The sequence below is a fragment of the Grampus griseus genome (genome assembly GCF_964374135.1).
Source record: "Grampus griseus genome assembly, chromosome: 9".
Taxonomy (NCBI): Eukaryota; Metazoa; Chordata; class Mammalia; order Artiodactyla; family Delphinidae; genus Grampus; species Grampus griseus.
The window spans coordinates 88,435,784-88,507,872 of NC_139003.1; the positions used below are offsets into that span (position 1 = coordinate 88,435,784).

The following is a 72,089-nucleotide window of genomic DNA, read 5'->3' on the forward strand; positions in this document are numbered from 1 at the left end:
CATATGGTAGCTGTAGTTTTAGTTTTTTAAGGAACCTCCATACTGTTCTCCACAGTGGCTGCACCAATTTACATTCCCACCAACATTGTAGGAGGGTTCCCTTTTCTCTACACCCTCTCCAGCACTTAATTTTTTGTAGACTTTCTGATGAGCATTGTATTGACAGATGATTTGTAGACCATTCTGACTGATGTGAGGTGATACCTCATTGTGGATTTGATTTGCATTCCTGTGATAATTAGTAATGTTGAGCATCTTTTCATGTGCCTACTGGCCACCTGTATGTCTTCTTTGGAGAAATGTCAATTACGGTCTTCTGCCCATTTTTTAATTGGTTTGTTTGTTTTCTGCTATTGAGCTGTATGAGCTGTTTGTATATTTTGGAAATTAAGCCCTTTTCAGTTGCATCATTTGCAAATATTTTCTCCCATTCTGTAGGTTGTCTTGTTGTTTCGTTTACGGTCTCCATTGCTGTGCAAAGGCTTCTAAGTTTGATTAGGTCCCATTTGTTTATTTTTACTTTTGTTTCACTTGCGAAAGGACACGTTTTGCTGTTACTAGATGGAGGTGGTTTGAAGTCATTGTCCTCTTTCCTCCCTGTAGGAAAAATGCTGTGACCTTTGTTTCCTCAGGCAGGCTAGGGTGGTGTCAAGTTGTATAAACCTCACAGAACCATTCTTGGCCATCTTTCACAGTGCCTTGTTCTCTAAGCAGAAAGGACACTGCTGGTGAAGTTTTAGGATGGAGGTAATAACGTTTGTAAAGCGCTTATAGTTCTGCATCAATATTTGGGTAGTGGTTTATATAGAGCAGTGAGTCTCAACCAGAGATGATGGGTGTTTACGAATTCTCTGGTGGTTTATCCAAACTACACAGACCTGCTGTACAGCACAGGGAGCTCAGTTTGGTGCTCTGTGGCGACCTAGATGGATGCGATGGGAGTGGGGTGGGAGGGAGGTCCAAAAGGGAGGGGATATAGGTGTACTTACAGCTGATTCACTTCATGTACAGCAGAAACGAACACAACATTGTAAAGCAATTATACTCCAATAAAAAAAAATTAGAAACAAACAAAAACAAAACAAGAAACAAACTACACAGACACTTGTACCTGTCATATCCAGCAACGTATCAGATGTTCAGGAGTAAGTGTATGTTTCAGAAAAGCCTCACAGGTAATTCTTACCCTACCCTCTCCTACTCCACCTACTGATGCAAAGGGGAATGCATGTAAACACTGCTCAAAGATACAGACAGTAGAGTTGAAAAATACAAACATGGGAAGCTAAAGGGTTCAGGACAAAAATAAACAGGAGGCACTATTTCTCAGATGCATCTTTTCCTGCAGTAAAGCGTCCACTGACATCCCTAAATGTGGCTTCCCGGGCATCAGCATAATCTGAGGGGAGCCAGCTCTTTGCCAGAGGTACATATTATCCCCAAAGCTTGGTAAATACAGCTCTGAGCCAGAGCAGGGAGGCTCTCTTCCTTGTGCCACACTTGGCTGGCACGGCTTGGGAGCCCGGTGATGTAATGTGTAGTTTCAGCCCGCCTTGTTCAGAAATCCCAAGCAAACAAGTCCTCTGATTTAAAGGTAAATGGCAGCAATTATTTTCAGTAAACTGTTGAATTAAAAAAAAATTTTCATCCTTTTGGCATCTTATACTTTAGACATGTCTCTTGTAAGCAGCAAATAGTTGGATTAAAAAAAACATTCTTTTAACTGATTGTGTGTTTGTGTAGGATATGTTTATGTACTATTGACATATGTTATATATATTGAATGTATGTAGCATGCATCCTATTATTATTCTTTTGCTGTTTTTGTCCCCCTTGTTTTTGTTACCTTTTCTCTCACTTTTGGCCACCTTTTGAAAAATTTTGATCTTTTCCTGTTAGTTTGAAAGTAACATACTTTGTTCCTATTCCTACTAATTCAACATACATACTTAACCAAAGTCTAAAATTGATCAATAAGTTTAACCACCTTCTGACGATTCAAGTGCCGTAGAACACTGAATTCCATTTACCTTGCTCCTGAGTTATGCTATGCCTATAGATTTTAAATATTTAATTTAAATCCATAAGACACCATCGTTGTTTCATACAGTCAATTTTGTTTAGTCGCCCCATATATATTTACTACTTCTATTGCTCTTCATCCATCTCTTAGAATTTTCTTTAGTGAAGGTATGCTAGGGACAGCCTTTGAGTTTGGTGATCTGAAAATGTATCTTCATTCTTGAAAATTATATTTCATGGGAGTAGGGTTCTACGTTGGTAATTATTTCCTCTTAGGTCATCGCATTGTCTCCTGGCTTCCACTGCAGCCTGTGGCATCTTAGCTCCCTGACCAGGGATCGAACCTGGGCCCTCAGCAACAAGAGCACAGAGTCCTGACCACTGGACTGCCAGGGAATTCCCACAATCTCTTTTTCTCTGGCTGCTCTTAAGACACTTAGTGTACTATTGTTGATTTGCACTTTCACTGTAACATGTCTGGGTGTGGCTTTTTAAAGTGTATCTTGCTTGGGATTCACTGAGCTTCTTTAATCTTTCACTTGTTGCTTTCTATCAGTTCAGGTAAATCCTGAACCCTCAGATCTTGAAATATAGCTTCTACCCCATTTTCTTTCTTCTTCTAGAGCTCTGATTAGACATACCTTAGGCCCTTCCCCTCTCCCATGTTGCTTACCTTCTTTTTGATTTCGTCCATTTGTTTTGTGTTGCGTTCGGAATAATTCCTTCTGACCTGTCTTCCCTTTGGTTCCCTCTATGGCTGTCTAATCTGATAATCTGTTTCTGTATTTTTTATTTATACAAATTCCATTAATCCCTTTTTCAAATCTGTTATTAAAAAGATTTCCTATTCCAAGTAGCTTCAAGCTATTTCATTAACAAAAATATTATGCATATTTTATGTCTCATAATTTCCGTATCTGAAACTTTTGGATTTTTTTGGTCACTCTCATTCATGGTGTCCTGTTTCCTTGTGTGATTACTTTTTGAGTTGCTCATTTTCCTTAGAATATTATTTTGGGAGTCCTTTGAGGCTTAGGATGAAACAGTATCCTTTCAGAGGATCTGCATTCTGGCCAGCATTTAGGGAATTCCCCCAGTCCAGTTTAATCTAAATTTACAGCTTGAGGCTTTTATAACATGTACGGGGTGTGAATTTGGGTTGAAACTAGGTGCAAGGGCTAGCTTGCAGTGACAGTTTGTCAGAGGTTTTTCTTTTTCTTTTCTTTTTTTTTTTTGTTGCGGTACGCGGGCCTCTCACTGTTGTGGCCTCTCCCGTTGGCTCCGGACGCGCAGGCTCAGCGGCCATGGCTCACGGGCCCAGCCGCTCCGCGGCATGTGGGATCTTCCCGGACTGGGACACGAACCCGCATCCCCTGCATCGGCAGGTGGACTCTCAACCACTGCGCCACCAGGGAAGCCGTGTCAGAGGTTTTTCTTAACTCGGTCTGCCCAGAGCTAAAGCAACTTTTCTTGCAGTGCCCTAGTGGTGTTGGGGTAAAGGTTTACTCCTGGTTCACCGTCATCCGGAAGTAGCCCTTTGCAGGACCTGCTTTATAAAGGGTCTTTGATTTCTGTTCACATGTCCCGTCGGGCCCTGGAAACTGAAGCTCATACTCCTCAGGTTTGGTAGATGCCCCGGGACAAAAGTACCTTCCGTACTTGCTTCTCTATTCCACATCCCATTTTCACTTGGATTTTGACCTAGTCATTTCTTGCTGATGTTTGTTAGTTCAATACAAAAAAAAAAAAGTTACCCATTAGTTTTTGTTGGCTTTTAGTGGAAGGCAGTCAGAATTACCTAGTCTGTTTACATTTCTGGAAACAGAATCGTCTAGTTAAAAAAATACAGAGAAAGCTTTTGTCAGAAGTTTGGTGTTGCTTGGTTTACAGAGAAGATTCTGTTTCTCCATCTGTAAAAGAGACATTTAAAATAGCCACCAATTTTGGAATCTGCATCAATGAAGTCTGCAGAACCCCTTGCGAGTTGAATTGAAATCACATTTACTTACTTTGCCTTGTTACAAAAACAATTTAAGGTGATTAAAACCTTAAAATTTCTAAGAGCACCAGTAGACGTTCAAATAAAGAGGGAAGGGCATTTGGTAGAGAGCACCCTTAATCTCTGCTCTGCAATTACAGGCATACATCATTATTTTCCTGTGCTTGTTTTTTTACAAATTGAAGGTTTGTGGCAACCCTACATGGTCAGATGATGGTTAGAATTTAGCAATAAAATATTTTTTAATTAAGGTATGTACATTGTCTTTTTAGACATGCTACTGCGAACTTAACTGACTGCAGTATAGTCTGAACATAACTTTTATAGGCACTGGGAAAGCCAAAAGTGAGCCAGACTCGCTTTATTGTGACGTTTGCTTTTTTGAGGTGGTCTGTAAGTGAACCCACAATATCTCCGACGTCTGCCCGTAACTAGGAGTTCTCATGGTGGAGTCTGTGTAGCAACCCCCTTAAGTTATATGCAAAATGTTTTATTTGCAAATAAGAGTTTTTCTCTGAAGAAGGCCCACAGCTGTAAGCACAGTCTCAGAGGTCTAAGGTCCAAGGAAAGTTATGAACTACTTAAGTACATACAAGGAAATCTTAGGCAAATAATTTATCCTCTTTATATGTTAGTTTTCTAACCTATATTTTGATGAAACAAACACTTCATGAATTTACTCTAAGGGTTTTCCAAAAAGACAGTAATATGTGAACATGCTTTGAAAAAGTTATCCGTGTTTAAAAAAACAACTTAGTAAAACGTTCTACTTGTTTTTTTTTTGTTTGTTTGTTTTTCAACACTTATTAAAGTGTTCAGGGTACTACAAACGGTACCAAAACACTGTGGAAAAGTGTTCATCTTAATGACATTTATTCAACAAACATTTAAATGTACTGAATGCAGGAGATACAGATGAATAAAACACCATTCTATATTCCTCATGCAGGACCCAGAACCATGGATTGTAAGAGCTGTTTTAGAAATACACTCAGTACCTATGGAGGCCAGAGGAAGGGCATGTGGGGTGGGGATGGCAGATGAGCGAGCTGTTGCATGATTCTTGGGGGTGTTACCACCTAACACCTAAAATGAGTTAGTCAAATGCAGCGTAAGTAAGGAGAGGAGTGGGGAAATGGTGTGATGTGTGTGCACGTGCAGGAGTGTGTGTAGGCAGAGCAAGTAGGTGATGCTGGCACAGAAAACAGAGGGCAAGACATGAGGCTGCGTGTGTGGCAGGGGCCAGATCAGGGAGGGTTTTGTGGGTTAGGTTGGATTCTGAGCATTATCGTGGGCTAAAGACAACACCAAATGCTTTAAGCAGGGGACTGAAATGATTCGATTTTGTTAGAACACTTTTTTGGCAGTACACAGCAGCGGGGGGAGGCGGCTAAGGATGTAAAATCTAGTTAGATATGTTTTGTATTGCTTCAGGAAGAGATCTGTGCGCCTAAAGTGGGAGTGGGAGAGAAGACAGATTATAACATTATTTAGTAGGTAAATCAATAGGAATGTGTAATTGAGGACATGTGCAGGGTAATGGAGAGGGAACTCTCGCTCGGGCGGTTGGCTGAACCCCCAAATGAGGTAGAGAATCAGGAGGAATATAAGTTTGGCCTCGTCGTATGTGAGTAGGTATCTGGGTGGAAATGCATCACAGGTAGAAAAGTCTGGGCTAGAGAGAGAAATGCGTGGAGGCTTGAATAAACAGGTGATTGCTGAGAGCACGAGTGGCTGAGATCAGCCGAGATAAATAAGGAGATAAGCAGGACACGCCAAAATTGAAAAGGTAAGTGTGTGAAGAAGAGCCCCAGAGAGAGAAGGCACCTGAACTGTTCCAGCACAAGATGAAGCAGTTTCAAGGACTGAATTACTAACAGTGGCAAATGCAGGGGAGATCCTCCGGTAAGATAAGAACTAAACATATTCGTTTGACAATCAAGAGGCGTCTGTTTTGTTTAATGAGGGATGAGAACCAGATGGGAGATGAACAGCAAGTGAGGCAGTAAATGGAGAGGAAGTGTACACAGAGTTTGGATATGAAAGGGAGAAGGGCGACTAAGCTGGTGCTATCAGGGAGTGACTTTTTTTTTAAGGACTGGAGAAACAGGAACATGTTTGTTGGCTGAGGAGGAAGGACTAGAAAGGGAGAGGGTGAAGATTAAGAGTTGTTTTTTCCCAGGCTCAGAGTTCAGGCTACTTAGGAAGAGCTAAAAAGAACTAAATTCGTAGTCAGTCCATCAGGAGGGCTCCTCAGCCCAACAGCTGATCCATCCATCTTAATAAAAACTGCAGAACGTCTTCCCTAGTTTACCTCAAAGAAGTAACAACTCAGTAGGCAATTATAATAATTAGATAAGAAAATAAAGTAAGTCAGGATAACTATATTTTTAATAGTATTTTGCTGCCAACAAAAGAAAGATGCTTCTTTGGGATGAACATAAATCAATGTAAACCAAAATTGTATTTTTCTGCAAAGATTATGCTATAAACTGGTAGAAAAGTCAATTGACAGCTTATTCTACTCGCCAAGAGAACAGTATGAGCCCTGAAAAGTGGTAAAAAGATCCCTTGTGAATATACCAACTAAGTCACCAAGAGTCCTGTATATACCAATAAGGTGAGGGGTCAGTCAGCCCACGTGAGAGCACGCAGGCAAAATTCTCGATTACCAAGGACCCATTTTCATGTTAGTTAAAAAAAATTTTGGTGAAGTTGGTAATTGGAGTGAGTCTAAAATTCCATTCAAGAATATATTTCTCTTTGCTGGAATAACAAATAAATAAGTTTTAATGGAATGAAGAACTGTGAACCAATTAAGATAGAGTTGTCTCTGGGGGGAATAAATAATAATTAGAGAAACTTTTGAATAAAATAAAATAATTTGAGGTGGGAATAACCTGAATAAGAGGTGACCGATTTTAACTGGCGCAGAATGCTTTGGTTTCTTTAAAAAAGAAAATGTGACTCTTAAAACATTAAAAACAAAAATTCAAAAATGTATTTAAAGGCTGGAACACTGGGCCCTATGTCAGTTGAAAGGGGATGCTGCAGCAAGCTAGCAAAACCAAGACATTTTAAACCGAGATCATTCCTTCCTTCCGTCTATTCATTAACTCAACAAATAGTGCTTAAGCATCTGGTAAAGGACATCAAGCCTTTGGCAGTACACAAAGCACTTTTTAATCAGTTTGTTACTCGTCCACGCATGTTTGGACCCTTCCAGGAGGCAGAGCTCCTCCTCTTGCAGGCTTGCCTGCGTCAGCGGTCTCCACTGCCTGATCCCTTTGAGGCTCACACCCCTCCTTGTTGCTGCCCCCTGCTCCCTTCCCTTCATTCACTGAACACACTGCCACCTGACTTAGTTTTCCTCTCCACTATGACTCTGGATGATCTTAATGTCCACCCGTCCAACCCACTTGTCTTTTTAGGCTTTGTGATCTTGTTTTGTCTCCAGTGATCTTCCTTAACTTCATGTAGCCACTGCAAGGTCACGCCTTGGATCGTACTACACCACGAACTTGCTCTTCTCAGATCACTAATCCAGGCATCCTGGTCTCAGGCTAGCATTTTCTGTCCTTCCCAAGCTGCTTGCTCAACAACTCCCAGTAGACCAGAGCTGTCGTCAGACTGTCCATTGGGCTGTCTACTGTCTTCCCAACACTGTGTGTTGCCTTGACGTCCTTACCTATTCAGTGTAAGTACCGTAGGACCCTTTTAAACAACTCAATTTTAAAAATTATTCAGTTATTGTCCTTTGTTCTAGTCAGACTTATCTGGCAAAACTCCAAGTTATCTCTATTTTCTGCGCGTCTGTACCTAGGCATCAGGGTGTTACTAGGGAGGGCAACAAAAATAAAACCACAAGAGGCAAATTTTCAGTGTAAGTTCTCAATCACCAACTAGTTGGGGAACTACAGAATGGTGTGGAGGACCCAACACCTCTGGGCACTTTACTCTCCACAATAACTGTTTTAAAACTTGCATTTTCAACCATCTGCCCTGGTCTCAAATTTCAGAGAAAACCAAAGCCTGCATACGCACTAGCCTCTCCTTTCTTCTAGATTAAAAGCACTCTGTCCATCGGAAGCCAATCCTTTGGACCCCATCCTCCTCCACTTTCTTTGGAACCCAGTACCATGCTGATTCTTTTGACTCTCTGGTCTTCCACTTCTCCCTTTTTCCTGGGTCCTTCTCAGAGATAAAGCAGTACCTAAAAAGGGAAAGGGAGACACACTGTTGCCTCATTCTCTCCTCCTTCACACTTCCAACATTTGGGAGCTGTGCAAAGGGTAGCTTCTTTCTGACATCTACCTCCTCTACTACCTGGAAGGGCATGTCTCTAAGCTGCCAGTTATTTCCAGGAGGTCAAATCCAATAGATGCTTTCAAATCCCTCACTCTACTTGATTTCTCAGCAGTATTCAACACCTGTGCACAAAAAAAAAAAGCCCTTCCCTGGGCTTCCATGACTTTCCTCCTCCTGGTTTTCCTTTCATTTCTTTAGCTACTGCTTGTCAGTCTCCTTTGCCTGCTGATCTGCCACTTAAAACTTTTGAGAGTGCCTATGGTGTTGCCCTGGGCCCTCTCTTCTTATAGCAGAGATCCGCACATTTTTTTTCCTTTAAAGGGCCATATAATAAATTATTCTAGGCTTTGCAGGCCATAAGGTCTGTCACAACCACTCAACTCTGCCACTGTGACATGAAAGCAGCCATGAACAATAGTTTAACTAATCGACATGGCTCTGTTCCAATAAAACTTTATTTACAAAAACAGATGGTGGGTTGGATTTGGCCTATAGCCTGTGGTTTGCCATGCCATACTCTATACTCTGCCTAGAGAAGCATCCTCTCTTGAGTCTCCAATGACCATCTATACATCACATTCATATCCAAATCAGTATCTCCAGCTACCTAAAATCCACATTTAAATGTCTCAAAGGCATCTCAAATCTTACCTGAGGAATTGTGCTCTTTGCCCCCAAATCTGATCTTCCTCCAGTGTCCTTAGTAAAAGGCACTGCCATAGAGTGCACAAGGCAGAAAGTAAGGCATCCTAGATGTTTCTCCCTCTTTCATTCTCTAATTCTTTGAACTGGAAGAATACCTAAAAAAGGTAACTCTGTAAATGCCATTATTTGAAGCACACAGTCAAATTTAACATTTCACTAATAGAGCTAAACTTTATTTCCATGTTTATTACATGTTTATCTTTGATGTTGAATACATATTAGATTGATTTAACATACAACTTGGGAGAAAAGCTGACATTCTCCATTAGATGGGTTAAAAAGGAATGTAAAACTACAAAATACTTGTTTAAGTTTGAATTCTAAATTATGGCAAACAGAACAATAATTACCTTGCCATTTTTCTCTTTCTAGTTTTCCAAGATGGATTTCATTATAAAATGTTTTTCATGACAATTTATTTCAAGAAAGGAAATAAGGGATAATCATTAAAACCATTTTACTTTAAGTATAGAGTACAAATAAAGAGTCTTAACGCAGAACTCCTATCTCCTATTTAAAATACAAATAATACTTCAGGATATTATGAACTGAGGGGGACTGACTGTTGTAAACTGCAAATCTAATGACTTGAGCAAACCCACACATGCCATTTGCTTTTGTCTGCAAGAGTCAGGCTAATTTAAGGGTGACACAACAGAGTCCTATTTGATATCTATGTCACCCAGTTTCTACTCAGAATGGGGATGGCCAAATACTAAGTGCTTACGTGATGGAGATTCAGGATTCATCAATTCCTAGTGGCTAAGAGCTAACAGAGTTAATCATTCCATCCCCCAATCTATGGCCATGTACAAATGTACAGATTTTAGCATTCACTGAAAGTTTTAAAATAAAACTCCTCTAGATACTCTGAAACGGCTGAAATTCAGTGTATAAAGACTGTTATCTGCAGTATAATTGCAGTGTTTCAGCAAAATCAAAATTATGGGTGGTTATCAAAGTTGTTATTGGTAATAGTTTCTTTTTCTTCTCTATAAGCCCCTTAGCATATTTTGTGAAGAAAGGTGTGTTCTTAATACTCCTACTCTTTACTTAGATTTAAAAAATAATAAATCAGCTTAAAATTATTTTCTACCAGGGATTACAGGATGAAAACTCTTACTAGAAGTGTGAATGATGCCTACTGTTCTCATTAGACAGGTGTTTAGAATCATCTGCAAAATCCCATATTCTTCTTAATAATGCATATAAAAGATGTTTAATAAAGATAACTCGCTTCTAATTAGATTACTCTAGTGATAAAATATTTTCTCATGTAACTGTTTAGGCCAAATGATTTATGGCTTTTCCATTTTTAAAATTTCACTTTTAATGTCATGTTGTTAAAGCTTTTCTAAATACTCTTCTAATATCAGGTTCTTAAATGAGAAAAGACAAAAGAGCGAAAAACTCCGTCTCAAGGCACACTCCTTTTCTTACAACAGGGTTGACACACTTTTCTGTAAAGGGCCAGATAATAAACATTTCAGGCTTTGGGGGTCACAGGGTCACTACTGCAATGACTCAAGTTCTGCTGTTCTTGTGAGAAAGCAGCCATAGACAATATGTATTTATAGAAAGAGTAGTCCGAATTTGGCCTGCAGGCCACAGCTGGCCAATCTCTGCCACAGAACAGAAAGGACATCTAAAACATCCTGGCCTCTAGTCCAATGTGATGACTGACTCAGAATCTAGCAGTTTAATCACTCTAGAACACGTTGACGTTGAACACCGAATTTAGCCAACTTTCCGCTTCTGGTTCGGATTATTCAAACTCATGTCATCATGCTTTTCATTTGGGATAATTTATCTTCATTTAAGAACTTGCCTGAGCATTATTTATTGAGGGATTCAGTTTAAAATTAATAAATGATGTCCATAAAATTGAATATCCAATTTAATTTTTGAAAAAAATGAAAAATATAACAGAATCAAAACATTAAAAATAAGTACACTCACTACCTATTCCAGTAATTCATTTAAGTCATATCAACTATAGAATAGGAAAAATAAATTCAGAAGTGTAATTACTTTAAAATACACTGCTTCCATTTCTGTCAATATTTTACATTTATGTATATATTCTAGAGTGTAAGCAGAAATTCTCTCTAAAAATCTCCTTAAAATCTTGAGGTGCATATTAGAGCCACAGGCATTATCTGACATATAAAATTGCAGTACAGGCCTTTCAAATTTGGCATTTCACTGGTACAATACAATGACCAACGTGTATAATCACTGTACAGTGCCTAGACATTCCAGTAAGAACCATTATTTCCTTTAATGTAGAATGATTAATACATATTCTACAAGGGGCAGTGAGGTTTAGTAATTCTATTGGGTATGTCCTGACATAATTTTCAAATTGTACAATAAAACAAACAGCTTTGTTAAGGCCATGTTTTATTTGCTGATTAATGGACAAAAGGCAATGTAATTTATTTTCAAGTATTTTCTTGAAAGTCTGTGCTCATAAAAATCATGAAAAGTTGGAAAGACTGTTAAATCACTGAAACTTTAAATATATCTTACACAATCTTGTTTGTACAAAAATACAAGTTAAATATAAACATAAAGCAATCATGATAATTTTATGCAAATCTGTTTTATGTGATCTTCAGTTATATATAAAAGTTTCTTGGTTCTGTTTGTGAAAAGATCAATACCAGATTGAATTACTATCTATTGGCAAAGGGCCCTAAAAAGCTTACTTTAGCAATTATCTTTTACATGGTTAAGAGCATTTCCTAATTTGAGATCACCTAAACACTGGAAAAAAGAAAAAATGAAAAGGGCAGTATGTCCATAAACCAACAAATAATGTGGCTGAAATCTATCATAAAACACAAAGAAACCCCACACATCTGTACAATAAACATTATGTATTACATACTCACACACACAGGTGTATACGTGTGTGCATGCACGTAAACACACACACACGCACACGCAGGCACGCACACACATACCCAGTCATAAAACAAAGCTTAATGAGGTGTTGCTTCCAGTTCGATATTCAGCTGTGCATTTTTTCTTACTTCATCAAATGAATAGCTTTTTGTCACCTTCCCATTCTTGAAGACAGTATGGAGAAGATCCTGCACAAATATAACAATATTAAAGTTTAATGATATTAGACTATCAAAATTCTTAAGTAATGCTTTGATGAATGAGGTTAGTTAAATACACAGAGATGTTGATATTGTTCAAATTATGAAATGATTTTATTCACAAAGAATGCTGGTAGAGCAGGCATGATCTAAAATGGGATGTAGAGATATTTAACTTTTATGGAAAGGAATGATCTGCGTAGTACATTCTTAAAACAGTTTTCCTTAAAGGAAAAATGAAAAAACCTAGTTGACCCATCTCTTTTTTTTCAGGTGGAAGATGCTTACTGCTTTGGTTGCCCAGAAGAACTATGGCTGTCACTGATAAGCATGACTGACAGATCAGCAAGGAAAGCCTGCCAGACCTTCCCTCGTTCCTAGCCAAGACTCAACACCGATTAAACTTCTCAATTTGGAATTTACTAAACTTTCTAATCACGAGTTTTGGCCTTAAAGAAGCAAGCAAGCAAATAAAGCCAACACTGAAAACAAGCAACCAAACCCAGAACAGAAGCATAAATTGATTTCTTGACTAATGCACAGCCACTGATTTTAAAAACTCTGTGTATATTCCGGAAGTCACTGATACGTGTAATCCATTTGATCCACACAAGGATAAAACAAAGATCAATTAAGAGAATTAGGACTAAATTCCCTTTCGAGTCTGGTAAAGCCATCCCTGTCTCACTAAGGAATTATCTGCCTCTAGTTTTTCCTGAAAAATCCACAGAAGTAATCTACTATGCCGAAGTTTTCCATCTCATCGGAAGGTGAGGAGCATACAACGTTATCTAACATTTTTGTCATTATGTTGTTTCCTTTTTATCCTATGTTTTATTTTTTATTTAAAATTTTTTTTATTGAGGTATAGTTGATTTACAATATTAGTTTCAGGTGTACAACATAATTATTTATTATTTTTAGATTATAATCCACTTAAAGTTATTATAAAATATTGGCTATATTCCCTGTGATGTACAGTATGTGTAGTTTCTTTTTTTCTTTTTTCTTTTTTTTTTTTTTTTTTTTTGCGGTACGTGGGCCTCTCACTGTTGTGGCCTCTCCCGTCGCGGAGCACAGGCTCCGGACGCGCAGGCTCAGCGGCCATGGCTCACGGGCCCAGCCGCTCCGCGGCATGTGGGATCCTCCCGGACCACGGCACGAACCCGTGTCCCCTGCCTCGGCAGGCGGACTCCCAACCACTGCGCCACCAGGGAAGCCCATGTAGCTTATTTATTTTATACACAGTAGTTTGTACCTCTTACTCCCCTACCCTGCCCCTCCTCGCTTCCCTCTCCCCACTGGTAAACATTAATTTGTTGTCTGTATCTGTAAGACTGTTTCTGTTTTGTTATATTCATTTGTTTTATTTTTTAGATTCCACATACAAGTAATAACATACAGTATTTGTCTTTCTCTGTCTGACTTATTTCATATAGCATAATACCCTCCAGGTCTATCCATGTTGTTGCAAATGGCAAAATTTCCTTTTTTTTTTAATGGCTGAGTAATATTCCATTGTATATATGTGCCACATTTTCTTTATCCATTCATCTGTTGATGGACACTTAGGTTGCTTCTGTATCTTGGCTATTGTAAAGAATGCTGCTGTGAACATTGGGGTGTATATAGGTTTCAAATTAATGTTTTCATTTTCTTTGAATATATACCCATGAGTGGCATTGCTGGGTCGTATGCAACTCTATTTTTAGTTTTTTGAGGAATCTCCATACTGTCCTCCCTAGTGGCTGTATCAGTTTACACTCCCACCAACAGTGTAAGAGGGTTCTCTTTTCTCCACACCCTCTCCAGCATTTGTTATTTGTAGACTTTTTGATGATGGCCATTTATTCTGACAGGTGTGAGGTGAAACCTCATTGTGGTTTTGATGTGCATTTCTCTAATAATTAGCAATGCTGAGCATCTTTTCATGTGCCTGTTAGCCATCTGGATGTCTTCTGTGAAAAAATGTCTGTTCAGTCCTTCTGCCCATTTTTAGATTGGATTGGTTTTTTGGATATTACGTTACATTAGCTTTTTGGATATTTTGGATATTAACCCCTCGCTGGTCATATCATTTGTAAATATTTTTCCCATCAATGTAGGCTGTCTTTTTGTTTCATTGACGGTTTCCTTTGCTGTGCCAAAACTTTTAATTAGGCCCCATTTGTTTATTTTTGCTTTTATTTCTTTTGCCTTGGGAGACTAAGAAAATACTACTATGATTTTTGTGAGAGTGCTTCGCCTATGTTCTTTTCTAGGAGTTTCACAGTATCATGTCTTACATTTAGGCTCATTACTGCTTTTGACACATTTTGTATCTTTTTTGTTTTGTGTATCCCTGAACTACTTATAGGTGATTTTACTGTTTGTCTTTTAAACTTCCTTAGTATATGCTTGATTTGCTACCTTTACTATATAACTGCCATTACTGATGAGGTATTTCCTTTTGTAATTATCATGTTTACTCCTATTAACATTTCTTATAAAGCTGGCTTGGTGATGCTGAACCTTTAGCTTTTGGTTGTCTGTAAAACTTTTGATATCTTCAAATCTGAATGAAAACCTTGCCAGGTAGAGAGTATTCTTGGTTGTAGGTTTCACCCTGTCATCACTTTAAATATATTGTGCCATCCCTCTGGCCAGCAGACTTTCTGCTGAAAAGTCAGATTATACAGCCTTATTAGAGTTCCCTTGTAAGTTGTTGCTTTTCCCTTGCTGCTTTTAACAATCTAATTAGTCTTTCTTGGTGTGGTCCTCTTTGGATTTGATCCTTTTGGGGCTCTCTGTGCTTCCCCTTCCCAGGTTAGGGAAGTTTTCAGCTACTGTGTCTTCAAATATGTTCTCTGCCCCTTTCTCTCTCTTCCTTCTGGGACTACTACAATGCAAATGTTAGTTGCTTGATGTTGTACTAGAGGTGTCTTAAACTGTTCTCATTTTTTAAAATTCTTTATTCTCTTTAGCTTAAGTGATTTCCACTACTTTGTCTTCCAGTTCACTGATCCATTCCTCTGTATCATTTCATCCGTTGATTCCTTCTAGTGTATTTTTAATTTCAGTTATTGTGTTCTTAATCTCTGGTTCTTTATATTTTCTGACTTTTTGTTACAAACTTCTAAACTCTCACTCTGGTTAGCCAGTCTTTTCATGAGTTCTTTGATCATTTTTAAGATCATTATCTTGAACTCTTGTACGTGGTAGGCTGGTTATGTTTTCTGACCTTTGAGAAGTTGCCTTTTGTAGAACTCCTCTGTGTCCCAGCAGTGAATCCCTTCTGGTCACCAGAGCTATATGCTGCTCTAGGGCTCCTCCTATGTGGGTTGCTTGGGTCCTTCTGTTGTGGAAGACTGACTACAGCAGGCAGTCTGGTAGATGCGGCTGGCCCCCAGTCTCGTTGGTTGCCAGGCCTTGTGTGTAGACTGCTCGCGGCTGGTTGGTGGGGCTGAGTTATAAGGCTGCTAGCTGTGGAATCCTGGGGGTGTCCCGGGGCTAGTGTCAGCCCACTGCTGAGCAGAGCCAAGTCCTGAGGGCTGGTGTCAGACTGCTGGTAGGTAGGGCCAGTTGCTAACAGCTGGCTGTGGGGTCCAGGGTGTCCTGAAGCTTGTGTTGGCTTGCTAGTGAGTGGGGCTGGATCCAAGAGCAGCTAGCTGAGGGGCCCAAGGTGTCTCCAAGGTCAGCTACTGGGTCTGACTCAGGCTCCTTTCAGACTACTGCTTCTGCCCTGCGTCTCAAAGCATGTGTAAGTTTGTGTGTGCCCTTTAAGAGTAGAGTCTCTTATTTCCCACAGCCCCCTGGGTGTCCCGAAATAAGCCCTGCTGGTTTATCTTCCGGGTGCAGGACCTGCCCCAGGCTGGAGAGGCTGAGGTGGAGCTCAGACCCCTCACTTCTTTGGAAGAAACTCTGAAATTATATTCTTCTCCTGTTGATGGGTTGCCCACTTGCAGGTGTGGGTCTTGACTATACTGTGACTCTGCCCCTCTCACCTGCCTCGTCATAGTTCCTTCCTTATAGCTTTAGTTGCAGATCTTTTCTGGTAGATTCTGGTCTTCCTCGTCAGTATTTGCTCTGTAAATAGCTGTAATTTTGGTGTGCCTGTGAGAGGAGGTGAGCTCAGGGTCTTCCCACTCCACCATCTTGAAACAATCTTATCTGTCCTTGTGTTGCTTCAAATCACACTGCTCTTGCTGTGACGTTTTCTTTATAAATTTAACTTTAATCTATTGAGGAAAGGTGGTTCCTATTAAATCAAAAAAGGTCTAGATGATCATAAATTGATTAGTGACTCAAATGTTCTCGAGTATCACTCACATACTCTTAAAATCAATGCCTTGTTTTACTCATAGTTATGAGCATGTCTAAAGTGAGTTTTGTCACTTTGCCAATTCGGCAAAGTCTTGGTAGTACAAGAGTTAAGTGAAGGCTATGCAAAGAACTGCATAACAGGCTATATAAAGGAATCTAATTCTAAAAGTTTTAGGGACTTATATATATTTTTCATTAAACAGAAAAATCATATTGTATTAATTCTGGCTCAAAATCTTAAAAGAATATAATAAAAGTAACATGAGCAAAATATGTGATGTGGTATAAAGGATCAAAAGTTAAAAAACATCTGAAGTAATAAGTTAGTGTATTTTTGTTTAGTGTAAACCCTCCTCTGAGAATATGAATATTCATGAGTAATTTTCCTCTAAAAAAGTATTTTCTTTTTCAATCTGGTGGCTTAGAAACAGAAATTTTATAACTATTGAGTTCAGGAATGTAAGTGTACTTTTGTATGTTAACGAGCAGAGAGACTACTTTAGCATACTATAAAAGTTTCTAGTTTGGTTGACTAAAATCAGAAAACTTGGTTAAGTCTAGGTTTCACCATTTATTAGTTATATAATCTGAATCAAGTCTCACTGTTTTCACATCTTACACTACTAAGATAACATAACTTGCCTTTTTTAGTCATTAGAGCTGCTGGGAGAATCAAATGAGACTAAAGAAAACCATCTGAACTGGATTCTATTGTTTTGAAAAAGGGAATTGTCTTTAACAACATTTTAGAATTTGGATAGCCCTTCTTTTATCTAATAAAATTACCAAAGTTTTACTATAACATAAATAGCTATGAGCAGTCTAAGAAGAACATCCTTTAAGTATTCTTAACTATTCCCGTTCAGAAACGATTCACTGCTAATTGGCAATAAGAGTAAGATCAAATATATGCAAACTCACTGAAGCTCACCAATCACTCCCTGCTGATCACTATGTAGAAAACCATAATTTTTTTTGGAATGTTACAAAATATTTCACCCAATGTATGTGAAAGTCTCATATTTACTATCTAGCCATTTCTTGCTTTTCATCGTATTTTGGAAGGCTAGGTCAGCAACTGTAAACACTTTAAATAAAACATAAAAGCTTCCTTTCTTAATTTGAAGAGTCAACCTACTACTGTTTAAAAACCAAACCAAACCAAAAAAAAATAAACCCAAATCAGCATAGATACATACATGACCATATTCTTCAAGGTCTCCTTTTCCTTCCTCAAGTGTAACAAAATTCCCTGCTGGTGTCCTATGCAAAGATAATCGGCCCTTTTTGGACCTTTTGTTGGGATCAGCAACCGGGTCCTTGAAGACATTAATCTGGAATCCAAATTAAGAAAGTTGGAGAAATACAAGACTAATCATCAGAAATGTTCACTCAACACCCATTAAAAAAAAAAAAAGTGTGTACCTAATTTATATAAATTTTAAGGCACTTTGTACGTATAATTAAACCAATCCACACCTGGCTTTTAGAGACAAGACTCTAGCCTGTTTTGGAGGACAGAGTCCTCTGTGATGAAGAAGGTATGAACAAAATCCAAATCTTGGATAAAGTCTTTGAGGTTAACAATGTGACCCTTAAGGTATCTCCTTTTGTATTATGCCTTGCCCTTAAACTGATCTAAGTACAGCACATGTGTGTTACTGAAAAATCAATCTATGTCAACTCAATTATATAATCTGCGGCAAGGGAACGAGGAGTTTACTATGATAAAGCCTTTCCTATTTCATAACCTTTTCCCTTTTGTTACTTTTTATTCTATTACCTTGTTACTCTCAGAAGCAAAGAAGACCTAGAGAACCTAGAGCACAATGTTTCAGGATCAGAAAGGAAGAAGCAACTGGAGATGGCTATAAGAAGAGAAGCAGAAGAGGCAATCCCAGAACTCGCCAAAGAAAGATGGTGGTGAACTAAGGTAGGGAACCAACCCCTGTGTTCTTAGGATCCCCTACACACACCCTTTAATACACAGACTCTCAAGAGCTTATGAAGAGCTAGGGAGACTGTTGTTCAGCTGCTTGCAGCTTGGGTTCCCTTGTTTTAAGGCTACCAGAACACGGTTCTAGTAACACAACTCACACGTCATAGTTCACCTTCCTAAAACATTCTTTGACAGTGTTTACATACGTGATGGCTAGGTTAGCTGACATTCTCGTTCAAATATGGTCAACTTTTTGATTCAAAGGTATATACTGAAGTAGTGGAAATGAATTGACCTGCATCATCTCTCTTAAATAATCTCTCATTTCCCCAAATCTCCATTTTTTTCTGAAGTCAAGTTATCACCCCCTGTCTCTTTTCCTTCTTTGTTTCTGCCTCAAGGTCAGGGGTACCTGACAATACAGTAACAGTTCAGGACCATATTATACTTGGACTATTGTGTTAAATAAGTACATTCAACATACACACATAAATATTAACAACACAAGAGTAAAAGTTCAATGACATACCCCAAGGCCATTGGTTACAACATAACTACATTTAAAGGAACAATTCAGGAGATCTCTTGTTAACTTCTGTAGCAAAGCTCCACCAGAACCAAAGGAAACATTTTCTATGCTCCATTTTTTTTGCTTCATGCCTTCCACAATCTAGATTAAAAATAAGATATAAATAAATAAATTTAAGCCAAGTAATTTGGAAGAGGAAGGAGCTAATTATCCATGAGCCATATTGATGAATAAACCATCCAAAGCTGTTTTATAACACAGTAAATAATGAGATAAGAATAAGGTCTACACAAAGTTACATTCCACTCTTTTCTTTTAAAAGACCCACCAACCCCAAAAAAGGGCAGCCCAAGGGATAAGTGTAGAAGGAGGGGATTTCATTCAAAGTTCCTGAATTTGTGTTGTAGTCACAGTGATTGTGGTTTAGGTTGGGGGAATGGAGGAAATGAGAGGGAGAAAAATAATAGCTATAAATACCTAAGGTTACTTGAGTAAACTCTCATCTACCTCTTGCAGTTACTGCCCAGATGCCAGTAGCACAAGCAATGGGGCCTGGATGTTTGCCCCAAATTACTAGATTCTAGAAATGACACTCCTCATCACTAATAAATCTCAATACATGTTATCACATGTCATATGTAATGGGGCATTTAAAAGTCAACGGATATTGGTGGTAAAACAGTATAAAACACCCTCTCCTGCGTAACAGTTGAGACACTGGCAGTCATCTTACTCTGGCTGGTACTCCAGTGCCGTAAGCAAAATTATGAACTGATTGGGTGTTAAGATTTATCATTGGATCATTTTTGGGAGAATGATCATCTAAAAGCCAGAAAGAGAGACCTGTATGAACAGAGAGTTCCAGCAACTAGAATAGTTAAGGGACACATAATTTAAAAGTTGCATTAATTTATTAATCTACATTATTATCATCATTTGTATTTCTTTTTCCTAAGCAGGACTTATTTACCTAGCATCTGTCTTATTTAACATATTCCATCACTTTTATGGTAGAAGGTGGCAAATAAAATTTAATAACCATTTTTAATTTTATAAGAATAGTCGAAAGGAAGTAACTGGAAAGTCCCGTTTCATTTTATTTAAACAGAACTTTCAGAAGTGATCAGAAAACCGTAAGCAAGCTAATAGTTTTAAGTGAATCATTAATATAAATTTGCCATATTCCCCCCAATACCAAAAGTCTCAAACTGACCTTTTATCTATCCTTATTTTCAACCTTGCAAGACACAGATAGATAAACTCCAAGGACCTTCATCTTTTAACAAGCCCACACTTAAAAAAATATCTCAGCCATCTAATTCTCCTGGTGTATGTCAGGAATCAAGATGGAAACATATACAATTTATTTTAAAGTGATTCCTTAGGTTGTACATAAACCCAGTCTCATGTCTTTTATTACTATACCTGAACCCAAAAGTACTCAAGGGCCCTGAATTCAGATTTATTTTTCACTGAACTAACTGTAAACTAAGTATAACTAAAATAATAATAAAAACCTTATAAGACAACACAAAATTAAGGCATGTTCTAAAAAGTGCATTTCAATACTGAAGAAATACAAGGAGTAGAACAAAAAAATGGGGGAGAAGAAATGGAAACAGATAAAGATGGAGGGTAAGGAGATTTGGGTAAAATATATAGAGAAAATAGTTTCAGAACTGTCACCTGATTTTAGGTAAGCCTCAGAAGCACAAGAAGGAGTAAATCACAAAGAACAGTATCACCTAATGTCATATCTCTGTATTTTAGGACCAATAAGATATTCTTCCCATATAGCTTTGCCAAAAGTTGTGAAATTTAGACAATTTAAAGTTTAAGTGAATTTTTCTATTGTTACAGGAAATTATGGAATTAGAGTAAAAATTACTGTTTAAAAATATTTGCACATACAAATCAGAAGGAAATCTGACTAGACATAGCAAAAATGCTATATGAATTTCCTTTTCCTGCTTCTAAAGACTTACTTTGACCCACCTACAGTATGAAGAAAGCAGGTAGCAGGTATTACCCCCTTTAGGTAAAGAGTGCATCTGCATTAATACCAACTATTCATTCTCTGACCATTCTGTTTAAGGTTTCACCAATGCCAGAGAATATCTGTCTCAATATTTAACTTAACTTCTTGATCATGGAGTTTAAAAAAAAAAAAAGTTCGAGTTCTGAACTGATTCTCAACTTTAAAAAAGAAAACAAAAAGAAAAAAAGGAAAGCCAAAGAGCTTCAGTTTTTAAAGGGAAGTTCAAATACCTGATGGAACAACCGAACTTAAAGAGCTGCCCCTAAGAACAAGTAAGGGTAGGTATAAGCAACGGGAAGCGCACTGGGCTAATGCGTATTCTGATATACAGTACCCTGCCCACATTTCTTCATCTGAAAGGGGGATAAGTATGTGTGAGGGTACCCGCTACATGGAGGTATGCGTACTAGTTCTTAACTGATACCAAGGTCAGAAACCTTCAATTCAGCTGAGCGACAGGACAACTGCAATTAAACATGCCAGCTGAGATTTCTATGCTCAGGTCCTCTTCCTTGCTGCAGATTTTTCTTCCTTCCTTTTCACATCAAAGCCTTAGAAGAGCTGGGGAAGTTTCTACTTTTCTTAGGCAAGGCAGTTTGGGAGAGTTGGTAGAAGAAACCTCATTTCTGTTATTGCAAGACATCTATTCCAGACATCATTTTCAAACTCTAAATGCATATCGCCACGGAAGTACTGATAGTGATATGCAATAGTTCTTACTTTTATTTATTTAGTTTAATTTTTTTTTGTTTTTGGCCACCCTGTGCGGCATGTGCAATGTCCCCGACCAGGGGTGGAACCCTTGGCCCCTGCAGTGGAAGCATGGAGTCGTAAGCACTGGACTGCTGGGGAGGTCCCAATAGTTCTTACTTCTAAATGAATCTTTGGAAAACAAACTATTTATAATTTGGGTACTGACCTTAATCTAACCACACTGAACTCTTTCAAACAGAAGATTCCATCTGAAACTATATACATTAAAATTTCAGTGCTTTATAGTAGCTGACAGTCTACAGCGTGGTATCGCTGATAGTCTTTAATACCCAAAATACTCCATAAAAATTGAGTTCCTTAGAAGCTTATCCGAGAAACAAAAGAGGAAAAAGTTTTAAATTGCATAAAACATACGCTATTTGGCTAATAGTGGTAACAGTCAATGTTAAAATTTAGAAGAGGTGACAAACCATTCAATAATTTTTGAAAGCACAGATGAATATCATTCAAGTTTCACACTGTTAGAATGAAGCTCCATTCTATTAAAACTGAGACCTATTTGTACAGTGTCAAGACTTTTTGTTGTATATACAAAAAATATTCCTTGACTGGCATTTTCTTGTTTCCTAGTGACACTTCTTTGGGCTCATCATCCAGGGCGGCCAATGAGGACTGGCAGTATGGTTTGGCCGGTACTTCTGTATTTTAAGTTAATATATTTTAAATATACTTCTATATTTTAAATTTTAAGCAATTAACAGAAAAGACATAAACCATCTTAAACACTTATTAAAAGAATCACAGCTGTACTTAAATTATTAATGTGTTCTTTATCAAACTAATAAAAAGGAGTTTAATTATAAGGATTGCTTTATTGAAACTTTTAATATAAAATCCGTACCTCTTGTAAAGTATTAATATCCACTCCATCCCCTTGAATAACTCTAAGATAAGGTGGCAGCAACTTGTAGCCCTTTGAGTTCTCAGTAACAGGGAACTTCTTACCTAAAATATCCAAAACCTGTATGGAAAAATACACAGCCAAACACAAAATAACTAATACTGAAAAAAAAGTGTTAAAGCTTTCCAAAGTTTAAAAAAACCCAAGATTGTTAGCAAAGCAAGGTCGAGAATATAAAAATTAATCAAATTAAATTTTACAATACTATGTATAAGCCTTCTAAAATTTTGTCTCAATTCCTTTTGATTATGTTAGAAACAGGCATGCAATTTTCTACCAAGTCAACTTATACTGTAAAGTGGCTCAGAACACAAGTAGTTTTTCCTCACATTTTTCAGAGTAGATTCAGGAAAAAAAAACCCTTTAACATTAGGAGCTTACAGTGGTAAATATAATATTTTTCAAAGGTATATAAAACATCATTTAAAAAAGATGATTATACTTTTGATTTGGATTTTTTTCTGCTTGTGCCCAATAATTTAATTTGTCTGACATAAATAATTTGTCTGACACGAATCCACCTGAATTACAAAGTTCAAAGAAATCATGATACACAGATAAAGCTGGAAATGAAGCATATATAACCCGTAGTTTCTCTGAGGTGCTTCTCACTTAACAATGACACCCATTTTTAAAACCAAATTGCTTAATATGCCAAGTTGTCCCACTTATTCATTAACTACTGCAAGTTTGGGAGCAGCTGAAATACCTCAACACTGACTGAAAATTTCTCAGAAAGCTTGGTCAGAGATTCCAAAGATCTACCCAACAATCACTCCCTTTTCCTAAATAAATTGTTCTAACAATGAAAACATTCCATACTGCTAACTTTGTTGATTCTTGAAACTAGGTTTGGATATTTTTATTAGGTAACAGGAAAAACATGCAACCTGTTCAGTTTGCTAAAACCAAATCTGTTCACATTTCAGGCTAAGATCAGACCTTCAGATGGCCTATTAACAGGATAGGAAAAGACCTCCTTGATTCTACATCCCACTTTCTTAAGGGGTAATTCATCACCTAATCATCAGCTGGGAAACAGTGTGGTAAAGAGGGAAGGTGACAGCCACAAAGACCTACGTTGGATACTTGGCTTATTTTACATGTCATGTGACCTGAAGCAAGTTTATTTTAACCTCTCTAAGCTGGTCTCTTTGTCTATAAAAAAGAGATTGTAATATTGATCATAGGATTTTCATAGAGATTAAATAATGACACAGCTAAAGCAAAGCACGCACAGCACTATACTTTCCTAGTAGTAAGCATCAATAACCTGCTCTTATTAGTGCTTTTCAGAGAAGGTAAACCAAGTCCTAAACACTAAAAACAATGCAACAAGGCTATATTGAGAATCAACAGTATCTGTAATGAATCTCTACTTGAAAACTATTTCCAAATTATTTTTATTCCACATTACATTGCACATATTTCTTTTGCACTAAAACCTTCAAAGGTACTGCAATGATAAAGGAAAAAGAAAGAACCCACAAACTTGGTAACCAAATCACAGGACTGGTTAAAATGTTAACACTATTAATTAATTTTGAAGGTAAAAAGAAAATATCTATTCAACAGTACTTAACTGTTTCTTTGACAGTATATAAATAATCCATAACTCTGGATATCCTTTCTCTGTTATTAATGCGTGACCTTGGGCAAATCTATTACTCTCTGGGTTGCAACTCTAAAATAAGGGGACTAGTCCAGAGAGTTCTGAAATGGTGTGTGTATAAATGAAATTAAAAGTAGTGTCGATGCACCTGGTCTATAGGCACTTTAATAGTCAACTTACGTATTAAAATTTACCTTTAATACAGTGTCAAGAGGATTTCCAGAATCAGGTCTGATTATTAGTGGTGCCTCTGTACTTCTTGATACTATTAAATGTCTTAGATCTTCACCCCAGATTTTCTCACACGCATTATAAATGTCATAGCTATCGCTGACCACAGATACAGGCACTGATGAAAATTGTGTTACTATATGTTCAAAAGCATCTTTTTCATGGTCCTTCCCCCAAGCTGTTATGGTACTAGAAAACAAAATGAAAATACAGATTTACTTAGGCAGACACATTATATGTTCCTGAATCATATCTCGTTTACTATACTACACCTTCAACACTGCAGAGAAGGTGAGTGATTTAGTTTAATAAATGCACATCAAAAGGTTAACTGAGTATCTGAGCCAAACCACTCCTTGGCCAATTTTTAAGACTGTAAGTAATCTCATTCCTCTCCAATAGTTATTTAGACTCTTAAGTCATGTTCAACCAACTATAAAACTACATTATCTTCTTTTTTAGTATTCCTGAACCTACCTCCTGAACCTACCCATTTAAAATGAGTGAGCTAAAAAGTACCTGCTGCAGACACTTTCTACGTTACACTGAGATGTTAGAAGGAATGAACACATACTCCCATTATTCTGCTAGGCCATGCAAGCATTTGGCTCCCTTCTGTGCATTTTCAAAACCATATACCAATAATAGAAGGGACACATTTTATCTTTCTTACATTTCAAAATCTTACACTTAAAAGCAATTACTTAGGCAATTATTTATACTACACCATGCATAGATACAGTAAACTAACTCTTTACCTGTTGTATCTTCAGTTGGCCAGTAACAGGTAGTCATTTATTTCACTTACAGATTATCCACTAGTACTTAATATATGCTCCGGGAATAAGAATTATAATATTTAGTTTCAGCAAAACATAATTAAGATGGGAAATAAAGCGTGTGAGTTTCTATTAGGCAAGTATTATTATAGTGATTTTTACACTGTCCTCAATAATGGTGGTTCTTTTTGAACAGATTAATGACATGTAACCTAAGTACTTGCTGGTTAACCAATATATAACATAAAAATTTTTTTAAATTCTTAAAGAAAACTTCATAATGAATTTTAGAATTGTTACCATTTTCTCATGCCAAGTAGTTTTTCTTTCTCCCTAATTTGCTAGTCTTTGCCTCTACCCCATTTTCCGAAGTAAAATGATGGAAAGTAAAACAACCCATTCATTTAACCCCATGCAGATATAAGATTATCTCAGAACTGTTTGAAAAGTCATACTAATTTATTTTTGAAATTGTTGTTTTATTCTTATTTTTTTTCTAAAGGACTGAAGTAAACAACTTTTCTTATGCGGGGGATGGCAGAGCATGCACATTTCAGGGGTGTAAAGACTTAGCTACCCAGAACTACTCTCATCTGAAATGGAGAGATAGCATATTTATATAAAACTCATTTTACAGTGAACAAAGTAGCTATGATGCCAACTCTCCACTTAATGCAAGTATCTGCAGGCTAAAGGGAAAATTAACACATGGATAAAGAGAAGCCCCTTCTTCATATCAAGAATTGCTATGGTCCCCTTTATAAGGGAGAGAATTAAGCTCAAAAAGTACCAACACTGGAGAGCTTTGCAATGTAAGAACAAACTCTTAGAGTTAAGAGGTCACTGTTTATGCCCTTATTTTTTACTAGCATTGTATCAATACAGTCAACTAACTCTGCTATTTGTGTGTATCACATCTAGCAAACTTAATGGTTCATTTTTAGTTTTTATCTTACTTGCTCTTTGGCATGTGAACTTTCCTGAAGCTTTCTTTCCCAATGACTTCAATGACATATCCCATGTTTTGATTTTTTTCCCCATACTTCTATGGGTCCTCTTCAGTTTCCCCTAGATGCTCTCCTTTCTCAATGTGACCTGGGGCACTGGTCTCTCTCTATACCTCCCTATGTGAAAAACACTCAAAAGCTTTTAAAAAATACCTTTGTAGTGAGAGTTTCCAAAATCTGTACCTTAGCCCAGGTTTTTTTTTTTTCTGGAATACAGATCCATTTTGTTAGGGAGGAAAATGAGTTTCTTCATCTCATCGTCCCACAGACATTCCCCATAGCACCCTCCACATAATCTAATCATAATAACATCTAGTATAATATTTGGTATATGGAGATCATAAATATTTGTTCAATGAATTCTACTTAATTTAATTTGATACCTTTCCAAAGTCTGAGGAAGAGTTATGTAATTGAATATTTTCAAGTCCAGATTCATATATTCTTTAAGAAAATATTTATAACAATAATGGCAATGTTCTAAATTTTAGTGTTTTCTTATTTTAAAGTTATCTTGGATGTTAGTTCATTTTCCCTCAATGACCTTCTGATGTAGGAGATGTAAAATTTTAGCTCCTCCTGCATGGAGGAACTGAAGAACAGAGAGATAAATGACTTGCCCAAGGCCACCCAGTATGTCAGCTGTAAGGTCACTCAGATTTCCCAACTTTCAGTCTACAGCTCTTTTCACTATACTTTGCTATTGTTTAAACGACCTGTCTATTTAAGAACATCTGACACATTAAAGAGTCAAATTTGCAGGTGTAGTAAATATTACAAGACTATAAAAATACAATAGATTTTCAACCTGTTTTAACATAAAGCCCTAAAGAAGATATCACCTTTATTCTCAGATGTATAGTATCATACTCATGATATTATTACTCTGAAACAAAAGCATCAATGAAGAGTCTAATATATGGGTACTACAAGAAGTTTTTTAGAAGGTGTACATATATCTAAGACCAAAAATAAAAATACTGCAACCCTAAAATCCTGGTCTGTTAATGTCACTCTTATTTTCCCAGTTTCACCAGTCTTGAAACTTACACGTGAAAGTATTCATGTCCCTACTAATAAAGCAATGCTAATGTATGTTAGCTGAATGTACCCTCTACTGAGCCCCAATTCAAATCATCATGTTCCAGCAATTTCATCTCCCTAGCCAATGCTCATGTTTATCCCCTTCTTTCCATTTATTTAGCCACTTGGATCTGAACCTCATCATCTGTCAAACTTATTGCAACAGCTTCCTATAAATCCTCCTAACTTTTCATTTCTATTTTTCAATTCATAAGATAGCCCACTATTACTCTTTCGACAGTATTTCTCTGATGACATCACTTCTTTGCTCAAAAACTTCAATGCCCACTCCCATTTGAAAATGGAATTAGAATAATCTAGCATGATGAGCAAATAGTTAACATTTCAATATCAAAATAAATTTGAGGGTGTTTACTAACCTGTCTTTCCACTCTACCCTACATTCCCTACAAAATGTCCCTACAAAATACATTTCAGCCCTTATTCCCTAAACACATCCATATTTGCCTCTTTCATTCTTGCTCCTTCAGGACAATGCTTAACACATGGTAGGCATGTAATAAATACTTAGAGAATGAATTATCTAATGTCTGCCATTAAATTTTACCAATCATTCAAGAAGTCAAGATTTGCATACCATCTCTATAAAACCTTTCTTGATCCAACCCTATCAGTGGCACATGACCCTACTTCTCCTTCCTTTGCACTGCTAGAGCACTTTAATTGTACCTCTTTAAAAGCACTTAACAGAGCAGAACGCTGCTAGTGTACTATTTTTAATCCAAAAGATAGGATTAATTCTTTACATCTTTCTATCCCTTGTAGCACCCAGTAGACTGCCTGAGATCAAAGCTCAGCTTTATTCACTGCTGGTTTTAACACCCTGCAATATTCAAGTATGAGTAGAATTTAATAAACTGCCCCGAATTAATTACATTAAATAATTTTTGTTATAAGAACCAGAAATAAGGTTTGGCATACATTTTAAAAACTCCACTAACTTTCAATAAAATTAACTCTAGGATCAGAGCAGCTATAGCCTAGATCATAATTGTCTTCTAGTTTAACTTGAGATGCTTTAGTAAAATCAGATAAGGAAGCGTAAGAAGACTCTAACACTCTTCCTTTCAACAAAAGGGCTAACTTGCGGGCTTCCATGGTGGTTGAGAGTCCGCCTGCTGATGCAGGGGACACGGGTTCGTGCCCCGGTCCAGGAAGATCCCACATGCCGCGGAGCGGCTGGGCCTGTAAGCCATGGCCGCTGAGCCTGTGCGTCCGGAGCCTGTGCTCCGCAACGGGAGAGGCCACAGCAGTGAGAGGCCCGCGTACCACAAAAAAAAAAAAAAAAAAAAAAAGGGGCTAACTTGCTCATCTATAATTGAGGGTACTGGGTTCAGAAGATAACTTCCAGAACAAAGATAAGTGAAGTCATGTAGAAAGCAGGGAAAGGGAAAACAGTGACCAGGTTTCACAGTGAGGGCTTCTAGACTTAATGAATACAACCTATCTGCACACGGCAATAGAGAAGCTAAAAAAATCCTTACAATAAAACCTACAGAGCAATATATATGAGTTGGAAAAAAGCTCCTAAATTGTTTCTATTAGGACAGTTACAAGTTCTCTACCTCCCCGAGACCAGTCTTTATACAGGGTATGAATACTGAATTAGTATTGCTTACATTCATGAAGATTTACTGTACTACCTGGCTCTGTAGTTAAACAAAACATCACTGAGTTACCAGAATGAAAAAATTTAGTTATAGAAAACCAAGGTTAGATAATAGGAGGATGAAAACAGAATTTTACCTGTGTTCTGCCGCTGGAACAGAATAGCCTGGAACAGGATCTTTCGTTCCATAATATTTTTTAATTAAAGCAATTCCTGCTACTGTATCTGTTCCTTTGAAGTTAACCAAATGAGCAGATGCTCCTATGCCAGCAGTCTGGAAAATAAACCATAAACCAAAATCCAAAAAAAGAAAAAGAAAAGACCCATACTTGAGATATAGAGCATAGCCCCCAAAGCAATTATCGTCTTCAGTTATTCCTAAAGAGATATTTAACTATTATCAGAGATAATAGTTTCTTATGACAAAGATCCAGTTTTTCCTAAATATTTAAGGATTCAACTGTTGCCTCCTCAAAGAGACCTATTTAATAGCGATCCACCCCCACTTCCCATCACCTCCTTTTCCCTTACTCTGCCTTGGCTTCCCTGTAGCATTATCTGACATCTGCTAATATTTATTTTATCTGTTTATCCATCTGTCCATCCATCCATCCAATACGTAAAGGACAAGGATGTTTACTGAAGGCTGTATTTCAGGTATTTCTAAAATAGGCTAACACATCTTAGGTATTTAATGTATATCTCTGATTGAATCTCTGGAATTTCAAAATGTGGCCTGCTTAGAAGCAAGATCAATCCCAGTAACTTCCCAAAAACTTTACAGTGGTAACCGTAACCTAACCGACAATCCACATTTTATTAATTGAAGTTCACTTCAGTTTCTTACCTCTTGGGAAGAGACTCCTCTGTAGCCAAAATCATGTAACTTGTACTCCAGACCATCTAAGTTACCAGACGTTTCTAACAAATATTTGGCCAATATTTTCTTCTGCTCTCTAGAATTTGTGGCCACTGTGATTGGATACCAGGACTGAACAAGAATAGTCTGTAGTAATAAAATCAACCACAAACATTAATACATAAAAAATTGGGTTCTTTCTGAGGAAAATCCTAGCTTTCTCTGGAGGTATGTCCTGGACTTCCATACTACTAGAAATACCAATTGGACATTTCAACTGTATGGCAGGACGCCTACCACATGCATTTCAGATACAGTGCCGAGCTCAGCTCTCAAATCCGCAACACAGAGGATAAGCAAACTCGGTCCTTAACAGTAAAGAATGTCAAATTACCTATTTTCCATCCAAAGCTCCAAAGTAGCAAATAATATTTGGAAAGACTATCTGTGATGAAGGACCAATGTATTTTTTTATTTTCAATCTATTGTGGACCAATAGTTTTATAAAATATACTCACACTTGGATGTTGAGGCAATTGCCATCAAAGTTTCTAAACGCTTATCCTTGATTTCCGTATTTAATGTGGACCTGCATCAAACAGTTCATGGACCAGCACTGGTCTTAATAGTCTACATCTTAAATAGTCTACATCTAAATAAGTTATTTATTTACTCCTCTAGGTAGTACTGGATCTAATTTTTCCTCGGATCTAACATGACTACTGGTAGGTTATGTACTTGAGGTATTTTTGTGTAGCACTAGACAATTCTATTCATTGAGCTATGCTTTATGTCCTTGGCTTTTATCAAAAGTCATTATAAGAGAGCCACAGGAAACATTTCTGCATATGCTATAAACTTGTGAGGTCGCTGTCTATTTTGTAACTCAGTTCCTATTACACAGGTTCCCAAGTGAGGAAATGAAAGAATTGCTGGGTTCCTACTTTCTGCTAAGAACTGTCCCTTGCTTTCCCTTTTTTCCTTGGCTGCCAGGAAACTCCAAAGAAAGTCTGATGCTTAATCACAGCAACTATACTAATTATGATAGCTTAGGAATTCACTCCTCCATTCTAGGATCGTAATTTTCTATCTTTTATTTTGTAAACCAGATAGTCTGCTATTACAAGCAGCTTCAAATTTGTTTTAGAAAGAGCTGCTAAGCTGACAACAACATCTGTGCTCACTCAAAAAGCTATTTACTTCCTTAATTAAATTTTACAAAACAATCTTTTGCTGAATACCAGCTAAGTGACCAATAAATAAAATAAGTAAAAACAAACAAAAAGATTAAACAACCTTGGACTTCCCAACTCAGTCACCTAAGAAAAACTGCAGCATTGGATTCCTATGATTGATTAACTATGGCTCCAAATTCTTTGCAGCTCCTCCCATCAAGAGATGGAATCTATCTCTTCATCCCTTGATTCCAAGCTGTCCTTTTGATTTGCCTTTGACCAACAGAATGTAGCAGAAGCCATATTTATGACTTCCAAGCTTCTGTTTCAAGAGGTTTTATAGCTTCTACTCTCATTTTCTTAGAACCTCGAGACTGCTGTGTTATAAAGAAGCCTAAGTCATGAAAAGAGGTCCAGCAGTCCCAGTTACCTGAGCTGAGGCCCAGACATGGGAGTGAGGCCATTTCAGACTGTTTTATCCGAGCTGAACCCTCAGCTGAACGCAGACTCATATAAGTCCAAGCAAGACCAGCAGAGAACCATCCAGTCAACCACAGAATCATGAGAAATAGCAGTTGTTTTATTTTGGGGTAGTTTGTTACATAACGGTAGAAAACTGACGCAACTCCTAACTTGAACTCTATGACAAATCACCTCTGTCTAAGCATTCCACTCCTGAAATTATTCTTTCGTAATTGCAGTGATTCCACTGCCAGTGCCCATGATTATCCTGCTTCTAATCTTTAGCTTCTCTGACTTACTCTTTATACTGCACTGGTTATCCTTCTAAAGTTAAGAGTTTTATTCAGGTTTTGCCATTCCTTAAAATCCTTTAATGGCTATCTATTGTCCACAGAGGAAGACAGCCAATTCGTGTTGAAATTTGAGGGCTTTTACAAACTTGCCTTGTTTACCATCTAAAGATTTATCCCTTATGGTATTTTCCACTTTTATGCTATAGTCTCCCTTGGGCTACTTGCCATTCTAAGAATACCTCACCTTTTCCTGTCCCTTATTAAAAGCTTATTTTCCACTTCATGATATCTTAGACAGAATTCCCTATTTTTGCTACCAATTCAGCATTCTTACTTATATTAGTGGTTAGTTAAGAATAAATTGCTCCTCCTCCAAAGGCCCTTAAGTAAGATATAACTTACTCTAATTTCTGTGCCCAGCAATTTTTGGGTATATAACTGTAATCAATACTCATTTGCTGAAGTTAATTCAATCAACTCTCACATTTTTAATTTAACTTAGACTGATATTATCTAGGAGTATGAGAAAGATAGAAAACATAATGTGAAAAACTCTAGTTGAGTTATAAAGGTAGAAGATTGACCTTACCCCTCGAAAAATGCCAGGGAAGGAGAGAAATAACTATGAGACACAGTGATCCTTCACATCACCATTTCCTTTTCATAGTCCAACAAAATCAGCTTAAATTATACTCTTAATAAAATCACTCCCCTTTAAAAAAGATCACTGTAGGTGTAAGCAAGGGAAAAAAAGGCAAGTTAGTTTGGGTTAATTCAAGGTCTAACAAAGTGGCCTTGTTGGAAACTTCTGCAAAACAGCAATTTGCCCACACAAATCAAGATAAAATTTTTAGCTGAAAACTAAGACTAAAGTAAATGAACCTGCAAGTTTTATTTAAGAAGTGTTCATTATAACGTTACTGTCCAGGATAAGGAATTTTAAAGAATAAGAAATGGTGTGGTATAGTCGAAAGGGGACTGGACCTACACTGTTAACTAGCCTGTTCACCTCTCAGGGCTCAATTTCCTCATCTGTGAAATGAGGGCATTTGATCAATGTAATACTTTTAAAGTCTTCTTTTTAACAGCAAAAAGGTATTGTTTTGTTTTTTTGGTTGGAAGAAATGGTTAAGTTTAGCCCAATATGTTCATTCTTCAGCCCCTCACAAGTCTGAGACACCTCTGAAGAACACTTAGACTCTCTTAAACATGTTTTAAAATCTGATTTGAGGGCTAAGGTTTCTTCTAGCACCGATACTGAAATTGATAAAGCAATTCAATAATTTTAGTGGATTTTAAAATTCAGTGTACAGTGAATCAAAGAATGTTATTAATAACTTTGCACCGGGAATTCCTTGGCGGTCCAGTGATTAGGACTCAGCGCTTTCACTGCCCGGGTTCAATCCCTGGTCAAGGAACTAAGATGCAACAAGCTGTGCAGTGTGGCCAAAAAAACCCACAAAAAAACACCACACACACACTCTCACACACACACACACACACACACTTTACACATACTGGCAAAGGGAACTGGAAGGAATACTACTTAGTACTGTTATTTAAAATGTTTTAAATCAAGGATTTCCTGAAGAAAATCTCAAGTTTTTAAATAACAAGTTTGTTGGATTTGGTAACAGATTCCATTTATGAGGTGGTAAACTTGGGCTGGAGATGGATAAGAGGAAGATGAACCTCCTCTAACCCCACACAGAAACCCACGAAAGAGGCAAAGTGACTCTGAGAAAGCGGCTTCTGGAGACTCGGTATTTAGATTACACACAGTTTTTTATAAAACATAGGCTCTATCACAAAGGGATTGTTTCAGAACATACATTTTTGTGCCTTAGATAAAAATACCTACCAAGGAATGAAATTATTTAAATAATATACATTAGAATAGGAGGTAAACTCAATAAGCAAATGAAAACAGGGCATTTTTTTTCTTCAAAATCTAACAGCCTCATATTGGATTTTATGTTTAATAATTTTTAAACTAAAAATATTTTTCTATTTGCTAACAAACTGCTGTTAAGATGGCCGTATATAAACTTTTTTACTTTACGGTTTTTTTATAGTGAAATACACCAAAATAACGATTATTAAAACAGGTAGTTAAAAAAAAACTTTTTTTAAGGCTAGTGTTTTTCACTTTCTTAAGAGGATAAAGTAAAACATACATGAAAAGCAAGGCAGACTTGGAACTAGTTCTCTGCTGAACATCTGCTTTATGAAACTCCAATTCAACACAGGGGAAGAGTACTTATTGACTAAATCCTCAATCAGAAAACTAAAAAGAAAAAAAAGTGAAGCAAGGTGATTCACAAATGATGATTTTCAAAATAAGATTTATCTGTGTGGGACCTTTTGGCACTGAGCGTAAAGGATACACTAGATGATGCGGTTCAGAGCTCTTCTACTCTTTATAATGCCTTCCCCTCAAAATAAAACATCTGCCAGTAAAATAGCATGAGAACTGTTAATAATATGTTTCCTTTTACTCTGAGTTCATGAGTTAATTCAAAGTTTTAATACATAGAAGTAAACTATTTTAAATCTTTACTTTAGTTAATTGTTCACTGTTTCAGAGCCTGTTAGGCTATTATAAATTGATGGCCCACCCAGAGTCTAAAAAGAAAGTTCCTGTCGACTTAGCAAAAATGTATTTCAAAAATATTCCTGACCTCTTACTTTTTCTAAACTTTTTCCAGTCTTTATAAATGAACCTCAAATGTATTATTTTATAATAGAACAAATTAGTTTAACCAATACATTAATAAGACAAAAAGTACCAAGCACTAAGTAAACACCTCTCAGATAGTGGGGTGACATTATTCTACGGTTACTTCCTAGGATATTTCTTCTTATAGATAAAAATCTAAGCTATTGATAATCTAATTAGATTATTAATATCAAAGCGATGAGGCTGTGAAAACATGATTGCTTAAGTACAGATACCAGGAAAGCAAACAAAGCCCTGTAATATAAACTCACAGCCTATAATGTACTCTCCTTTTGAGATTAGAAATTAAAACCATCAGTGAATCTTGAATATATTTAAATGAGAAATACCAGGTGGTAGAGTCTAGGCCCTAAACTGATTAGGTAAGAATAAAGAAAACAGTTACTAAGAAGCTGAACAAAATTCTTTTAGTCTAACTGGAACAGAACAGCCATAAAATGTCTTAAGTTACTAAAAATACACCTGTGCTGTTTTTGTAATCTTTCTCTATGATGGTATATATTTAGGATTGCAACAAATAAGATGGAGGCCAACTGAGCTTTAACAGTAATAATTCTTTACAATTTGATTTTAAGATCTCAGAAGACTAGATTTTACTGGAAGGAAACTTAAAGATTATTTAGTCCAACTGTCATTTTATAGGTGAGGAAATTGAGGCCTGGAAAGGTTTAGTAAATTTTAGGAGGTTACATAACTTTATTGGTAGCATTTTTTAAACTAGAATCCCAGTTGAATGGTTTTTACATCTACAATTAATGTTAAGTAAAAGTGAAAAGCAAAACAAAACAAAACAATTCACCTCAATCCAATTTGTAAGCCAGTAACACTCTGGATCTGTGTTTTCCACTGTGAAGAGAACATTTCCTCTGGGAATGACAGAGCCCTCAGGAACAGCTTTTACTTCTATTGGAAGATGCCCATCATATTTCTGGTAAGAGACAATAATGAAATTATTAATTCAGCAGGTGGTATGCCATTACCTGTTTAAATAAGGTTCTTTATATTTTACAGAAGCTAAACTTGCTGTCATAGAAATTGCAATTGTAGATCTTATTATATTGCTAGTAATCTGGTCAGAATATCCTTATCCTCCTGAAATAAAATTAGCTAAAATGATTAACAGTTTAGTACTAGCATTAATTTTTAAATTTTATGCTGTAAAAGTACTTCTGCTAAGAAAATTTGTCACTTGAAGAGAATTTCAAACTGATTTCAAAACAAAAAAGTTGTTTTCCTATTCCTTCCAAAAAAAAGAGTTTATTCCAACATATTCTAAGAGGACTATCTCTCTTCTAAGTAGGTCATTTTCCTAAAAGAAAGGCTAAAGACTGAAAGATAAAATAATGGACTGCTATTAGAGAGCACAACAAAATGAACAAACAAATAAGAAAAAGAGAGCACTCCTTGCCAGTAGAAGAATCTTAAACAGGTTTTCTCTATACTGGTAGTAGACCTGATACCATTTTGGTAGTAGACAGACCAATCATAAGTATACTTTCTAGAGCTTTGGCAGTCAATATCCAAGTGCAACAATTCTCTCCCAAATTAGGCTGAGGATATAGTGGCTACATGGTATGTTACTAGATATTTAATTACGCCTCCCCCTTTTTAAAGTTAAAAGCTGTGGCTAACTTTTGGCTAGTAAGGTTTATTTATGTGATTTGGGACAAGGTAACTAGAATAAAAAAAAATCACGTTACAGCAGAAAGAATAATGCCTTAAAATCCTAGCTTGGATGCAAAAGCAGGTAGGAAACTGTGGGCAAGTAATTTAGAATCGCAAGGTCTCAGACTCCATGCTTGTAAAAGGGGTTACAGAAGATTATCTCTAGGGAATCTATGAATTCCTAAGATTCTCTGAATATAAAATAAAAAGGTTTACCACCCTGACCACTGAGAATTCTATTACTAAGCACAGCACTTAACTTACCTATAACTATAATCCTCACAACAAACCAAATGGGTTAAGTGTCAACCAAATGAGTTAGCCAACATAATCAAAATATGTTCGCCAACATATTTTACTGACCTTACTCAAGATATGGGACAACTAGCAGCGTGCTTACTCAACTTCTTCAAAGACCAGTAATTACCAAACAGTAAAATTCAATATTACGATACAGGCAGGAAAGTTAAAGTATTTCTAATTACTTTGTGTTTGATAGTTTACAATGAAAAAGACATTCATTTTAAAGATAATGAACACTTAACATAGCAAGATGCCAATAGATCCCATTCCCAACCTATCTTTGTAACAGAGAAAACCACCAGGGGACATTCAACACTTATGACTCAATTCCCATGTCTTTGGATGCCCAAAAGTTTAAGCAAGGAATCCAAACATGTTAGGTAGGAATATTACAGTACAATAAAGAATGAAAATTAACTTCATAGATTTGCACCAAACCATTCTTCTAACTATTCAGTAAGGGAAATGTCCTAGAAGTATTGCATAGAGACAGACTCACAGCATCTATTTTCTTAGATAATGTACAGTCCAGAAAATAGGCTTAAATTTTCAAATTGCCAAATAATCATGCTCTTTCTTAATTATAATGTATTTTCAAAGAAAGGATTAAATTACCTTTCTGAAAAATGTTATTTAAATTATAATACATATTACAACAAATTACTTAGATATGCTATAGATTTTAGATACTAATGATGTGTTACCAGGAAAAAAAAATTAAACATTAACTTTTCACAAGAATGTCTAAATAGCCATTATATTTATAGGGTCACAGACAGAAAAGAGTTACAATTACAGTTGACCCTAGTACAATGCTTGTATTAGAGGCACCCACCCTCCTCTGCACAGTCAAAAATCCATGTATAACTTATGGTCAGCCCTCTGTAACTGTGGTTCCTCTGCATCTGTGATTTTGCATCTGCGGATTCAACCAACTGCAGATTGTGTAGTACTGCAGTATCTACTACTGAAAAAACTCCACATGTACATGGACCCATGCAATTCAAACCTGTGTTGTTCAAGGTTTGAATACCTGTGTTGTGTACAGTCTAATCTTCTATTCAAATTCCATGGCAAGAAATTCTGAACTAAAAGCAAAACCAAAATACATAGGTCAAAACATGAAACCATTTTTTACCTCAAGAATGTAGTTCCATCCCTTTTCATTAAAGACATCGTCTTGGAAATGCTCTTTGTACACCTCTTTGGCTTCCTGGATCTTCTCTTTGGTCACTACTTTACCTAAAAAAATAAACATCTCCTGTTTACATTTCTAAAGGCATGCTGTGAGTTGCTGAGTTGTCATAGGATTAATGTCTCTAGCTATTTCGCCCATTCTGTGGATTAAAAAAACAAGAACTGAGGTTAAATGATTCACCCAGAGTCAACAGCAGAGTCAGAAAAGGAATTTGCACTTCTAACCACTCGCTCTAAGCATAAATGTTAATTTCTTATTTGAAAAGCAAATTTGCAATAGAAGAGATTATTACATGTATAGTATTTTTAAAAAATCACAGTAATAAATTAACTTTTGGGAGATTTTTTAAAAATCTCTATTAATTTATACAGTCTTCAGATTTGAGAGTAAGCCTTTGATAGCTGGCTTTCCAGGTGAATCTGCTCACTTTATTCATAAAGGATGTCTTTGGGGCTGATAATCCAATAATTTTTACAATGCCTAAGTTTTTGCCCCCCAAATATACTTTTAGCTAACTTTATCTGTAAAATGAAGATAATAGTAGAGTACCTACTTTTAGAGTGGTTGTGAGGACGAAATGAGTTAAGACATCTGAATTAAAGCACTTAGAATAATGCTGGCCTATAACACACAATATATTTTAGCTGTAATTAATAACATTTTATAAAGTTTTTAAGCTGTAGAAAATTGAAGTGTGACATTAGTCTTTGGTAACTTTCTCTAAATAAGATCGCTAGTAAATTCATTTAAAATATCTTGGGTAATCTTGTTGCAATGAAGTACTTTGGATATCCAAGTAGGTTTTCAATAGTATAACATATCTGAACTATCTGATCTTAAAATTGCCAAGGTTACAGAAAAACGTCATCATCTGCATAAAATTCAAGTTATTCTGTATTCAATTCTGAGATTACTTTTATGTGCAAAGGTTAGAAATGAAATTTTCCAAAATGTATAAAAAACTTGGGCACTGTTTCCCCCCTCCAAATACCATTACAAAATAAGACTAGAAATGGACTTTCAAATAAGAAAGCACAGAAATTATTTCAGGGATTTTTTTCTTCTTTAAAATGCATTTGAGGGACTTCCCTAGTGGTCCAGTGGTTAAGACTCTGCCTTCCAATGCAGGATGCAAGGGTTCGATCCCTGGTCTGGGAACTAAGATCCCACATGCCGTGGGGTGTGGCCAAAAACTTAAAAAAAAATGCATTTGAGACTAAGTCCACCGTTACAGGTAGTTTTGAAAAATAGGCCTTTAAGGTAAAACTGACTAGCAAAACATATTCTAATTATAATTGCTACCACAATTCAAAATGAGTTCCCAGGTCAGTAACAAATCCTTTATTTTGAATTAATGACTAACGTCTATTAACAAACCAGATTAGCCTCAGAAAATTATTCACTTTTCTAAATTTATTCCCAATCTTACTAGTTTCAGAAAATCTTTGTCCTATTTAGAACACCAAGCACATAAGTCAAATTATAAAATTTAATGCTTTCAAATTAACAGATTTCTAAAAATTCCAAAACAACCCCTAAAATAGTTAGGGTAATTAAATAAACATCAAACTAGGACTTCCCTGATGGCGCAGTGCTTAAGAACCCGCCTGCCAAGGCAGGGGACATGGGTTCAAGCCCCGGACCGGGAAGATCCCACATGCCGCGGAGCAACGAAGCCCGTGAGCCACAACTACTGAGCCTGCGCTCTAAACCCGTGAGCCACAACTACTGAAGCCCGCGCGCCTAGAGCCCGTGCTCCACAACAAGAGAAGTCACCGCAATGAGAAGCCCGCGCACCGCAACGAAGAGTAGCCCCCACTCGCCGCAACTAGAGAAAGCCCGCGTGCAGCAATGAAGACCTGATGCAGCCAAAAATAAATTTAAAAAAAATCAAAATTAGACTATTCAAAAAGGTACTTAAAATAATACAACAATATAGGAGGAAAACTATGATGAGGTATATAAAAGCAGTGTTTTAAACATATTAGGAAAAACAATACCTTTTAAGTACTTATTAAGAATGTACTGCAACCCATAAAATACTGTTTCCTCATATTTCACCTTCCTTATTTTGGAGTTTTCTGTCTTCTTTTCACGGCATTCAAAGTAGGAATAAACTTTGCTTGTATTGGGTGGGTACTGTTTATAGTGAGTAACCTATATGAAAGAGAAAATACCTGAATTAGAAAATACCAGAAGAATAGAATGTAAATTATGATAAAAAGAGCTTGAAATTATTTAAAACCAGAGAAACTATAGCAGAAATACAAATCAATAAATTGTTATTTTATAAATAGTTCCTGCATTCACAAATATATAGTCTGTACCAACTGTGTATCAGGCCCTGCTTCAGATGCTGAGGATGGGGAAGTAAAACAGACCGACTAGGCCTTCCTCCCATAGGGCTAGTGAGGGCTGAGAGATCATAAACAAAATAATTTGAGCTAGATGGATGCTATGAAAAATTAAAAGAAAATGATGGACTAGAAGGGGCCTGGGAGACTAAAGAGGAGGCCAAGAAGGCTTCTCTGAGATAGTAACATGTGAACAAGATTTACTGACGAGGAAATAGGAAATATCTTGACTTCAGGGACGGAAGAGAATGAAGACCACTGTGGTTGGCGCTTAGAGAATGGGGAGCGGCACATGGTAAGGTCAGAGAGAGAGAGATGCACAGACAAGATCATGTAAGGCTCACAGGCTACCAAGGAGCCTGAATTTTACCGGAAGTGCAGTGGGAAGCCATTAGCATGCTTTAAGCTGGAGTGAATATGATCTGATTCACCTCTGACAAGGATCAGCTTGGCAGAGATGGAGAATGGATTATGGGGTGACCAGAGTGGACACAGAGCATTAAGAGGCTACTGCCAAAGACTAGGTTAGGTGAGAGACTGGCTCAGTATCTTTGGAGAAGTAGGCTGATAGATTAGATTTGGGAATAAAGACGGGAAGGAATTAAGGATGTCTCCTAGATTTTTGGCTTGACAACTGAGTGAATAATGGTGCCATTTACTGAGATGGGGAAAGCCATTGGAAGGACTGGGTAAGGAAATCAAGAGCTTAGTTTTAAATATGTTAAGTAAACACTAACAAAAAGTTTCATAATATTCAAAATTAAAGTGACCTGCCAAAAGGGAGCCCTTAAATCATGTTGTTTTTCAGCACTGCTTTGACTTACATTACTAGAGAAAATAGTTGTACAATAAATTTAAAATTACTTATAAGATGAAGAGGAAAAAAACAAATTTCTCATAATATCCTCAGCTAACATTACCCCTAAAAATGTTTCCTCAAGTGGCATAGCCTTCCTGCAACTAACAGAGTACTGCCAGTACTTAAATATATGTGTGGTAAGAACAGAGGCACACAGGAAAATGTAGCTCTTCTAATAAAACTTAGTTTCACAGTTAGTTATGTGGTTGATTTACTTCATGAAAAAATAAGCTTCTAAAAACTGCAATCCCAGATATCCCTGTATAACAGTTCAAGAGAGGTATGAGAAATATTTAAGTTGCATAGAATCTTTCTGTGACAGCGAAGTATAATTTTCTCCTGAGCTTCTCTGGATTTCCCATAAGGGTGACGTGATATATTTCCAAGAGCTTTCCTCCCACAATGGGATCACACGACCAAAGGCAACTACTACTAACCACCTTTTACAGTTAATCACTAAGAAATAATCACAAGCCAACATTTTAACAGCACCATGTGTATGGAAGAGCACGTGGAATAACAGACTCAAAGTCACAAACTAAGCTATGTTACCTATGTAATATCTAAGGGCACTCATAAGAGGAACTTCCATTGGCTAAGACTCTCTGCCTCTTCAAAGGTGATGTGCCAGAAACAGCAAAAATCATAACTGATTCTTTCTTCTTTTCAATATTATTCAAGATTTGTCAAGCCCTGGACTTCTGTTGCCCCAGAAAATAATTCATTGCTATTTGGCTTTTGAAGTAATAACTTCAAAATACAACTTAAGGATTTTTGGATTACATTATTTTGGTGAAGGTGATAAATTGTAAAACCAGCCATTATCATTATGCTGCCTCTTCCCTTAAATCGGGCAGAGTTCCTGGCAACTTGTACCTTTTTTTGCCGCAGCTTTAAGAGAGATTTCATAAACTGACAAAAAGGATACCAGTTTCTGGTATTTTTGTTTTGCAAGATACTCTACAATCATTACTGACCTAATCCAATCTTCCTAGGAGGTATGTTCATGATTTACATGCAGGATTTTATTTCTGTTGCCTGAGTTTTTCCTATAATTTATAATATAAAACTTATTGGAAAAACTCTATCCTAAGAATGAACAGGTACTCTCTGACATACAAACTGCAGCAGGACCACGTGTCTCACAAGGCTTAGGCTGCTGCTGTGACCATACTTAAGTGCCTGTTCAGAAGCGGTGAAAGAGAAGCAACTATGAAAAATAGGAAGACACTGCGTAGCTAAAAGTCCAAGGCAGGACTAACTTGCCCATAAGATTCTCATCTATCCCCAAATCTTTTCCTCCAAAAAGCCCCAAATTAAGATTTGTTATTCCACTACTAATGAGGAAGCAAGCTCTTCTTTAAAAAAAGCTAACTTGGGTGCTTAATCATCATACATGAATTATACAGCCTCTTATAACTTTTCTAAAATCAACTTTCACCCATCTTAGATTGTAAGGGACATCTTTCATATTTTATAATATGTAGTAGGTCTCCAATATTTATTAAATTAATGCATGAAAATGTGCTGAGTTCTAGATAACCATTTTTAAATGACCTTTTGAGAAGCAACCCACACTGGACGGCACATTTCATAACTAACATGTGATGTGGTTTAAACTGTAAATTGCTTAGGGATTACTTTCTTGTGCTATACATTATCTTTTCCAACTAGGGCTCAATTGACAACATCATCCATTTTAATCTGCTAACAGGTAAAATGTTCAGAAATGTTAAAATGATTCTCTGCTGTAGTTTGTTACAAACATTATCTACATAGAAGGGGAAGGAAGAATGGAACAGAAATGAATCTTTTAATGATCCGGTTATTCTGAAACTGATCAATGGCTATCCCAGAAATAACTGAAAAAAATGACCTGTCTCTTTTACAAAAAAACGTTCCAAATGCTTTTTAAGCACTGCAATGGCTAAGGCCAGCCCAAACGCACCTTTCTCTAGCTGGCTTAGCACAATGTAGATATAACACAGTAGATAATTTTACTTTAAACCATTTTGAAAACATAAATGGTTAACACTTAAGATTAAGTGTCCTTTTCATTTGTAACAAGAACCCAGGATAAAAATAGAAGAAACAACCACATTCACCTATTTCCTTAGTTCATCAATATGTATAATAAAGTATGAGATTACAGAAATGAGTATGTATCTTAAATGCCTCTCCTTTGGCCCAAATTGTCCTGATCCCTCTGGAAAGGATACAAGTGAAAACAAAATTCCCACATGTTGTCATGCACTTGGACACTATCCCATCTACTTGCAAAACACCTTTCTCTAGTGCCTAGACAGCCAATTATCCTTGCTTCAGTTCTAGAAAAAATAAATCAACAATATCCTGCTCTCTTCCACCAATACATCTAAAGCTGTTAGCTCCCTACTTTAACTGGCCAACAGTATGCAAGTACTGATAAGGATATGCATGTAACATTCTCATGTAATTTCCTAATAAAAGTGTAATTTCACTACTTCTAGACTCAAGATTACCATTTCTGTCTCCTCTTCATCTAAGAAGATAAAAAGCTGAAAATACTAAAGAGGCTATAAGGACCACTAAAAGTGTAAGGAAAATGAAACTTAAACGACTAAATTGTGAGTGTGCAATACACTACTTATTTTACTGTATTGCTGTAAACCACTGGTATAAAACATATCATCCTGACTGAATCCTCTTGAGGGTTTTTTTGTGGGGAAGGGAGGGAAATGAAATATCTTACGCAGGTGATAATCTTCTTAAAAGGTTTTATATTCGAAATGGGATAAAATACACCAGTCTGACCTGAAAATGTACAGGAATAAACTTTACTAAATAGATGCAAATTCTGATAGTGTTGTTAAGTATGCCTTGCTAGCAAATTAGAAAACTTTAAGGTAACCACTCTTACCTTTCATCCCAGGAAATTGATGTTAAAGCAATTTACATTCCTTATATATAATGGCTAGAGGAACTACAAACGAAAGAAGCTTGCACACTGTTTTGTAATGTTTAAACCATTTTGAAAATATAAATGGTTAACACTTAAGTGTCCTTTTCATTTATAACAAGAACCCAGGATAAAAACAGAAGAAACAACCACATTTACCTATTTCCTTAGTTCATCATTATGTATAATAAAGTATGAGATTACAGAAATGAATATCTATTTATTTAAATTTATTTATCGTATTTATTTATTTTTGGCTGTGTTGGGCCTTCGTTGCGGTGCGCGGACTTCTTATTGCGGTGGCTTCTCTTGCTGCAGAGCACGGGCTCCAGGCGCACGGGCTTCAGCCGCTATGGCTCGTGGGCTCTAGAGTGCAGACTCAGTAGTCGTGGCCCATGGGATTAGTTGCTCCGCTGCACGTGGGATCTTCCCGGACCAGGGCTCGAACCCATGTCCCCTGCATTGGCAGGCGGATTCTTAACCACTGTGCCACCAGGGAAGCCCTGAATATATACTTTAAACGTCTGTTTTGTTTTTTTTAAAAGTTGGACCAATCAACCTCCGTTTATATTTCCCATTTTCAATAAAATAAGTTACTACATTAAAAAATCTGAAAATTATTTTAAAGATTTAGTTAAGGACAAAGTTCTAGAAAACTATGCATGAGACCATTCTAAAATCACTATTAAAAATACTCAAAACACTATAATTGAACTAAGAGACCACAAGAGGAGCACAAGTAAAAATACCCTTGATAGCACTATGATATCCTTGCAATTGTGTAGATTTCCACTTTAAAATTCCATTTAAAAGACCACTTGTTAAAGAAACTTGGTTCTACTTTAAATAATAACCCACCTAAATTATCATAAGTAGAATCTTAAACCAGCTGGGAAGGAAAGTTCAACAGAGAACTTAAGTAAAATGGGATTCTCCAAAATACTTTATTGGAATATTTAAGAAAAAACAAAAAGCAACAAAAACCACAACAAAAACCAAAATCTGAAAACATTATGCTTTAATCACTATATTCCAAACTACCATGCTGCTCAAGTAAAAACGAAAATTTATTCTGTGAAAGTGGAGTTTCCAGTCTGACATGTCATCTTTTAGGTGTCCTGGCTAACAAAGCTTGTTAGCAAAGTATAATCCAGTTTATTTCATATAATTTGGAAACTAGGGGAAAGGATATTTGCCGGATTTCTCTTTAATCACTCTTCCCTTTACTAATGTGTGTGAGTTTCAAATAAAATTAACGGGTCAGCTATACATGCAAGCGTCCAATAGCCATAGTAAGAGAATGTTGTGTCGCTTCTCTCTCAACAAGTTCTCCAAGGTTAACTACAGTTCCTTTAACACCTCGTGTTTCACTTTCCTTTTCACAGAAACCTCACAGGGATCCTAATGGAATAAGGGCAGATCGGCCTTTCCAAGAAGAGGTACGGAGCGTGAGTGATCACCAGGAGCAAGGGAGTCTGAAACGGAGGCCAGTGGAATGGGACGGGGGATCCAGCCGGGCCACAGGCACAGGAACGTGGCTGGCTGCTCTGGCATCCCTACTAGGACTTCGCCCACCCGTTCCTCGGGAAGGGGCGTACCTGCCGGCTAAGGCGTGAGCGCGCTCGACTCAGCTCCGCGGGGGAAACCCCACTTCTCAAACCCGGCTCAGTCTTTCCACCGTGGAACCCCAGGGGCCGTTACCTAACTGACCCGCTCCTCGGGCGAGCCCTCGCTCAGCCCGGCCCGGGGCCAAAAGGCCGTGCTCCTGCGGAAGGCGTGAGCTCGGCCGGTGACGCCCTAGCCACCCCGGCCGCCGGCCCGCTGAGCCGAGCTGAGCCGCCCCGAGCCCCGGGCAGCAGGCGAGCGGCACCAGCTCGGGCCCGCCTCAGCCCCTCGCCGCGCCCCCCCCAACCACGCACCCCCAGGCCCCGCCTCCTGCCGTCTATCCCTCCATCCCTCCTCCATCCGCCTCCTCCCCACTGCGGCGCCAGCCTCACCTGCCCCTAGTCGCCGCCGCCGCCGCCGCGCCTTCCCTCGGGGCCGCCTCGCGCCACGACCCCAGCCCGGCCGCCCCTGCCCCGCAGCCTCGCGCTGGTCCCCGACGCGCCCTCTCTTCCTCCGTCACCTGCCCCCGCCCCGAGCTTCTACCTTGTACGAGTCGGTGGCCAGGAGGATGTTGAACTCGGCTTCTGCCGCAGCATTCATCTCGGGCCGGAGTGTAGGGGCCGCGCGCCGCGGACTGCCCGGCGCGGCTGCGAGGAAGGAGAAAAATGGGCTTCACCGCGCTCCGTTGCTTAAGTCACCGCTCTGTCGGAGAGGGAGGGTGAGAGGAGGGGGAAACGGAGCCGGGAGGAGGGACCAGAGGAGGGCAGGCCTGGGAGCCGTGACGCGGCGGGGGAGGCGGCGCGCGCGCTCGCAGTCTAGGGACTCCGGCGGCCTCCTCACCCCGACTCCCCGCCCCCGCCCCATCGCCCTGGCGGGGACGCGAGGGGCGGGGCGCGGCCGCGCGTGCGCAGCGCGCAGGGGGCGGGGCGGGTAGGACGTGAGGCACGCTCTCTTCTCGGAGACGCCCATCCCGGGAAGCCTGAGGCTGCGAGGCCGCCCCGGCCCTTGACCCGGGCGCCGGCTTGGCTTTCGTTTCCCTGCCCGGCGCAGTGGGGCGGGGCCGAGAGGGGGCGTTCCCAGCCTCGCCACCTCTGCGATTAGCCGGTTCGCCCGCCCCGCTGGCACCTTCCTATCCTACCCAGTCCTGGCCCGTTTTCTGAGTCCTCTTGAAGTCACGCCACCCGGCTAGGGGACAAGGAGCCTCCCTCTGCCCGTCTCTCCGTCCCCCTCGCGCACGTACTCACCTTTGTCTCTGGCTCGGATTAAGGATCGAGCCTTTTGCCTCCATCCCTCGTGTCCCTCCTGGTCCTCCTAACCCTCGCTTTAAAATCTGAAGAGCGGCGGTGAGGAATAGGTCTGGGGGTCCCCTTTAATCTGACGCATCGACTCCGCTTTCCTCCGGCTCTATGGCTGAGCTCTTGATCCTTTGAGGATGTTTAGACTGTCCCCGAGAAAATAGACTGCGCCCAAAGTCGGGGGTTGAATTCAATCCTCACAGATAATCAAAGGACAAGACCTAGTTGAATCTAATATTGCCGAGAAGTAAACGGCAACGAGCCAAGTCTTTGACAGGGTGTGAGACTGACGTTTGTCATCGTTGTAATCGCTCAATCTTGGGAAACGGGTTGGCAACCTGGAAATAAAAAAACGAGTGAAACGACGTCGGATGACTTCAGCCAAATGCGGACCATCTATTTGCGCAGTTCTCATACGTGGTTGCATTTTTGCGTAAAACTAAGATTCCCTTTGTCCCCATGATCAATAGCTGTTTTTTTGTTGTTTGTTTGTTTTTTTAAGATTTAGGTTTTACAAGATACAAGTAGCTGGGAAAAAGCGATTTAATGAAAACCAGTACGGGAACTTTACAGATTGTCATTCAAATTAGTGAAAGTCTCATTTTATGGGGGTGGGGGGGTCGGGGTGGAGGCTGTGAATTGAGAGTTTCATTGCCCGAAAACTGACACCGCTTCAATTAAAAGCAACTTCAGTCCAGACAATGTCACGGAGTCAGTACAGATTCCTGACAAATGCCTCCATCTATAGGTAGATGCAGCACAAGCAAAGATCACAGAAGTAGTGAGATATCCCCTAGACACTCACCAAGGTAGTGAGATATCCCCTAGACACTCACCAAGGTAGTGAAAAATGCTAATGCATTTAGAATTATTTTCAACAACAAGGTTTAAGACAAACGAGGCTTTTTTGGTTGACCTTACGTGTGTTTACTAGGGGAAATTACTTTTAAAACTATTTAAATAATTGAAATATAAAAAATTTTATTAGGGGAGATTCTGTTACATTAGTTTAAGCAGTGCCATTAAAAGAAGAAAAATAATCCTTTTTGCTCCTCTTAATTTGGAGCTTTTTTTCCTTCATTCATTTTAAATTTCTATAACCTACTTTACTTAAATGATAAATGCTTTTTGCTTAGCTTCCTGGAATCCATGTATGTATATAACTGACTATTGTTCTATGCACCTTATGCAGGAAAAAAAAAAGAATTCTGATTACAAAGAGGCCTTTGTTTATGGTAGCATTTTTTTAAAAAAGCAAAATAAAATTTGAACTGCATTCTTTGAGCTGAAGTTACAGTTTTAAGGTGAAAAGCCTTAATATCAGTGCAAATAAAAATGTTAATATTACACTGCTTGTTAAACGCAGAAACTCATAAAGCCTGCACCCATATTAGCAACTTAAACCCTCACAGCAGCCTCCAGAGAGGAAAATGAAGTCATGTTACCAATAGAAAATGACCATTTGTCTAAGGTAGAATTAGACACACTCTATATGTAACTACATGGTTAAGCAGGAACAATTTTGAGTTAGTCAGGATTTACAACTATGAAATTATCACCAAATACAAAGTCAAGGTTTCATTTTGAAATGGCCTCCCCGAAGGACAATTTAACAGCTAGCATTTAGTATGTTTATCTAGTAGCATATAAAAGATCTGAGAAACTGTTTCTCATAGGTCCCCGCAACATGACAAATAATGACGAAAACAAAGACTCAAATGGGCCCCCTCACTTTGTTCAAAGTCCTGGATTAATCTGCCACTCCTACCAAACAGCCCGTCAAGCTTGGTGAATTGGGCATCCAGCTCCTTGTCTATCCTCAGAGAGTTATGAAAGGCCTGTGACTCATACATTTGATCAAAGTGGGTTTTCCTGCACCACCCTGTTTCCACACACCCTTCCAGACAGCCTTTGGTACACTTTTGTATTTCAAAGTTGCCTCGGATATTCTAATCAAACCTGAGTTCACCTCAGTAATAACACTGGAGAAGTAGGTGTGGGACTCACCCACCCGGAACGCCTGACAATGGTCCTATCCATTACCCTACATAACTTTCTCTAGCCTAACCAAGGAGCAAAAGCTGTCACGAAGACAAATGTAAAAGAGGAATTTTTAAATTAAACTTGAACCTTTTTCTTATTCAAACTTCCATGGCCCTTTGGGGACACCCCAGAGTTCTAATTTTGTAAGGAAAAGGTCTCATCTACAGAAAGACATGGGTCTTTGTGAATCTGATTATCAGCGCTGCCCACCCCTGATTCAGTTTGCTGGGTCCTCTACGATCACATAGAGACGCACAGAAAACTGCTGAGTCTTCGTCTAAAAGTATAGAAATGATACAGTAAATGTAACCCACATACAGGAAGAATTAGCACACATACATGGATTGTTCATAGACCTTCCATTACAAAATGTTCTGGTACACTTTCTATGGTCTTGTGGTCTGACTGTGCTACACTCTTCTAACCAACTATTTTCCTGGGCAAAGTAAGGAAAATGTGTACATGTTATGATGCTATGAGTGGGGATTTGGATGTCATAATTACTTATAAATTTTGCTGATGGCCACTTTTAGACTCAATGGCCACAATCAATGACTGAGAGAATGAGACTGTTAGGACTATAAAAGACTGTCAAGATACTTTCATGCAGCGTTTCCCTAAGAGAGTTTTTATCACTGATGGTAGTATGTGGTACATATCAGTGGTACACAGATATGCATTTTTATTTCAATTATTATGTATGTATTTTATTTTTTTGCGGTACGCAGGCCTGTCACTGCTGTGGCCTCTCCCGTTGTGGAGCACAGTCTCCGGACGCGCAGGCTCAGCGGCCATGGCTCACGGGCCTAGCTGCTCCACGGCATGTGGGATCTTCCCAGACCGGGGCACGAACCCGTGTCCCCTGCATCGGCAGGCGGGCTCTCAACCACTGCGCCACCAGGGAAGCCCTATGTATTTATTTTTAATGAGTTTTAGAAAAATGTAACTAGCACACAAAACTCAATTTTTTTCTTGGGAATCATTACTTAGGATGAAGCCAAAGTTGATGGGCGCTTGGACTGGTGAACTTTGTTATTTTCCTTGCCTTTCCTAACCTGTCAGCTGCTTTCATATCTTCAACAGAAGACTGGTTTCCTTGAAGAAGCTAAACAGAAAAGGCTACATACTGTATGATCTCATGTATATAAAATTCTAGAAAGGCAAAACTAGTGTGAAAGAAAGTGATTGTCAGAGGTTGAGGCTAAGGGAAGCTGACTGAATGCAAAGGGGCATGAGGAAACTTTTTGGGGTAAAGGAAATGATATGTGTGATAGTGATTACACAACTGTTCACATATGTCAGAATTAATTGAAGTCTATACTTAAAATTGGTGAATTGTGTATATATTATATCTCAAGAAAACTAAAGACTGGTTTTCTTGAAATCATTTAAAATATTTTCCCCCTCTTTTCCCATTCTGTTTTCTTATGTTTCCATTTCCATGTTCCCATTTTACTTTACACGATTTGGAGATAAGCACCATTTTGCTCTCCTTAGAGAAAGGATAGTTGTTAGAACAAAAAAACTTACAATTTGTATGGAAACACAAAAGACCCCAAATAGCCAAAGCAATCTTCAGAAAGAAAAACAGAGCTGGAGGAATCAGGCTCCCTGACTTCAGACTATACTACTGATACAAAGCTATAGTAATCAAAACAGTATGGTACTGGCACAAAAACAGAAATATGGATCAATGTAAGAAGAAAGAAAGTCCAGAGATAAACCCATGCACCTATGGTCAACAACTCTATGATGAAGCAGGCAAGAATATACAATGGAGAAAAGACAGTCTCTTCAATAAGTGGTGCTGGGAAAACTGGACAGCTACCTGTAAAAGAATGAAATTAGAAAATTCTCTAACACCATACACAAAAATAAACTCAAAATGGATTAAAGACCTAAATGTAAGACCTGATACTATAAGACGCTTACACGAAAACATAGGCAGAACAGTCTCTGACATAAATCGCAGCAAGATCTTTTTTGATCCACCTCCTAGAGTAATGAAAATAAAAAAGTAAACAAATGGCACCTAATTAAACTTGAAAACTTTTGCACAGCAAAGGAAACCATAAACAAAATGAAAAGACAACCCACAGAATGGGAGAAAATATTTGCAAATGAAGTGATACACAAGGGATTAATCTCCAAAATATTCAAATAGCTCATGCAGCTCAATATTAAAAAAAAAACCAAACAACCCAATCAAAAAATGGGTGAAGGATCTAAATAGAAAGTTCTCCAAAGAAGACATACAGATGACCAAAAAGCACATGGAAAGATGTTCAATATCACTAATTACTAGAGAAATGCAAATCAAAACTACAATGAGGGCTTCCCCGGGGGCACAGTGGTTGAGAGTCTGCCTGCCTATGCAGGGGACACGGGTTCGTGCCCCGGTCCAGGAAGGTCCCATATGCCGCAGAGCGGCTGCGCCCGTGAGCCATGGCCACTGAGCCTACGCGTCCGGAGCCTGTGCTCCGTAACGGGAGAGGCCATAACAGTGAGAGGCTTGCGTACTGCAAAAAAAAAAAAAAAAAAACTACAATGAGGTATCATGTTACACCTGTCAGAATGGCCATCATCAAAAAAAAAAAATCAACAGTAAATGCTGGAGAGGGTGTGGAGAAAAGGGAACCCTCCTACACTGTTGGTGGGAATGTAAATTGGTACAATCACTATGGAGAACAGTAAGGAGGTTCCTCAAAAAACTAAATGTAGAACTACCATATGATCCAGCAATCCCACTCCTGGGCATATATCATAATTTGAAAATATACAGGCACCCCAATGTTCATTGCAGCACTACTTACAATACCCAAGACATGGAAGCAACCTAAATGTCCATGGACAGGGGAGTGGATAAAGAAGATGTGTTTCATGTATACAATGGAACACTACTCAGCTGTAAAAAAATAATGAAATAATGCCATTTGCAGCAGCATGGATGGACCTAGAGATTGTCATATTGAGTGAAGCCAGACAGAGAAAGATAAACACCATATGATATTGCTTATATGTGGAACCAAAAAAAATGGTACAAATGAACTTATTTAGAAAACAGAAATAGAGTCACAGATGTAGAAAACAAACTTATGATGACCAGGGGGCAAAGGAGGGATAAATTGGGAGATTGGGACTGACATATGCACACTACTATACATAAAATAGATAACTAATAAGGACCTACTGTATAGCACAGGGAACTCTACTCAATACTCTGTAATGACCTATATGGGAAGAGAATCTAAGAAAGAGTGGATATATGTATATGTATAACTGATTCACTTTGCTGTACATCTGAAATTAACAGAACATTGTAAATCAACTATACTCAAAGAAAAATTTAAAAAAAAACAAGAAAGGATAGTTGTGTTGAAGTTGCTGAACATTTATAGAAGCCCAATGTCAAAAGGAGTTTCTTGCTATTGAGTAGGAAGCAGGAAAAGGAATACAATTAAGTTCAATAGGAATATAAAAACACCTAGTATATACATAGTAATGTACAAAGAAGCATGAAGACTTCAAAAAGAAATGTCACATTTGTCCTCTGTTCTTTTCCAAAGCAGCTATGAAGTGACTGGGATCTGGAGTTGGGGGAAATAAAACAATACAGGTAGCTGATTCATAATTCCTAGTATATTCAGCATTGGACTGTAAAATCGAGGTAAAACTGCATATAGATATGACCCTTAAATACAGGAACAACTTGTAAGGAACAATCAAGGCCTGGATAAAGATCAACCACCTTCCACCCAACGTCCACACCCTGGACTTTTTCTCTACCAAGAACTGCTCCACCCGTGAAACTTTACATTGCAGCCTTGCTTTCTCTGGTCAGTAGATCCTGCTTTTCTCATTCACTCACTCACTCTCCTCCTGGAACTTTGTTGCTCAGCATTTGGCCATAAGACTTCACTTTCCTCCTTATCTAGACCTAGCCCTGTTCCTTCTAGTGTCAGCATCATCTGTGGCCCCCTTATTTCCTAGTTGGCCCTCAGATCCTTACCTTTTTTGCCCTTAGAGTATCCCGGCTGCTGAGCACCAGTAGGAAACATCACACAGCCATGAATCTGTCATCCACAGCAGCACAATGTGGTGCTGCCTGGCAGTCCTTTTATAACCCCCATTCAGCAGTCTTTCCCATTTTGCTCAGCAGTGTTTTGAAATGTTTACCTCCTTCCTCAAACTCTTTACTCTCAAACAACTGTCTCCCTCTTAGCAGACGATAGAGTCCCCTATGTAAGAAAAACCAAGGTCATCAATAGGAACTCCCTAAACTACCATAGCTATGAGAGCAGTGGTCTGTCTTTTTTAGAAGTCTATTCTCGGAGCCACGTGTAGTGCAAGGCACACAGCAGGGCCTTAGTAAATATTTACTGGCTGAATGGAGCTATTTCTGTCACCAGCAAAAGTAGGATGGACCTTGTGGTAGATTATATCATCTGCCCATGTTCAAACTCCCTCTCTTTTGCATTGTTCACCCGTATTCAAAGTCCCTCTTCCACATCGTCGTGCTATTAAACTCAGGCATGACCACAGGAATTGCTTTAGCCATGAAATGTGGACTGAGCTGATATGCAACACTTCCCTGCAGAAGCTTTAACTCAGGCGTGGTTGCCATTCTCTCTTTTCTTTCTGCCACCAAGACTGCAGGGTTCCAGTTGGGGGCTGAGCCATGATCCTAAATTCTGAAATGTGGGTGACACCGAACCAAATCAGAGCCAACAGGTGCTGGACGTGTAATGTGAGTGAGAAGCAACCTTTCTCGTTGTGAACCGTGATGATTTTGGAGGTTGTCACCACAGCATAACTAGGATTATCCTGACAGATATAAGCCTCTACACACGTTTTCTTCTTTCTCCAGGCTCAGGGAAAGATGCCCTTCTCTCTGGCCCGGGCTAATCTCCCTCACCTATGCTCTGGATCCACCTCCTGCCCCTCCCCCCGCCATCTCCTTAGGTCCAAGGTCTTTTAAGTGTTCTGTTCTGCTGAGCCACACCTATGATACATTAGACGCTTGTATAAGAAGTCATTGTTCTAGATTTCCTTTTGTTTCTCCAAGTCACACCAACCTTGTGGGATAATCAAGAACTTGGGAAACAAACAAAATGGTTTAGTATTTACAGTCTTCTCTTCCCCTTCCAAATTATTACAGCTCCTCCCTTCCCAAGGTTTCAAAGACACTCATTTCAATGCATTGACCACTCTTGGATTGGGGGTCATTCTCTCTGCTCTTTGCTCTGACGCATGGTAGCCTCTTCTAGCCTGCTTGTCATCCTTCTGCAGCCACATGCCCTGCAGTTGTGCTCATGCAGTGGCTTTGTACTTCTGTAAATGGTAGTGCTGGGTAAGGCTCTTGGCCCACTAGTGATTACAGCTCATAATACACCTTTAAAAAGAATTCTGGCTTTCATTGTCCTCTCATCTCAAATACTTGGGACAACTTTCCAAGGGCTTACATAGAGGGTGTTGGGATGGTACCACCCTGTTTCAATAAACAGACCTCCCCTCACTTTTCTCAGATAGGATACTTTCGGTGCCAGGAGTGACACTATTGCTATTAAAGGTGGCTTAAGGAATAGGGGCTTAATTTCATCTACAACAGGAAGTCTTGGGGTAGGTTTTTCAAGGGTGGGTTCAGTAACTCAAAAATATCGAGATTCCTGGCTCTTTCTTTTTTCCCCCTCTGTTATCCTCAATATTATTAAAGAAGTGTCTTTGTCACACAAGTCACAAGATGATTGCCACAGCTCCAGGTATCATGACTTCACACAAAAACATGCAGAAGTGAGAAAAGAAAGTGAGGTTTTGTTTCATGTGCACGTCTCTCTTTTTATTAGATGGAAAAATCTTTCCCAGAAGCCCCCAACAGACTTCCCTTGGGCCCTACTGCCCAGAGTTGGATGTATGCCCACGCCCTAGATGCAAGGGAGAATGCAAAGGTGAGAATGTTGGTATATTCAGTTTCTGGAATAGGAGGAAAGCTCCACCGTCAAGGAAGAAGGGGGTTAGAAATGGAACTATCAATACCATATGATCCAGCAATCACACTCCTGGGCATATATCCAGAGAAAACCATAATTCGAAAAGACACATGCACCCCAATGTTCATAGCAGCACTATTTACAATAGCCAAGACATGGAAACAACCTAAATGTCCATCAACAGAGGAGTAGATAAAGGAGATGCGTTACATATAGACAATGGAATATTACTCAGCTATAAAAAAGAACAAAATAATGCCATTTCCAGCAACATGGATGGACTTACAGATTATCATACTAAGTGAAGTAAGACTTACAGATTATCATACTAAGTGAAGTAAGTCAGACAGAGAAAGACAAATATGACATCATTCATATGTGGAATCTAATTTTAAAAATGATACAAATGAACTTATTTACAAAACAGAAACAGACTTATAGATATTGAAAACAAACTTACGGTTACCAAAGGGGAAGCATAGAGTGGGGGAGGGATAAATCAGGATCTTGGGATTAACATACACATACTACTATATATAAGACAGAAAACTAATAAGGACCTACTGTATAGTGCAGGGAACTCTACTCAATACTCTGTATATGGGAAAAGAATCTCAAAAAGAGTGGATATATGTATTATATGTATAACTGAATCACTCTGCTGTACAACTGAAACTAACACAACATTGGAAATCAACTATACTCCTATAAAATTAAAAAAAAGAAATGACTGTTGCGTGGGTAATGACAATAATCTCCTTATCACTACCTGCTAGAAGTCCAGGTGCCTCAGGGATCTCCTGTCACAGAGTGAATTCATTCTCTCTCTACATGAAGGAATCTGTACCTAGACTTTGCCTCTTCTGTCTCCTTCCTTATTAGAGGGTAATAATCTCACCATTCCAGGTAGTTCCATCATTCCTAAAGTTTTCGTCATAATTTCTTCCAACAGCTCGAGGCAATCTTAACGTCAGTGGAACCCTAGTGGCCTGCCTGGTACTCAGAAGCAACCCAAGCAGGATATGTAGGTTAAAGTCCTGTTTCTGCCACCCATCCTCCCATCCTTCCCCCACCCTCCCCAGTTTTGCTACTTTAAAGCAAGCAAAGCCACATTTATTCCCTATGCAGGCTCAGAAAAATGTGTGTTGGCTAGAAAAAATGTTTATACTTTTTTCCAGAGTGATCATGAGTATTTCTAAGGAGTAATCACTAAACAATGACCTACTCTCATATATATTTATTCAACTACTCTCATTACTTTATAATCTTACATTATGTGCTCACTGTATCATTATACTGAATCTAATACAGTATTGGCTCTTATATTGTCAATAATAGTTTTCAGTTACCATCTGGATGCTTTAAATGTATTAATGCTTAGACTTTAAAAAATTAAGAAGAGTTTCTGTTCAATAAATTGTTATCACTATCATTTCAAAGCATTTATTAAGCATTTCATTCCATGTGGTACTATTCTAGCTGGTATATAAACAAAAGAAGGCAATACCTTTTGCCTAGAGGTTGAATAGTAAACATAGGAATTGTAATTGATTTAGTTAATGTAAATATTCATAATTTTCACTGATAAAGAAGGAGACCAAGCTCAGCCTGGGCTCAAAGAGATGGCTGCATCTTAGAAAGGCCTTTATTCCATTTCCTGAGTACTTACTATACTCAAGATCTTCGTGGGCTTACAGAGAATGATATGATAGAAACTCTGCCTTCTAGGGGCAAACAATCTTATGGGGAAACCCAAGAACTAGTTTTCCCTCCTTCTGAAGGTCATTTCACATCTCTTCAGAAACCGTACTTTAGCCTTGCTCTGCTGACATCCCACCCTGAACCACTGCTTACCTGCTGTTCTTAGGGCCCAGGATACACAGGCTGCAGCCCCCTGTGGGCTGATGGTACCCTGTCTACAGGGTCCTCCATGGAAGGCAGAGAAACACTGGACAGATGTTACCTCTTTAAATCCATGTCCCTTGTCGAGCACATCATTCCACAGAAAATCTGTATTAGGATGCAGTTACACTTAGTTGGCTGTAACAGAAACAAACAAACAAACACAATGGCCTAAATGATATTTAAGTTTACTTCTTTCTCTGAGAATAAGCAGTGCAGAGATGATAGAATGGTTCAGGAATCCACGCTCTGTCTTGTTTTGTCATCCTCAACGTGAGGCTTTGATCCCATGGTCTGAATTGGCTATTTCAACTCTGCTCACCAACTTTGCATTGGATGGCTGCTGTATGCAGAACAGACTGCAAGGGGTTAGAGAGTAAGTGAGGAACCCAACTAAATGACCACTGTAGTCCACATGAGAAATGGAAGTGGCTTGGACTGAGATCGCAGGAATGGAAAGAGAAAGAAATGGACAGATCTGAGATATCTGCAAGTAGAGTTAACAGGCCTTGTTGAGACATAAGATGTGTGTGCAACAGAGGAGGAGATTGTTGAGGGCTGTGTGAAGAGTGGAATTGATGATTCTTAGGCTCTGGCTTTAACTGCTGGGTGGTTCCATTAAATGAGTTGTGGACAACTTCAGAAAAAATTTTAGGGGAATCAAATTAGTAAGAGTTAAATTTAGGCAGTTAAAACTTGAGATTTCTATTAGACAATTATGAGACGACCTGTTTGTCTACTGAGTTTTTTTGTTTGTTTTTTTGCAGTACGCGGACCTCTCACTGCTGTGGCCTCTCCCGTTGCGGAGCACAGGCTCCGGACGCGCAGGCTCAGCGGCCATGGCTCACGGGCCCAGCTGCTCCGTGGCATGTGGGATCTTCCCGGACCGGGGCACGAACCCATGTCCCCTGCCTCGGCAGGCGGACTCCCAACCACTGCGCCACCAGGGAAGCCCCGCCTACTGAGTTTTGACTACTATCGGATTTCTCCTTCCTGTGCCCTGATGCCTACATGGTTACCTGGTCCCCAAATGCTTCCATAATTAGAAAGAGTTGTGTTGCTCTCCGTTCTTCAGTTTTATTTCTGGGGTTTCCTGGCCATTTGTTTCAGACCAGTCTTTGTAGATCTCAGTTTCCCCAGCTTCATTCTGCCTGGTGCTGGTTTCCTGTCCCCAGAGTGAGTTCTGATCCTGTGTTTCTATAGTCACAGGGTAACTTGAGACCAAGTCAAATCAAGCTGTTGGGAATAGACAAATCGTTTTTTGAAAAGAAACAATTTCTTTCCAATTCTTGCAAAATTTCATCGTCTATAATTTTCTTCTTTTGGTGTTGTTCATTTATTGGCATATGCAAAGAAATAAAATGCATTTTTAGAAAATGTCCAAACACTAAATAAATATTAGTAAGTTGGATATTTACTACTGATATTTTCTTATTTTGAGAATAAATATCCATTGCAGATGAAGAGAGAGGCAAAAGAGAAGCTATTATGTTCTTTTTTTTTTTCAACTATCTGTGACCTGCTCACTGTACATCAACTATATTATATAGACTTTCTGTTGGTAATTTCATGCTCCATTTTTTTTAACATCTTTATTGGGGTATAATTGCTTTACAATGATCTTTATGTAAAAAAAATAGCTTAAGGGTATCTTCATGGTACTAGAGCTGGTCCAAAAGTAGTTCCATTAGGTTGCTGAAAGCTGATCAACCTATAGGGGACTGTGAAACACTAACTAAACCGACAAACAATAGACTGGTCTCCTCAAGGGAAAATTTAATACATTGCCATGCGAAATAAACCCGACTTAACAATGGGATCCTGTTATCTGTATAGCAGGTTCCCTCTAAAACCAGTTTACGTGTTAATAATTTGCTTGACAGATACAGAATAGGACACAGAGTGTTAGATGCTCTCAAAAGATATCTCCATTAAGTCATCTAAGTCTGGGAAATTAGCTTTCTTTATTCTGGGGATACTTTTATCCAGATTAGAGCTCTTGGTCTTCTAGAATCAAAGCAGCCTCCTCTTGGAGAGTATTGGAAAACAGTGACAAATTCCACAGGTACCATTTCAACGTGACAGGCAAGCTACAGTGCAGTTGGAGAGAAGGAACAGTTTCATTTTATATTAGTGGCATTTGAGCCATGTCTTCTTGACACAGGGATTGGTCATTTCCAACTCTACCAACAACACATCTGTAAGTTGTCTCTTCAGCTATTGGTATTACGATTACATTCTGTTTTCACTTTCAGGTGATGACTTTTTCCTTATTCTACACCCACATTCTGGATATTCTAGTGTAGTCCTTCATGTGCCAACAACATTCAACTTTTAAGAATGACTTTAGGGACTTCCCTGGTGGCACAGTGGTTAAGAATCCACCTGCCAATGCAGGGGACACAGGTTCGAGCCCTGGTCGGGGAAGATCCCACATGCACGGATCAACTAAGCCCATGAGCCACAACTACGGAGCCCACATGCCACAGCTACTGAAGCCCACGTGTCTAGAGCCCGTGCACCGCAACAAAGAGTAACCCCCTCTCGCTGCAACTAGAAGAAGCCCGCGGGCAAGCAACGAAGATGCAACGTAGCCAAAAATTAATTAAAAAAAAAAAAAAGAATGACTTTAAAGCTGTGTGCCACAATCATTACGTTTACTGGGAATTCACAAGGCTCTTCTCAATGAAATTATTCAAACTAATTAATGATGTGTGTGAATCTACTGAAATGTGATGACTTACATAAATTGGGAGGGAATAAATACCCCATGGGTGCCTTGAATTCCAATTAGTAAATGGATATGTGTTCAAAATCAATGAGGAAATAAATTTATACATTTCACACTTATTTATCCTATTTGTTTTTACCCACTTAGAAGAAATTTATATTATTTTTGATCTTGCAACAAAGGCTGTGTTGCTGGAAATATAAAAGTGGAGAGCTGGAAAATTATGCCATACATTTGATCATATAACTTTTGTACATGACTTAAACTTTTTAAAATTAAACAAGTATTGAACACATAAGTTATCTAGAACATTTATAGAATTCAGAAGTAACGGGTAAAAAGTATAAGCTGATTTTTATGTTCTAGATTGCTATTGATATAAATCTGTTTTTTAAACATGAATGAGCATTGACTTTTCTAAAATACTATTTTCTCCTTTAATTTTTCAGTGCCATAAATTACACAGAGTGATTACCCAATAGTGGACTGACTTTGTTTACCTAGAATAAACCTTACCTTGCTCATGTTGTATTATTCTTTAATATATTTCCATATTCAATTTGTTACTCTTATATGTGGGACTTTCACAGGTATGTTCAGGAATGATATTAGCCTAGAGTTTTCTTTTCTTCTTTAATACTATATCCTTGTCTGCTTTTTTTTCTTTTTTCTTTTTTTTTGTGGTATGCGGGCCTCTCACTGTTGTGGCCTCTCCCGTTGTGGGGAACAGGCGCCAGACGCACAGGCTCCCCAGCCATGGCTCAAGGGCCCAGCCCCTCTGCAGCATGTGGGATCTTCCCGGTCCGGGGCATGAACCTGTGTCCCCTGCCTCAGCAGGCGGACTCTCAACCACTGCGCCACGAGGGAAGCCCCCCTTGTCTGCTTTTAATATTAGAGTTATACTAATCTCCAAGAATGAGTTCAGAAGCTTTGCATATTTTCCAATGTTCTAGAAAATTCATACAACATAATTTCTTGTTAGAATTCTTCTGTGAAAGGACTTGGCCTGGTGCATTTTCATTCTTTTTTAATAACTTTTCTATTATTGAGAAATTCAAACATATACAAAAATAGAGAGGATGACATAATGTAACTTGATGCTCCCATCACCCAGCTTCAACAATTGTCAACTGACAGTCAATTGTTAAATCTAGTACAGGCATACCTCAGGGATACTGTAGGTTCCATTCCAGACCACTGCAATAAAGCAAAAACTGCAATAAAGCAAGTCACATGAATATTTTGGTTTTCCAATACATATAAAAGTTATGTTTACACTATACAGTAGTTTCTCAAGTATGCATTAGCATTATATCTAAAAAAAAATGTATGTACTTTAATTAAAAAAACTTAATTGCTAAAAAATGCTAATTATCACTTGACAACACAGGGTTGTCATGAACCTTTGATTTGTAAAAGGTTTTGTGAAGTGCAATAAAGCACAGGGCAAAAAAATGAGGTATGCTTGAATTTTAAATATTATTTCAAAGCAAATTCTAGATGCCACATGATTTCATGTGTAAATATTCCAATATGGATCACTAAGAGATTAAAAACTCTTTATGAAAACATACCACAGTACATTTATCAAACAAAATATATCAATTCCTTGAATATATTGCCTGAATATTCCAAGGAATATTATTCTTTGAATAACAATAATTCCTTGGCTATTTGAATATATTCCTTAATATAATCAAATCAGTATTCAAATTTCCAGTTGTCTCCTAAATGACATTTTACAATTTGTCTGTTTGAATCACAAATAAGGTCCACATCTATACTAAAAAACTACAGTCATCAAAACAGCATAGTACTGGCACAAAAACAGAAATATAGATAAGTGGAGCAGGATAGAAAGCCCAGAAATAAACCCACGCACCTATGGTCAATTAATCTACGACAAAGGAGGCAAGACTATACAATGGAGGAAAGACAGTCTCTTCAATAAATGGTGCCGGGAAAACTGGACAGTGACATGTAAAAGAATGAAATTAGAATATTCTCTAACACGATACACAAAAATAAACTCAAAATGGATTAAAGACCTAACTGTAAGACCTGATACTATAAAACTCTTAGAGGAAAACATAGGAAGAACACTCTTTGACATAAATCACAGCAATATCTTTTTCAATTTGTCTCCTAAAGTAATGGAAATAACAAAAATAAGCAAATGGGACCTAATTAAACTCAAAAGCTTTTGCACAGCAAAGGAAAGTAAAAACAAAATGAGAAGACAAGCCACAGAATGGGAGAAAATATATGCAAATGAGGTGACTGACAAGGGATTAATCTCCAAAATTACAAACAGCTCATGCAGCTCAATATCAAAAAAACAAACAACCCAATCAAAAAGTGGGCAGAAGACCTAAATAGACATTTCTCCAAAAAAGACATAAGATGGCCAAAAGGCACATGAAAAGGTGCTCAACATTGCTAATTATTCGAGAAGTGCAAATCAAAACTACAGTGAGCTATCACCTCACACCAGTCAGAATGGCCATCAAGAAAAAGTCTACAAACAATAAATGTGGGAGAGGGTGTGGAGAAAAGGGAACCCTCCTACACTGTTAGTGGGAATGTAAATTGGTACAGCCACTATGGAGAACAGTATGAATGTTCCTTAAAAAACTAAAAATAGAGCTACCATATGATCCAGCAATACCACTCCTGGGCACATATCCAGAGAAAACCATTGTTCGAAAGGATACACGTACCGCTATGTTCACTGCAGCGCTGTTTACAATAGTCAAGACATGGAAGCAAACTAAATGTCCACTGACAGATGAATGAGTAAAGAAGATGTGGTATATATATAAAATGGAATATTACTCAGCCATTAAAAGGAATGAAATAATTTGCAGCAACATTGATGGACCTGGAGATTATCATACTAAGTGAAGTCAGTCAGTCAGAGAAAGATACGTATCATATGATATCGCATATATGAAGAATCTAAAAAAAATGGTACAAGTGAACATATCTACAAAACAGAAGCAGACTCACAGACTTAGAAAACAAATTTATGGTTACCAAAGGGGAAAGGAGGTGGGGAGGGATAAATTGGGAGTTTGGGATTGACATATACACACTGCTATATTTAAAATAGATAACCAACAAGGACCTACTCTATAGCACAAGGAACTCTGCTCAATATTCTGTAATAACCTAAATATGAAAATAATTTGAAAAAGAATACATGTATATGTATAACTGAATCACTTTGCTATATACCTGAAACTAACACATTGTTAATCAACTATACTCCAATATAAAATTAAAAATTAAAAAAAACAAACATTAAAAAAACATATAAGATCCATGTATTGGAATTGTCGATATATATATTTTTAAATTTATTTAATTTATTTTTATTTGTGGCTGTGTTTTGTCTTCAGTGTTGCACGCGGGCTTTCTCTAGTTGCGGTGAGCAGGGGCTACTGTTTGCTGAGGCGTGCGGGCTTCTCACTGTGGTGGCTTCTCTTGTTGTGGAGCGTGGGCTCTAGTCACGCGGGATCAGTAGTTGTGGCACGGGGGTTTAGTTGCTCCACGGCATGTGGGATCTTCCCAGACCAGGGCTCGAACCCGTGTCCCCTGCATTGGCAGGTGGATTCTTAACCACTGCACTACCAGGGAAACGCTGTCTGATATATTTTTAAAGTCTGTTTTAATCTTGCTTTTCTTTTATAGTTTTTATTCTTTCAACTTACTTGTTGAGGAAATTAGGTTGCCATATAGTTTCCTGTGGTCTGAATTAGTTTTATCCAATAGAAATAAAATGAGAGCCACATGTGTAACTTTAAATTTTCCAGTATCCACAATAAGAAATGTAAAAAGGGACAGGTGAAATATATTTAAAAAATATATTTTATTTAATCTAGTATGTCCAAAATATTATCATTTCAACATGTAATCAATATAAAAATTATCAAGATATTTTACATTCTTTTTTGGGGACACAAATCCAGTGTTGCATTTTACATTTATGTCACTTCTTAATTTGGACTCAATTGCTCAAAGTGTCACATGTGACTCATAGCAACAGTACTGGACACCACAGGTCTGGCTTTTGCTGAATGCATCCCTGTGATGTAGGTTCCCGTCTTCCTCTAGACTCTGTATTTCCTGTCAATTGGTAGCTCCTTTAAATCTAGAGGCTTGATCCTTAAATGTTTTATTTAGTCTCTTGGCAAGACTACGTCATAGGTGGTATGTTCTTCCATCAGGAGGCACGTATGTCTTGTGTTCACTCCTTTTGTGATGTTGACAGCCATGGAAGCTTAATGTTTACATCTATTAATTCATCTGGGGGTCATTCACTCTATTAACTCATTCGATCACTGTTTTTCAGCTCTTAGCAGAAATATGTCTATAGAGGGAAACTGCCCATCATAAACTATTTGGGTATCTGGATATATAGTTCATACAAGAAAAGCAAAATAAATGCTTGATTCTCCTTTTTTTATTAGCTAGTTTTCAAAATAATGAGTTGATTTTCTAGTATTCTCCAACTTAGACCAATACGTTTTATTATTATTATCTCTTCTAGCTATCCCATTGCTGTATATTAAAAAAAAAATCACTCGAGCTTTAAAAAAATGTTCTTTCTCTCAGTTTCTGTGGGTCAGGACTTCAGGAAGGACTTACCTGGTGCTCTCGGCTTAGGGTCTCAGATGGAGGCTGGAGCTGGATCAGTGGAGGGCTGGCACAACTGAGGATGGCTGGGCTTTCTCCCTTTTCTGTATCTCAGGGCCTTTTCATGTGGTCCCTCTACATGCACTAGGTTGGAAAACTCTCAATGTGTCAACCTTAAGGCAACCAGATTGCCTACATGGTGGCTGAAGGCTTCCAGAGAGAGTATTTTAGTGAGTGAGATGAAAAGCTGCATTGCCTTTTAAGACCTAGCCTTGGCAGTCACACACCATCACTTCCACAGTCCTCTCCCTCATGGGAGTGATGATTAGCCTTCTGGTCATGACTTATTTATGTATTGCATAATGATATTACCACAAGTGAGCAGCTGAGAACAACACGTGTCTATTAGCTCACAGTTTTTGTGGGTTAGAAGTCTGGACATGGCTTAGCCGGGTCCTCAGCTTCGTGGTCTCATGATACTGTAATCAAGGAACTGGTCAGGGTTTCCGTCTCACAGGAGTCTTGAGTGAGGAAGGATCCACTTTCAAGCACATGTGGCTGTTGGCAGCTGTCCATTTTCCTGGACTGACTGTTGAACCAAGGATTTCAGTTTCTTTTTTTTTTTTTTTCCCAGTTAGGACAATTTTTAAAATCAAAATTATTTATTCACATAGAGAAATTCTTTACACAATTTTTTTTGCCTGTGAGTTATTCAGTGAGCATCTTTTTTCCACGTAGATTCCACATAATCAGTTGTTAAGTAAACAATTGGTGAAATTAGGTCAAACAACAGAAATTTAACAAGTTATTTTACAATTATAGGGTATACTTGTCATACAAATCATACAGTTCTTTTGGGGAAAACAATTTGTTTTGAGAACCGAATTAGCTCCTTAAGCTGCAACTAGAGAAAGCCCATGCAAAGCAACAAAGACCCAACACAGCCAAAAATAAAGATAAAATAAATTCAAAAAAAGATGGGTTGCAATTTTATGGAATGAAATCAGGCACATGTAATCAGGCCCATCTTTGTTACCTTTGCCATGTTCTATTAGGTGGAAGAAAGCCCAGTTCCCACCCATATTCAAGAGATGGGGATCACACAGGGCATTTGGCCTTTCTTTCAATTCCCAATATATGCCACGATCTGTCCTGTCGCAGGGCATTTGCATAAATTATTCCTCTTCCCCAGATGCCTTTTTTTCCCCCAAGTTTACCTAGTTAATTCCTACTCCTCCTGCAGATTTCAACTCCATCCTAGTTGCTCTGTTTCTTGGGAGGGATTTGTGGAGATTTAAAACTATGCTGTCACTGTCATCTTTCCCCGGAGCATGTCTTTTTGCATAAGATTTTTAGATACCTTCTAACTTTGTTTTTTTCATCTATATAGTTTCTCTCTCTGTCTCCCTTTAAAAGTTTTGTTATGTATATTTTCCAATAAGATCATTCACTTCATAGAGATATTGGTCTTCAATAACCTCCAGAAGTTAAAACAAACCTCCTTCATCTCTACAGCTGTCTCCCTTCCTTACGTGGTTTATTTGGTGTTTCTCTCTTGTCATCATCACACTTGCCAAAGATCTATTTCATTGCTCTTTCAAGGAAGTAACTTGTGATCTTACTGAACAAGTTGTACTGTCTATTTAATAAGTTTTATATTAGTTCTTTATTAATTGCTTTTATTTTCTTTGAGTTATTCTGTTTTTCTTTTTCTAGTGTCTTGAGTTAATTTATTTATTTATTTTTTATTTTATTTTATTTATTTTTTTTTTTGAGTTAATTTATTTTTAATTGTTCTTGATTTTTAATATATTATTTAACTTGATACATTATCCCCTGAGTATTACTTTGGGTATATTACTTAAGTTTTAGATAATTTTTTTTCTCATTTTTAGTTTATTTAGAAGCAGTTTCTAATATTAGTTTTAATTTCCTCTTTAAGAGTTTTTCAGAAACATTGTAAGTGTTTTTGTCATCTTTTTAATTTCTAACTTTTTTCATTGATATCAGAGAATCAAGATTATGATTTCTGCTTTCAAGAATTTCTTGGAATTGGAGATATTTCTCTTTGACTGGGTTTATGTTCAATTTTTGTAGCTATTTCATTGGTGTTTGAAAACAATGTTCATGCTCTCTTTTTTTTGGAGGGGAGTTAAAATATATTTTTGATCAAGTTTGTTAATTATATTATTCAAATTCTTTTCATTCTTTCTTAAGTTCTGTTTACTTGATCTATCAATTTCTGATATATATGAGTTTCCCACTGTGTTTGGGCATTTGTCAAATTCTTTTTGTATTAATATTTTTATTTTGTACTTTCCAAGTTATGTCAGGTAAAAGTTTTGACTGTTCTGTTTTTGTAGCTTCTTCTTTTCATCAATATAAATATTCCTCTTTTTCCAAATTTTTCATCTTGAAATTTACTGCATGTGAAATTAACATCACCATACTTGCTTCCTTCTTACTAGCATTTACCCTGGATATCTTTTTTGGAAAACTTTATTTCAATTGTTTGGGTCATTTTGTTTTAGATACGGCTCTTATGAAAAGCATATGACTGGATTTTTTAAAAAATAGGTTTTTTCTGTTTGTTGATAAAAGAAGTTAATTCATTCATATTATTGGATCCTGTCCTGACATTTTTTTTTTATGTTTCCCATTCACTATTCTTTCTTGTGGATTTTTCTCTTCCCTCTGAAGATCAAGAGAAAATCCTAAAAGTTCCCAGAGGAAAAAAGAGAGGTTACTGACAAAAAAATATGAGGCAGAATATCAATGAATTTTCCATCATCAATACAAGATACTGAAAGACAACAGACAGTGTCTCTAGTTCTGAGGGGAAACTATTTTTACACCAAAACTCTATAGTCAGCCAAATGTGACCACGTTCAAATGTGAGACAAAACAAAAAAGACATTTTGGAACATGTCACGAATTCTGCAGGACTTGGGAAATGCCACTGCTGCCCACTGCTCAGTATGGAGTAGGGAAAACCACCCTGAATGGGAGGGTCTCCTCTGGTCCAGCTCTATTTACTGTGGTCTTTTTTATTCTTGCCCAACTGTGTTCCTTGTATTTGTGGCTCCTGAGCTTGGGGCAGGGGTCAGCAAACTATGGCCCTCAGGCCAAACTCACCCTGTCACCTGTTATCAATAAAGTTTTATAGCAACACAGCCATGTTCACTTATTCACATATCCATGGCTGCTTTCACCCTGCAATGGCAGAGTTGAGAAATTGTTACAGAGACTGCGTGACTCACAAAACCTAAAATCAGGGCTGGGACTAAGGTGTGGAAAGAGAGGTGCTTTGGGTGCAATATTAAGGAGGTGCTCCTTTTTTTTTGCGGTACGCGGGCCTCTCACTGTTGTGGCCTCTCCCGTTGCGGAGCACAGGCTCTGGACGCGCAGGCTCAGCGGCTGTGGCTCACGGGCCCAGCCACTCCGCTGGCATGGGGGATCTTCGCGGACCGGGGCACGAACCCGTGTCCCTTGCATTGGCAGGCAGACTCTCAACCACTGCGCCACCAGGGAAGCCCAGCCTTTTTCTTTTTAAAATACATTTGTGGCATGTGCTTTCTAGGGGATGAGGCCCTTCATATCAAGGACTCTTTGCCAAGATTGTTTTACATCTCCCCTAGCTCCCTTTGTGGGCTTCAGTGTTTTGCCTAAGGTCTGGTTCAAATCACAGATAAGTGAGGAAGACGAGGTACAGGCAGTTCTCACTTTTCATCATTGGTGCTGGTCCCCCTGGCACTCCCCATACTTCATGTCACTCTGCTATCCTGCAGGCAGTGGTTTTTGCATAGGTCCAAATGGTGAAACCAACAGCATGTTAGCAGTTGGAATAATACTCATGACAGTCAAGAATTTATCTTATCTCAAGGTGATTAAAGACTTGGTTTTCAGATTATATTACATCTAAAGATGATCTAACCTGTAGCTGAAGGTTGGTATTCTCTCAGTTAGCAGCCAGCAAGAAATATAAAAGCCCATTCCACATTAACCAGATAAGCCATTCTAGAATTAAGTAGATAGAAATAAATGCAAAAATAAACAAATGGGACCTAATCAAACTTACAAGCTTTTGCATAGCAAAGGAAATCATAAAAGAAATGAACAGACAACCTTCGGAATGGGAGGAAATATTTGCAAATGATGCGACAGACAAGAGCTTAATCTCCAAAATATACAAACAGCTCATACAACTCAACAACAAAAAAACAACCCAACTGAAAAATGGGCAGAAGACCTTAATAGACATTTCTCCAAAGAAGACATACATCTGGCCGGTAGGCACATGAAAAGATGCTCAACATCACTAATTATTAGAGAAATGCAAATCATAACTACAATGAGGTACCGCCTCACGCCAGTCAGAATGGCCATCATTAAAAAGTCTACAAATAACAAATGCTGGAGAGGGTGTGGAGAAAAGGGAACCCTCCTACACTGTTGGTGGGAATGTAAGTTGGTGCAGCCACTATGGAAAACACTGTGGAGATTCCTCAGCAAACTAAAAATAGAATTACCATAAGATCCAGCAATCCCACTCTTGGGCATATACCTGGACAAAACTCTAATTCAAAAAGATACATGCACGCCTATATTCAAAGCGGCACTATTCACAATAGCAAAAACATGGAGATAACCTAACTGTCCATTGATGGATGAATGGATACAGAAGATGTGGTACATATGTACAATGGAATACCACTCAGCCATAAAAAAGAATGAAATAATGCCATTTGCAGCAACATGGATGCAACTAGAGATTATCATACTAAGTAAAATAAGTCAGAAAGAGAAAGACAAATACCATATATCACTTATATGTGGAATCTAAAACATGGCACAAATGAACTTATCTACAAAGCAGAAACAGACTCACAGACATAGAGAATAAACTTGTGGTTGCCAAGGGGGAGGAGGGTGGGGGAGGAAAGGACTCAGAGTTTGGGATTAGCAGATGCAAACTATTACATATGGGATAGATAAACAAGGTCCTACTGAATAGCATAGGGAACTATATTCAATATCCTGTGATAAACCATAATGGAAAAGATTATAAAAAAAAGAATGTCTATATGTGTATAACTGGTCACTTTGCTGTACAGCAGAGACTGGCACAACGTTGTAAATCAACTATACTTCAATAAAAAAATAAAATAAATTAGAATCAAGTAAAAAAAACCCTAGCACTTAAAAAAACAGATGTCACTCATATCTTCTTTTGCATATCACTAAGTGATATTATTCATCTAATCAAGGGTGAAAATCTAGGATAAAGTGTGGGATAAAGGAAAAGATAAGCTAACCCAGTAATACAATTACTTATACTTCTTATAATCATTTTTTACAAATAAGTCTCAGAACAACATTTCTTCAGCAGGCCTAGAAATCAATAATCCAAATTAAAAGGGAGAGTCAGTGTTCTTTAAGAAGAATAAAAATGGAATGACTTCCATGTAATAGTTAGCATGAGTAAGAAGCTGGAATCCATTCATAACATGGAGAAGAAGGGAGGTACTGCTTCTCTACAAGAAAAATTAAAAGCAATCAGAAATAATAGAAAAACAAGAAACTATAAAAGAAAGTCAGAGTTCAATATGCACTTTAAAATGTGTAAAACTTTTTGAATATTGGTGGAAAGGAAGAAGAATCCATTTGATCTTGACTCCAGAACATTCTTCTTTGAGTGGCATAGGGGCTATGACGGTACTATAAGGAAGAAAGGCACTCTTGGTTGTGACTGTGTTTCTTCTCTACAAAAGGTCATGGCTCCTGAAGGGCAGCTCATCCCTGGAAATTCTGGTAACTACTCCTTCCCTTGTCACTTCTGACTTACAGATTACCAACCATGGGGAATCACCATCCTTTATTGGTTTCCCTTAACCCTGTCCACATTTTTGTAGAAGGTCTCTTCATTAAACTCTCTTCAGTCACCTCTTTTGAGAGTATCTGCTAGTATCCTGACATCAAGAGAAAGAGAGTGAGGCAATACCTTGAATTCCATTTACGTTCCACCCAGGGATGATTGTAGGCCCATGACGTAAGTGTGAGATGAAAGGAGAGACATGAATCTCCCCTTCCCTCTGTCAGTTTCAGTCCCATGTCCATAAGCCTCTCATACTGTGCTCATCTTGTGCCAAGTATGATTCTAGTGTTTGATTGTTCATTTGTTTGTTTGTTAGGTCCAAACGGCTCCTAAACACAAACGTACCTTGGGCTTAAGCGAATCAACAGAAATCAACTCCCATACCCACTGTTAACTCATGTAGAACGACTGTATGAGTTGCTAAAAAGCTCCTGTCCTGCATCTTGGTGAAAAGATCAGGCTAGATCTGTTCCCACTCACCCCTCTGGAGACCTTCTGTGGGCAAGGCACAGCCTCCACCCCCACGTGCAGTGGCCCTTCCTGTCCGTATGTCAATGGAAAGACTGGTTATGTTGGACTTACTGAGAAACCTTTCGGTCTGGAGCTCTATACGCTGATAAAACAAAATACTAAACTTTGAATAGCCTCCAAACCACAGCATAACCTTCCAAATCAATCTGGCTTCCCATGTTGGGTCATGAGAAGGGACTTGTCAGATGTTTCCATGTGATACCAACGCATCTCAACAAAAGCCCAAATCCAGGCATAAAGCTCATCGACTAATGGTTAAATTTTCTGTTTTTCAGGAAAACACCTCTCCTGATGTTCAGGTCAGCTCAACTGTAAAGAGCATTGCCTCTCCTCCATCCCCCTTCAGGTCCACTTCCATTTTGGCTTCCTTTCCCTCACTTGCCCAGTGCCAAAGCCCTTCCAAGTCTGCTTCACTCAGCTGCGTGGAGGCAACCACACTGTTTCTCCACACCCTGATTCCAAATGCTCGAGTAAACTGATTCAGTTGTGAAATAGACAACACGGGCTTCAAATCTCCCCATTCTGGGTTCTTTTCTCCTTCCTCGGTGCCCGCTTCTTCCATCTCAAGTTTCCAAGATCTTTTTGCTTGGAAGCAAAACCACTCACCCAAAAGGTTTTCTTTTTTCAATTATGTATATTTGATCTGAGTCTCCGTTCTAATAATGGCAAATCTTTGCATTAACATAGGGCTGGCTTTGCAGTACTTTGACATGGTCATGGTGCTACTGTAAGATTACCATTTTTGACCCGGTGTCAGTGTGGCCAGACTCCTCTGCTGGTTATTGATATAGCACGATCACCCTTCTCAACTTAGAGCAGTGAAAAGGCCCGTTTCTATACAGCACTAACCAGGTGCTTGTCATTAAGTACACTGATCGATCATTGTGTGGGGTACTTCATATGCGCTGTTCCATTTCACAGCCACTTAAGTGTTTTTATTGTCCCTACTTTAAAATAAGAGACTAAGCCCGTTTCTTCTTCCTAATGCTACTAAGTGTCTATTTCCTTCCTTTTCTTTTGAATATAGGCTTTTTGTTTGTTTTTAGGACAAGGATTGTTCCAAAAAATAATAATAATAACAATAATGGCTATTTATTGAGCATTTACTATGTGCAAGGCATTGTAATGAATGTTCTATAAAAATTGCCTAATTTACTCCTTTGAGGTGGGATTACCTTAGAACAGAGAGATGAGATACTTTGTCTTGAATTACACATCTAGCAAGTGATAGAGTAGGGTTTGGACCTGGAACCATCTCACTCCAGCTCCTCAGTACCAAAATCTCCCTAGTTTCTAGGTGGACCAATCAATACAGTGATGAATAATTTCACTGAAACGTCAATAAAAAATAAAATGATGTTGTAAAAAACAAAACATGTTACAAAAATCACTTCCTGTTGGCTAACTGCGTAATAGAACATCTGTGGAACTGGAAAAGAAAAATTTAAAGTATTGCAAATAGTACCTAATAAGAAAATTGGAAACACAGCACTCATGATTTTATCTGAGTTGAAAGTACACACAAAAATTCAGCAGTGCCTTTGGTCTGGCTGTATTCCTTAACTGATCTGTTTCTTCCCTCAGGGAAATATTAAAAAAGTCTCCTACATCATCTCCTTAAAAAGTGGCTTACCCGGTAGATTCTTGAAATTCTATGTAAGAGCACT

At 38.2% G+C, this 72,089-nt stretch overlaps 1 protein-coding gene across 1 annotated transcript; it reads right to left on the reverse strand.

Annotated features, from left to right (window-relative positions):
• Window positions 1-9,184: 9,184 nt before the first annotated feature.
• Window positions 9,185-46,180, reverse strand: NAMPT (nicotinamide phosphoribosyltransferase). The gene is made up of 11 exons (XM_082662510.1): window positions 45,964-46,180; window positions 39,665-39,821; window positions 37,605-37,708; window positions 35,298-35,426; window positions 29,817-29,975; window positions 29,107-29,243; window positions 24,434-24,659; window positions 22,568-22,687; window positions 18,915-19,055; window positions 17,646-17,780; window positions 9,185-12,132 (listed from the first exon to the last, which is right to left on the reverse strand). The coding sequence occupies exons 1-11, from the start codon at window positions 46,018-46,020 to the stop codon at window positions 12,022-12,024; spliced, it is 1,476 nt and encodes a 491-aa protein (XP_082518636.1). The 5' UTR covers window positions 46,021-46,180; the 3' UTR covers window positions 9,185-12,021.
• Between the last annotated feature and the right edge of the window lie 25,909 nt (window positions 46,181-72,089).

Bases quoted from the DNA above. Each gene is read 5' to 3' on its own strand.
- NAMPT (XM_082662510.1), bottom strand. From the start codon at position 46,020: ATGAATGCTGCGGCAGAAGCCGAGTTCAACATCCTCCTGGCCACCGAC. The intron at 24,660-29,106 runs GTAAAATTCTGT...TTTGTTTTCTAG, and splicing joins GTTCCAGCGGCAGAACACAG to TACCATAACAGCTTGGGGGA. The intron at 17,781-18,914 runs GTATGTCATTGA...TTTGGATTCCAG, and splicing joins TTGTAACCAATGGCCTTGGG to ATTAATGTCTTCAAGGACCC.